At 41.5% G+C, this 72,089-nt stretch overlaps 1 protein-coding gene across 1 annotated transcript; it reads right to left on the reverse strand.

The window, feature by feature from the left end:
- Positions 1-2,942: 2,942 nt before the first annotated feature.
- On the reverse strand, positions 2,943-28,046 carry LOC104694284 (hormonally up-regulated neu tumor-associated kinase-like). The gene is made up of 9 exons (XM_019286748.3): positions 27,795-28,046; positions 26,546-26,838; positions 22,105-22,160; positions 20,860-20,998; positions 16,813-16,940; positions 14,554-14,689; positions 12,866-13,043; positions 6,191-6,410; positions 2,943-5,142 (listed from the first exon to the last, which is right to left on the reverse strand). The coding sequence occupies exons 1-9, from the start codon at positions 28,044-28,046 to the stop codon at positions 4,391-4,393; spliced, it is 2,154 nt and encodes a 717-aa protein (XP_019142293.1). The 3' UTR covers positions 2,943-4,390.
- Between the last annotated feature and the right edge of the window lie 44,043 nt (positions 28,047-72,089).

The following is a 72,089-nucleotide window of genomic DNA, read 5'->3' on the forward strand; positions in this document are numbered from 1 at the left end:
TTGAAGGACCTGAAGACAGATCCAGTGTCATCCCAGCAGTAAATCTATGTGAAGTTATTTTGTACAAGGAATTGCTATTTATGTAATGAAATAGCTCAATACTCCTTCAGAAACTGTCTCTTTGGAGCCTGTTGTTACCTTTAAAGGGACAGACGGCAGAAGGAGGAATATTCCCTCGCTTTTTAGTGGAACAGTCCTAGACATAAGAAACCTGTACTGAGTGTACATGGCAAGGTTTGGTAGTGGGAGGCTGCAGAGGTGGCTTCCGTGAGAAACTGCCAGAACTCCCCCCATGTCCAACAGAGCCAATGCCAGGCAGCTCCAGGACAGACCCACAGCTGGTCAAAGCTGAGCCCATCAGTGGTGGTGGCAGTGCCTCTGGGACAACAGACTTAAGAAGGGGGAAAAAAAAACTGTTCAACAATCTGGGAGAGAGGAGTGAGCATACGTGGGAGGAGCAGCTCTGCACACACCAAGGTCAGTGAAGAAGGAGGGGACAAGGTGTTCCAAGTGCTGGATCAGGGATTCTCCTGCAGCCTGTAGGGAAGGGCATAGTGAGGTAGCTCTTCCACTGCAGCCCATGGAGGGCCATGGGGGAGCAGAGATGCTCCTGCAGCCTGTGGAGGATCCCACACCAGAGCAGGTGGATGCCCAAAGGAGACTGTGACTCCACGGGAGGCCTGCACTGGAGCAGGGTCCTGGCAGGACCTGTGGACCTGTGGAGAGAGGACCCCACATTGGAGCAGCTTTGCTGGCAGGACTTGTGACCTCATGGGGGACCCACACTGTAGCAGCCTGTTCCTGAAGGACTGCACCTTGTGGAAGGTACTCATACTAGAGCAGTTAATGAAGAACTGTAGCCCACTGGAAGGACTCATGTTGGAGAAGATTGTGGAAGGATGTCTCCCATGGGAAGAACCCCACACTGGAGCAAATGAAGAGTATGAGGAGTCCTCCCTTTGATGTAACATATGATGAACTGACCACAACCCTCAGTCTTTGCCCCCCTGCACCACTATGGGGGAGGAAGTAGAAAAAATTGGGTGTGAAATTGAGCCCAGGAAGAAGGGAGAGGTGGGGAGAAGGTGTTTTAAATGTAGTTTTATTTCTCATTACCCTACTCTGACTTGATTGGTAATAAATTAATTTCCCCTAGCTGAGTCTGTTTTGTCCATTATAGTAACCGGTGAGTGATGCCTCCTTGCCCTTACCTCAACCCATGAGACTGTCATTATATTTTCTCTATCCTGTCCAGCTGAGGAGGGAAAATGGTAGGGTGACTTTGGTAGGCACCTGACATCCAGCCAGGCTCAACCACTAGAAAATTGTATTACCTTGAATGTGGAAAGAATAAGCAGGTGGCAGGACCCCACAAAGACCTGAAATTTTCTCTGACCTCTGGTAAGTACCCCTTGGAAGCCCTTGTTCTCTGTCACAGAGATGGGACTGGAGACAGCTGAGGCCACGAGAAGCATCATAACTCAGAGCTCCTCCAGGAAGAGCTACCTCTTCTGCACTTGGGTCATGATGCACAGCCACTAAATGCTGATCTCTCTGGGGTTTGTTTTAGTGGGGAATGGGTATTTCCCTGTGTCTGTCATCTGCTTGGCACCCACACAGACATGCCTGGACTAAGTTGGTGACGAAGAAGCATAAGCTCCTCTCATTCTCCACTATCTTCCAGCTCCTCCACAAGTCCTCAGGGAGAGAAAGGGCAAAGGAGAAACCTAAGGTACTTAATGCTTTCTTTTCCCAAGATTTTAATAGTAAAACCAGTCACTCTCCAGGTACCCAGCCCCTTGAACTGGAAGACGGAAATGGGGAGCAGAATGAAGCCCCTATATCCAAGTGGAAATCATCAGCCACCTGCTATACCACTTAGACATACACAAGTCTATGGGGCTGGATGGGATCCACCCAGAGGTACTGAGAAAGCTGATGGAAGAGCTCACCTGTCCACTTTCCATCATTTACCAGAAGCCCTGGCTCCCTGGGGAGGTCCCAGCTGACTGGAACTTAGCAAATGGGACACCCATCTACAAGATAGATTGGAAGGAGAATATAGGGATCTCTAGGACAGTCAGCCTCACCTCAGTGCTGGGGAAGGTCATGGGGGTGATCATCTTGAGTGCCATCACATGGCATGTGCAGAACAGCCAGAGGATCAGGCATAGCTAGCACGGATTTGTGAAGGGCAGGTCCTGTTTGACTAACCTGATCTCCATTTATGACAAGGCGACCCACTTAGCTGAGGAGGGAAAGACTGTGGATATTGTATATCTGGACTTAAGTAAAGCCTTTTGCAGCATTTTTCACAGCATTCTTCTGGAGAAACTGGCTGCTCGTGGCTTGATGTGTACTGTTCAATGGATAAAATGGCTGGATGGCCAGGCCCAGACAGTGGTGGTGAATAATACGATACGGAGATAAATCCAGGTGGTGTACAGTCATAGGTGGTGTTCCCCAGGTCTCAGTATTGGGGCGAGTGCTCTTTAATATCTTCATCAACAATTTGGACAAGAGGATCAAGTGCACCCTCAGTCAGTTCACAGGCAACCCCAAGCTGGGTAGGAGTGCTGATCTGCTGGATGGGAGAAAGGCTCTGCAGAGAAATCTGGACAGGCTGGAGAGATGGGCCAAAGCCAGGTGTGTGAGGTTCAAAGTACACAAGGCAAAGTGCTGGGTCCAGGGAGCGCTGGTTGATAGCTGCTGAACATGACCCAGCAGTGTGTCCAGGTGGCCAAGGAGGCCAATGGCATCTTGGCCTGTATCAGCAATAGTGTGGTCAGCAGGATCAGGGCAGTGATTGTCCCTCTATAATTGGCACTGGTGAGGGCACACCTCAAGTGCTGTGTCCAGTTCTGGGTCCCCTCACTACAGTAAGGCCATTGAGGTGCTGGAGCAAGTCCAGAGAAGGGCAAAGAAGCTGGGAAAGGGTCTGGAGCACAAGTCCTCTGAGGAGTGGCTGAGGGAGCTGGGGTTGCTTAGCCTGGAGAAACGGAGATTCAGGGGGAACTGTATGGCTCAGTATAACTACCTGAAAGGAGGTTGTAGCCATGTGGATGTCGGTCTATTCTTCCAGATAACAAATGACAGGACAAATGGAAATAGCCTCAAGCTGCACCAAGGAAGGTTTAGGTTGGAAATTAGGAAAAATGTCTTTGCTGAAAGGGTTGTCAAATATTGGAACGGACTGCTGAGGGAAGTGGTTAAATCACCATCCCTGGAGGTATTTCAAAGATGTCTAGGTATGACTCTTTGGGACATGGTTTAGTGATGGGCTCGATTATCTTCAAGGTCTTTTTCAAGATAAACAATTCTGTGAGTCTATGATGCCATGATTTATGTCCAGAATGAAGCATTTCAGTATTGTGAAAGGAAACAGTGAATTGAAATGTAAACTTACAGCTGAATCCATTTGTTTCAAAACATATATTCACTGAAAAGTGCTTTTTAGGGGTGCTCCAAAGCTTAAAACATATTCAAGACATAAACATTTCCTAAATTATAAACATTCCCCTTTTATGTGGGATCCTACAGAGCAGCAAATATGAAAACTCCTATTGTATTCTCACCTCTGTTGGTGTCAGTCAAGTTCAAATCCATTGAACTTAAGGGATTTAAACTGATATAAAACTTGTTTGAGGACAGAAAAAGGCTTAAAGCTTAGTACTATGACAATCTAACTGAGAACCACAATACATTGAAACTGAGAGAAAATTCATGTTTTCAATAGTAAGGTACAAACATTGCAAAGGCAGTGACAAACAGGCAGTACTAATTAAGTTGTTAAATTTACAGAGAAAATGCAACTAACTCTCAGGGGAGTTAGATTGCATGTTCTCCATGCACAGTTAAAACTAATAAACTAGCAAAGAAACAAACAAATAATTTATCAGTGCCATGACTATTTTGTGTATCATGGCAATCCCCCCAAAATTGTTTATTCCCTCACTGCTGCTGGCTTTTTACCTTCTGCATTATGTTCACAGCTTAATGAAAATTGCCTGCCCAGGTTTATTTCCCTAATGAAATGCATAAGGAATAGTAACACAAGTTTAGGACATGTATTGGTACAAAATATTAAAAATCACATCTTCTGCCCTCAGTGTCCACTTTTGTGCCTAAATATACATTATGTTGTTCTGTTACAGTGGCATCTGTTTTTCTGTGTCTTTGTTGTGCTCCACAAAATTTGTAGCATGGCGTTTGGTCGATGTCAGAGGATACACAGCTTTAATCATATAATTCTTTTGTGTTTGGATGATTCTAATTTTAAGATTGGATTAATCTCTCCCACCTTCCTTTTCTTGCTCTCTCTGTCTGTCCACCTTTGTTTCTTACCTGCTCCTTCATCCTTTTTCCTTCTGATGTTTTGTGTGTGATTTATTTATGCAAAATTTAACCTTAGAATCTCTGGTTTTTTCCCCAATGTGGTTTGGTACGGTGGGCGTAAAACTGGAAGATTTACATCTGTAGTTGTAGGTATGTGTCTGAGCTGAATAAAGTTTTTCTTAGTTTTCTTATTGAAAAAATGAGTTGAGTTTTGTTTAAATTGCCTCATACTTCTTATGGTAAACTTTTGCTGTTGGGGCATGGGGAAAGCTGGTGGTTTTGAACCATTCACTGTAACAAGAGGGCAGATATCTCTGTGTTCCTGTGTTGCCCCCATCAAGGGAATCTTTCTAGGTAGGGTTTCTCTCAGGGTAGCTTGTTGCAGCCTGGGGAAAGGTGACAACTGGGGAGAGTCAATCACGAGGAGGTCAGTGCTGTCTTTATCAAGTTCCCTCTGTGTTGGGATGTAAATATTGTCATATACTGCCTTTAGAAGATCTTTAAACCTCATGTCCTGACGAGGCAAAGGGCTTCTGGTAATAATTCTGTTTTCCATCAGGGACCGTGCAGGTACTTTTCTTGTACTTGTCATTTCTTGGATGTTTGAAAAGGGAGGTTGCTGGTTTGCTGGTGTGGATGAGGATTTCTCATGAAGACATGGTTTTCTGGCCTCTGTCAAGTCTTCAAAATCATTCTGACCGTTCTGAGTGTCCAAAAGTGGCTGATAAATGGGCTCACATGGCATACTTTTGCTTGATGACTTAGGAGGCCCACAGTGGACCAACTCTCTGCCTGCAAACTTGGAAACTAAATAGAATATAGAACAAATCAGATCAGCTTCTCCTGGAATGGTATTTTCAAGAAAATAACATGCTAATATCACATCAGCTTCGTCCCATAATAAATCTGTATTTGTAAAGTCATAAATAAAAGTAAACCTTGACACAGAATGAAATTTTGCACTGATAATTTCAGGCAGATGGTGATCTGCAGGTAGGCAATTGTCAGTTTTTTGGTTGGGCGAACAGTCTTGAATGAGCCTCTCAGCACAAAGCTGTCTGGCTTAATTTTAGTGAGTACTACAGAATCAAGGAATAATAGAATAGTAGGGGTTGGAAGGAACCTTAAAGATCTTCTCATTCCAATCCCCATTCACCATTCTCTAGATCAGAGTTGCTCAGAGCTCCATCCTACTTGACCTTGAGTACTTAAAGGGTTGGAGCACCCACAGCTTCTCTGGACAACATACTCATTTATTCTTCTGGGGATATTTATCACATCGTTTTAAACATGGCACATAAGTAAATAGTTGTGGGGGTGCAATAACTTGAACAAGAATATATTCAGATATAGAGTTTGATTATTCAGTACTGTGCATCTTCTATATTTTTGAGACTGTGGAAAATGATGTCATGGATATGAGTACAACCCCTCACTGAGTATAGTGAAGTTGTGATACTTGCACCATGCTCACATTCATCCCGGGAATTTAAATAAATACCCTTTTTTACTCATAAATTTCTGTTCTTGGAAGTGCCTTAGAAGTACTAGTACTTCTAAGGGTGACTCAGAGATAAAATAACCTACACATGGACATGGAACAGTTACTTGTGATTAGTATCTGCAGAGCTTGCACTGGGTCAGGTGTTTATCTGAAAATTATTTCACTTGATCAAGATTAAATCTATCACCAGATTTGGGCCTGGGAAAAAATTGCTCAAAATACTTGAAATTCAAAACAAAATGCAAAGATATTTCTATAGCATTTTCAGGGACTGTGTTCCCTTTTTTTCCTCAGACAGATACCCTTTTACCCTTTTGAACTGACATGCTGAGACTTATTTCAGAACAGTACCTTTTGAGAAGTTTTCTTGGTTTTCCAATGCAATTGTGATATCATCTTCTTGAATAGCATTTTGCATTGCCAGTGTTAGTACAGTAGAAAATGCCGTATTGCCATAATTTCTGAGGTTTTCCAGAGTGTCCTTTTCAGCCTTCTGGGAAATCTTAGTTTCTGACTCTTTATTCAGCTGTTTGTTGGGATTAATACTGTGTTTTTCTGCTTCATATTCCCTCTGTAAAATGATCAGACACCATTTGATTTGCAGGGAACAAAAAAAGCACCTCAAAATTTAAAAGAAATCCCTCTATAAGGTGTAATGGGAAATCTTGTTTTCACATAAGCCTTAGTTACACAGATCAACATTCCATCTGAACAGACCCTATGCCAAAGGTTCTTCCAGAAACCCAGCTGTACATGGGCTGGCAGACCCTTCCCTTTACCACACAGGCTGTAGGGAGAAAGTTTTCATGAAAATCCACTGAATGCTAGAATGCCCATAGCACTTCCTTCGAGGCTTATGGCTCACGGAGTCTCCCAAGATGTGTAAGGAAGGTCAGGGTACCACAGAGATCCTGCTGCAAAGCACAAACATTACAGAATGCTGTGAGCCACTCCCTGATCCAGAAGATTCATGTCATGCGACTGTTGCCGTTTGCTGTGAGGGCAAGTAGTCAGCATGAGACTAGAACACATCTGGGGAGGTTCTGCAGTGGATTTGCAGCAGGAAGACGTCCATGGAGCTGTGGTAACAGGACCATTCATCCCAACAGGAACATGGGCTTCAGGACTCACTGCTTGCTGCAGTGCTGCTTCCCTCACTCCTACAAGCATCTTCCGTGCACAAGGGATATGTTCTCATATGTAGGTCACTTGTAAATCAGCTATGATCCCAGTTTTCAGAGTCCTCACTGTGTAAGCCTCATGCACACTGAGTTTCAGTTATCAAAACCTTGTGAAAATGCAAGAGCTGCGAAATAAAATGTTAGATTTAAAACATATTTTTCACAAGGGGAGAACTTTGCAAAGCAAAGAATAGAAGAAATAAATCCCTTCCTACAGAACTAAGTCCTGTGATGAGCTGACTGCTCTGTGTGCTGCTTCTGTCATAGAACATCTCCTTTCAGGTCTGGCATGCCTGAAAAAGGAATTTCTGAAATGGAGTTTCTGAAACCGAGACAACTACCCACATGGATATTCCAGTGCAACATCCAGCTCTTTTTTGCTGCTTTCCATATCATCTCTGACAGGCCCACTTTGTCATTACACGGCTACCACTTCAAGGATTATCTGTAGTGAGTTTTGATCTTTTTACTACCATCCCCACATAATACAAACTTCTTGCTTCCATTGGCAGAGAGGTAATTAATTTTACTATGGTGTATTCATCTTTTTCATGGTTTTCTCCTAATCTTTGCATTGCAAAGTACTCCCCTTGTGAAAAATATGTTTTTAATCTAACATGCCATTTTAAAATGTGGGTGCAATTTGTGGACAAAAGGCACTTTTGATAGCTTGAATGTATTTTGTGAGTTAGCAAAAATGTTTGGAAAAATTTTAAGGACCTCAAACCTCAAATTTGTGGGGTCACCGCATCCTTCCTACTTACCTGTAGTACCCAATCACAATTAGGGAAATTATTTTAAAATAAATTTTTTATTTATAAAAAGAAACAAAGTACATTTAAGTTGACAACATATTGCTAAAACCACACTAGATCAATTGGGAATTTGAGATGTCATAAATATTTTAGGCTATGCAATCAAATAGTCTCCCAGGATTTTACACACTGCTAGTTAAGAAAACAAATTTTCATCTTACATTTTGCAAGCTGTCACCTTATATACAGTATATCGGAAAACTTGCCATGACTGGTTTTACTGCCGACCTCTTAAGAGCTAATTGGTTAAGCACCTGGGCAGGAAGCTTTTTGGCAGAAATGCTATTTTCTGCAAGGACCAGCTATAAAGTTCTGGATGGCAAATTGTAGTCATTAAGGCTCCCTCTTCTACAGCAGAACACATAAAATGTGAATACATTGCTTGGAGAAACTACTATGCATAAAAGGACAGGCTGTGTTTTAAGTTTATCCAATGACTTATGGCTCAAATTTGAACATGGAAAGGATCTTATGCTTTTTTAAGGTTAAAGCTTTCAACAGACTTTTCTAATTGCAGCCAGAAAAATGAGAATCACATCTGTTTGCATCCAACAAAACTATTATTTGCATGTACAAACTTCTGTATACAAGGAGAGGGTGCAAATACAATGACTCACACTGTTTTTTCAAATGCAGGGGGTTTGTACATGAAAAGTAATTTCCACAGGCTTTTTCTTTCAGTTTTAGATTAGAATTTCTGCTGAAAAATTTTCCTCAGGAAATTGTATATTTCTTGGTATTGAAAAATCATGGCATATTCTGCTGCCTGGAATGGGTTGAATGCACTGTTTTGTGAATACACGTTTGAATTCCAAACAATGTCGTGGGCTGATTGTGTTGGTAGAATATTTTATTGCTTGTTATTCATAGGCATTATTATGAATGCAATTACTTTTCTGTTTGTGTTGATATTTGATATGCTTCATTCTTTTTGGACAGAATATTCAGAAGAGCCAGATGCCAACTTTCTCTACAAGTCACTGAGAGGAAAGGAGGTTTCTAACTTGATCAAAAATACTGGAGTATTTTTTTGCCATAAATTTGCTCCTTTATGGATATTAGCTCCCTGTAAATATCTCTTTTCATAGGCAGATAGAAATATGAAATAATCTTTATGGTCCTAGAAAGAAATAATGTAAATCAACAGCAATTAGTTTTCAGGTTTCTTCATTTTACCTGTGACTGTTACTTGTTACTTATCTGTTTCCATAATTTAGATTTGAATTTCCACTTATTTATATGCAAATTCTAATTTTTTTGCTTTAATTTTATACACACAAGCTGTCTTGTTGAGCTCAGTGAAACTATCCATATCGTTAAAGTTAAAGCAGATGCATACATTTGCAAGATCTGAAGAGCTGAAAGGATATTATGTGATTTAAAGACAGATGACACACTGCTAGTAATAAATAGCAAATAGTTGGCTTTATACAGAATAGAGAGAATATCTATCAGTGCATTTTGAAATATCCTTGGCATAATTTATAACACAAATATAAAATACCCATGCTGTTGCAATTAAGCTCTAGTAACATCAGGATCTCAACAAGAAGATGAATAAAAAGTGAGAAATTTCCCCCTTGCATTCAGTTAACAATCTTTACTCTTCTTCCTCAGTTTCAGCTCTCTGTGGCTGGGTGGTCAAAGAAGTGCATCACAGCCTGCCAAAGAGGTGGTTGAATTTGGCCTCTTTTAGACCAAAGCAGAGAATCCTTCCCGCAAGATAATCCCCTGCCAGCTGCCTCCTTCGAGAGCTGTGCCAGCACAGCATGGGCCAGTCTCCAGGGAAGCTGGGGGCTGCTCTTGGCTCTGCCTCTGCCCAAAAACGTCATGCCACCCGTGTGGGGCTCCGCCTTGGGATCGCATTCTTTTCTTTTCCCTATATACTTCACATACGCTTAGGGCTAAGTTTTGCCATTGTGCAAGTATGTGCATAAAGTAGCTCTAGCTGAAGAACAGGCCAGAGGATATTGGAAAAATAAGAGCATTGATTGAGTAAGAATGCCCAGCTTGATTTCTTAGCCAGCCTTCCTCTCTTTCTTCCCTTTTTTTGCCCAAATTCTTGCTGAGAAATATGAATATTATTGAATGTTGGAGAAACTGTTAAAAGGTGGTAGCACTAACAGTCATGATTTGAAAGAGCTCCTGGGGAGGAGTGATTGCAAAGGTTAATTATACAAAAGCCTGGAATAAGAAACAATCAAGAGACCAGTATTAACTGCAAAAAGTAGCAGAGCCTAACAACGAGCAAGGGAGAAATATTAATTTTCATAATAGAAAAGAATGTAAGAGGGAATAGAGGGAAAAAAATAAGAAACAAGTTTTGTAGAGTGATTATCTGGGGAAAAACCAGTGAGATTACAGTCTGATAACAGAATGATCTCTAAACTGTGCTAGTAGCAGGCTTTGTGTTCATGAGTTTAAAGGTAGCATTTATGAACTTTGTACTGAGGGAAAAAGGGAAACAATCTTTTAATGACATGAAAAGATGGTATGAATTGGTCTGTTCTAATTTCCTAATTTGTATGTCTTAGTAGCAGATATTGGAAGGTATTATTTGTGGTAGAATCCACTCTGCCAAATTTAGACATTTAGCTCGTGCCTGTATTTCAAGTTCTCAGCAAAGATGTCCTACTAAAAGTGAGTAGTTTCCCTGTGAAACCATCAAAGGGAGAATCTGTCTGCAAATTTAAGAACTTCCCACACTGATCATGCAAAAGTTTGCAGATCAGCATTGTTTTGTGGTGCAGAAGAAAGCACTACACACCTGGGAGTTATGTGGAAGGGGACATGGGGAAGGTGTAGAAATGGGGAGTTGGGATATGACACAACTGAACAGACCCCAAGGTGCATATCCAGTTTACATGCTTAGATGTGTCCCAGCTGGGTTTAGTCCAGCAAGGGAAGGGCAAAGTCCTGCTCCTGGGGAAGAGCAACCCCAGGCACCAGCATATGCTGGGGCCACCGGGCTGGAAAGCAGCTGGAGGTCCTGGTCAACACCAATATGGCCCTGCTGCAGAGAAGGCTGATGGTATCCTGGGCTGCAATAGGAGCAGTGTTGCCAGCAGGTCAAGGGAGGGGATGCTGCCCCTCTGCTCAGCCTTGGTGAGGCCACACTGGGAGTTCTGAGTCCAGGTCTGGCCTCCCCAGTACAAGAGAGACATGGACATAGTGTAGAGACTTCTGCACCACAGAGATGATTAAGAGAGTGGAGCACACACAAGAGTTTCCCTCTGAACATCAAGAAACACTTTTTCACTGTGAGGGTGACCAAGCACGGTCACAAGGTACCCAGGGATGCTGGTGTTCATCCTTGCAGACCATCAAAAGCTGTCTGGACATGGTTCTGGGCAAGCATCTGTAGGTGGCCCTGCTTGAGCAGGGGGGTTAGATCAGACAGCTTCCAGAGATCCCTGCCAGACTCAGTCAGTCTGTGATGCTGTGATTTTGTGAAAGTCGTCACTGTTTTGAGCTGGAAACAGGTCATATTATTTTGAGTCACTACTGGTTTGGGTTTAAACCTTTAACTGAATAAATGTCAACACAGGGAAAGAAGATGTCACTCACTCCTTTGTTACACTCCCTCTCTTTTCCTCCTTGCTCTACCAAAAGTTTCAGTCTGCCTGGAAAATGTATTTACTAGGACTTCAAAACAATAATTTTTAGTGTATTGACTTACAATCAGAGCTGTTTTAAGGGTCTGTGCTTGAATTCAGCTTGACTCTCTGCCATAAGAGGGCATTTTGGATGTCAGGAGTGGCAGGAAGTATCACAGACCCTTAATCAGCTTGCAACTTTATGTACATGATCACTTCCCTCTTCCTCCCAGGTAGGATGCTGAAAGAGGTCATACAAAATGTGAAACACTATGACTTGCCTGGAAGGCTAGATTTCTGCTGGCTGTAAATCAGCTTGATATCCAGAGGTATTAGAAAGCTGGTCAATAGCCTTCACAATATGGGTCTTTCTGAGTGACTTATGATTTAGCAGATCCTGCTTAAAATTGTAATATGAAAAAATTCACATATGTGAAGAAAAGCCTCTTCTCCCTAAGCATGCACACACACACTCCCCAACTCATATTTTTGAGTTATGGCTCTGTCTGCAGACACTGCACAGACTGTTGCGACCTTGGGGCTGTGTGCTGGCATGGAGATCTGGATCTGCTCAAGCTCATCTGAATAATTTCTAGAGGAGTCAACTGGACCTTCTCAAAATACAGCTTCTCCAGGGCAAAGGCTTTGAATGGGAGGCTAATCGCTAATGTGTGTGTTTTTGTAGCTCAAACTTTTCCCATTGCACTTGTGTGTTAGAAGCTGGAATTTGGCTTCCTGTCTGCCTAGTTTCTGCCTGAAGCAAAATTTTTATGGCTGAGCTGTGAACCCCTTAGTGGAGACGGTTGTAAAAGAAAAGCTTACAGCCTTTTTGACTAATTGTGGCCTTACCAATGATTACCATAATTTTTTGAATTTATTTTTAAAATGTTTGTCCCCTCTGATCTCACTCCATGTCCCTGAGTGAGCTGGAGCTGGAGTGTGAGCATAGGATACAGGGGTAAAAGTATGAAAAAAAAAAGATGCTGGGTAAAGATTTTACAACTTTCACAGCTTCCTACTCACCTCCCCAGACTTTGGATTAAACCCTCACAGACCAGTCAGAAAGGAAAAGGATGGCGAAGTCACTGAGATGCTAATGCTCCTTTTCCCAATGGAAAAGTAATCTTATATGTAAAACAAAATAATTCTCAATCCCATTACAACCAGCAGCTCATTTAAAAAATTCATTAGTCATAAAAAAGGTATATTTATCTCTGGGAATAAAAAAATCTCATAAATTAATCACCTCTGAGAATGCCAGAAGGTAGGTTTCTTGAGACTGCACTTGGATCTGCAATTTCATCACTATTTTTTGATGAACTTCTCCCCATTCCTTGGACAACCACCTTTTTCATGTGTGCTATGTAGCTGCTGGATTGTTCCGTATAAGAATCCAGGGAGCCCTTTATGCCTCTCATGATCATAATATCTTACCTGAGCTCTTTTGTGGTCTTTCTGGTACCTGAGCAGTTTCTTCAGCAATAAGCAATAAGAAGCCATGGCAGGAGAGGGTCTGTTATTTATTAAAGTGTTGATAACTTCTGAAAGACTGAACCCCATAATTTCTGTCATGTAGTTTAAAACAACAGGATTCAATTCACTGGGGCAAAATCTGAAATATTCGGAAAAATTATTTTAATACAAATGATGCGGCCAGGTACAATGTCAGAATTTACAGTAAGCAGACATTACACTTCTTGTGATGCAGCTGGAGTTGGCTAAGTTGATTTTACAGGCAAATTATGATACACAGTTGTGCAATAAGCTTCTTGTCTGGCTACGCTAACTTCACTGCCGGGCTGGGGCTCTGTTACTGCATCATTAAACATCCTATTGTTGATATAATTGATTACTCTGAAAGGACACCCACCAGGATTAAGCTTGAAAAATTAAAATATGGAAAACAGCATTTTCTCATTTTAATCAAATGTGTGTGTTTCAGTTCTCAGTACAGTAGTTAATCCTCAAACGGATTAACAGGGAGATAGTGTGTGTGCATGTACATAAGAAGACAGAAAAGTAGCAAAGGCAGGAAACTCTTGAAGGACAAAAAAGAACCAAAGAAAGTACAGTAGGATTCCAATTTTTATATAACTCAGATTGTGAAATAAAACATGTTTTGTTGTAATGATAATTGTTTTACTCATGGGCTTCTGTGAGTAGCAAAGTCCAGCAAAGGCATTACAGAAATACATCAGCCTTGGATTATGAGACTCCTAAGACATTTTTTCAAACTTCAGTATGAATGAGCACAGACGTGAGGGAAGGAAGGAGGGCAAAGGTAAAAACAGTGGGCAACTCTCACAGAAATTGCAAGTAGATTTCTAACAGCTCTGGCTGTGACTGGCAGTGGATCACCATGGTAGGAGAACTTGTAAGAGTCCTCTAGACACTGATGCAGATGGTGCAGATTACACAGGCCAAATTATTCTCTTTTTCAATTAGTGCGAAATACTGACTTTTATAGAACAATTTGGGAATGAAATATGTGACCCATTACTAGCTACTTTAATCAGTGAGTATGATGTAAAAGGTCCATCACTGAATTTAGGCATTTAAAGACATGCAAAGTATGCTTTGCAGCATCCCAATATGAAAGATGAATAACATCTTGAAAGTTGGCAATGTTTATGTGAAGTGTCATATTGCACATAACTATTTCAAACTTTTATAATAATCTCAAACCATAAAGTGCCCTGCTAAGAATAAATGGAGCATAGTTAAAACCAGTTACAAAGATGGGTGAGAATAAAAATCATTAGAATAACAAAAATTTCAGTGTAATATAAAAATATTTCTTCAGGTGGCATGGGAGACCTAGTTTTGTAGGAAAGGATTAGAAGGACACTGAAATTAGTGGCAGCTGTGAGGCATGTTAAGAACAAAATTATTGATACAATAGATATAAACAGTTATATAAGGATGTTTCCTCTTAAATAAAATTTATCCACAGTTAGAATGATTATGTGGTATTTTCTGAAGTAAAACTCTGTCATTTTGGAAGAGCCCATAGTAGATAACAAAAATCTTCTAAAACAAACAAACAAAATCCTAAAAACACTGCCCTCCCAAATCTGCAATCCAGAAATCCCAAGGTAGAAGATAGATGTCAAAACTGTTACCTGTTCTCATAGGCAGCAGCATTCAGTATTTTCCTGGTGAAACCTTCATTCAACCATTTGTCTTCTACTGCTTCTTTGACTCCAGGCCTCTTAGCAGGGTCGGGCTCAAGTAGAGACTGCATGAATTGTATAGCTCCTGTGCAGTATTCCAGTAAAATGGCTTGTTTGCTAGTAATATTTCACTATCTGACCACTGCATATTTTTCCTGTTGCAGAAATGTGGTACTTGCCCTGCTTCAAGACATTGTAAGAGCCTCAGCTAAAATTCAGTCTCTAGGGCTTTTCTCTGAGTCTGCTGTGGTCCCATGGGGTGACACTTTTCCCCCAAGGGCAGGTGGGCAGCAGTGGCCAAACCATGCTGAGATGCCTGCTAGGGACCTTTGGATGCTGCTGTAGATACAGTACTGGAACTCAGTTCCTAATTTGCTTGGTTTACCCCAGTGAATGCAGCCTATGGCATCAGCAGTAATCTCAGCATTGTGCCCACTCAGCATTTGATCAGGCGTCTGAGAAGGGGCACTTCCGTGCCAGCTGACTACACAGGGGTTATGTTCCTCACCCAAAGAAGCCAATTGCATCAATAAAACTGTCTGTAATGAGGTCTGGAGATGGACTTCTGTGCTCACATGATGTGTTGTGCTTTGGCTCCCTGGAGCTGGAGCCAAACATTCCTGTCCGTCAATCACTCAGCTCCAACACTGCATAAAGTCCCTGTCTTTTTTTTTTTCTTCTTGGGAAAACTTTACTGAATTCTTCCATATCCCTTGGGGAAGTTTTAAAGTGAACAAAAAGGCAAGTGAGCATTAAACTGGGAACATACTGCTCCTTTCACTTGTAATCTCCTTCAGAAGAATTTAGATCTAAAATATGCAAATCTAGTTTATTACTGCTCTCTCACTGAATTCCCAGTGGGCAAGAGAACAATGGAGTTACCCACAATCTTCCACTAACTGTGTGGGCTTTGTAGAAAAGCAGAGATAATGCATTTATTAGTAGAAGCCATAACAATAACATAAATAAGAAAAATTAGAAATATAATAATTGCAGCTATGGAAGGATTCTGCAAAAATGAAACTGCTATCTGGCAACTGATCTCCAAAGAAAGAGAAATGGGAGACTAATGTACAAACACTCTTGACAACTATGGTAGATATCCTTATTCCATTTACTAGGGGAGAGAAAGAAATTGAATCATCACATTATCTTAATACTCCAGACTAGATCCAGCTAGCTTAGTCTGGAACTGTCTGCTGCTTTCCAGTGCTTGGCTGCAGGCAGCCACTGAAGCTCATCCTGGTTCCTAGGATCATTCTTGCCTCACATCATAGCCATGCTTCTCAAAACCATGGGGAGATCTGAACTCTTGCTGGTAGATAGCTGGGCAAAACATGTCTCACTCTGCTCTGCTTTCTGACTTGGTCAGTGAAGACTTACCATAACGGCTGTGAGAAGGGGCCCCGAGCCTGTGACAGTCAACAGAGAAGATGCTACTCCAGGTGGAGAGAAAATGGGGATTAAAGCCAGAGGTGTATAAGAATTGTTGTAAAGCAACAGAATTTTTAACTCTGAGGAAGTAAACGTTGTACTGCTGACTGAGAGCGTATATACACCAACAGGAATTCTGGGGTTTAGAGCCATGGTTTGTAATTCAGGCTAGAATTTCTGAGAACTATCTTTCCCAGTTGTCCCAAAAGACTTCACTGACTGCACCTCATTAAAGATTGTCAGTAAAATTAACTGAAAAATGTTACATTTCAGTTCTTTCTCTCGAAAAATATGAATGGACTCTTCGCAAAAATAGCCCTCCCATGTCTTTAATAATCTCAGTGTTGTAGGCCCTATCAGTAGCCAAAAGATAAGGTCTCCAGGAAAAAATATCTAAGGTTTAGATAACTTATTTGTGGGAAAAACAGGAAAGAATGCCTGGCTGTGACACACAGCATGGGACATACTAAACACGGCAGTGTTCTCATTTATTGCAGAGCTACTCCACTTACGTAAAAGCAATGTACTTTTTATTCCCCCTGTAAATGAAAACCAAGAATAATGGCCTTTTGAAGAGACAACGTTATTTTTCTTGTAGCCTGAGATAAAGAGATATTGCCATAGCCTCAAAAAAGTTATTTCTAAATGCAAACAGAGCAACTGGAAAAGGTACATCTTAATTTCCAAAAGGCTGAGTTATTGTTAAATTCACATTATTACATGGGTTAAAACTTTTTTGCATTGATATTCTTTATAAAGACTGAACTGCTTTACCAGTGGAAATATCTGATGGAATAGGGCTGATTTCTCCAATTAACATCTTTTGATGTAGTTGCTTGATATTGAAAGGTTCCACTGTGAAGGGTAATGTGCCCGTTAGCATAGCAAACATGCTCACACCTCTGTCAAAAGAAAAGACAAACATCAGAGCTCCATATGATGCTAATAAGTACTTATTTAAAAATCTCACAAAGCTATGAGTCAGTTTTCAGAGAGTTGCCTTCAGCATCACAAATGAGGTAACAGATCACCTCTAAGCAGAAATTCGTACTGAATACACATTTTATGCCTTTTTTTCTTTGCTTAAATGCCATTTTATCTAGAAAAGAATGGTGTGGGAAGTGTGTATAAAATAGAGTGTACAGTGAGTGACTGGAAAGCCTGTGGTGTTGAAAGTGGAGACCTGCTGTTTATTTTAAAAATAAGCTAATTGGAGTGACAGTGTAATGTACCCAGCCCATCAGAATAAAGCATTTTGCTTTGGAGGCTGAGTGACAACACAGAACTGGGACTGATGCAATAGATCTTGTTCCAAGTAGTAATTAAGTTCTTCTTGCTTTGCTCAAATTGCTAAATTAGGTGTGACTTATGCCCAGAAGGCATTCATTTGGTAACAGCTTGCTGTTGGCTAAAGACTTAAAACTTTAACTCTTGCGAAAGACTAACAGTCTGCTAGCAGCGACCAGCAAACTTTGTGAAGGTTTGCCATTCAGTCTGGAGAAGTACCAACATTTGGAAAACTTGCTTAGCTGTCCTGAGTTTGTGGACAGGGAGGTTTCCTTGAACACTCTCCATGGTACTTCCTTGCTCCAGCTGAACTGCACTGCCACAGCAGCACTGTTCTTCACCATAGAATGAATCATTGAATCATTGAATCATCGAATGGCCTGGGTTGGAAGGAATCTTAAAGATCATGCAGTTCCAATCACTCTGCTGAGGGCAGTGACACCTTTCTCTAGACCAGGTTGTTCAGAGTTCCCTCCGACTGTCCTTTACCATTTCTCTACTGAGCTCAGCAGAGATACTAATTTTAGGAATTCAGGCAACTCTAATTTAATTGGCGTGGTTGGTACACTAGTGCAAATGATATCTGTGAAGCAAATCTGTGATGTGCTCAACTATGATTTTTATTAATGTGTTCCAACAGTTGAAAAACCATGAGATGGAGCTGCACACAGTTATAGCTAGTAAACACTAACACACTTGGTAGTTAATTGTAGATGGAATCTGATGGCATGTTTAACTTGGAAATTTATTAGCCATACAAATTGCTTCTCCTCTGTCCTATTGAACTACCTGGATTTGTTTGACTACAACAGCTGTTTCCTCAATTCAGCTGGTGCATGAAAGCCAATCACTTTGCAGTCCTTCAAAGAACCTTTAAAATCTTCTGCACAGAAGTCATGATAGGCAAACAGGCACTGCAGTTCACTGTTGCATCTCAGGAGTCTTGGCTGTATTGCAGTTGGATCTGGTTGGGTTTGTGAGTGTCCTTTTGGCTGACTGGCTCTCTGGTTCCTGTTGTAACGACTCCTTGTCGGTCCTGCTGCATAAAGTCAGTCTTTCTGCACTACACTGAAATCTTTTGATTCTAGGTCCAGTCAATCTGCAGTCGTTTACTTATTTTGTGACACCAGAAGTAACTTATCTTTTTAACTAATATTTTAGTCCATCAGAATTCCCTTTCCCATTATGATAATATGAACAATTCCAATATAAATTTTAAATATGCTTTATGCCTGAGGTGCAGAACCTGTGTTAAACAGCAAGGGCCATATATAAGTTTATATAGACCTTGACCTGTTATTTGCTGTTTATTAACATAGTGAGCTCAGTAAATGGTTCTAAGATTACTGCTTTGCCCTCATTCAGATACCTGAAATGTGAAATCAGTATTATCCTATTTAAGTGCTGACAGCATCCTCTAGACCTGATTAATCTGTGCTATGTTTACATAAATTCAGAGTAGCACTCTTGAAAATCAGACATATATTGAAGTAGTTTGGTGGCATGTGTCCCTTCATCCTTAACTTTGTGTACCATTTATACCCTGTAAATTTAGAAGAAGCTGAGGTATAGGAGTCATTGTTAGATGAAACCCCAAATATATAGTATGTCTGCCAGAGCAGGTCTTGAGAGGAGTAATATACTTTATATAACTATGTGCATATAAATCCTTTTTATCTTTTGAGCATATAGGAAAACTAATTTTCTGCTTTAGGCACCTGAACCAGATGCCTGTATGTAGGTACCAGCAATCCTGTAGAGCAAACTAAAACATTTTATCCTTTGTGAACACACAGTTTAGTAAAGACTGCTGAGAACTCCTCAAGGAGACTCCTCATTCTCACAGATGGACAGGCAAGAGTGACATCCCAGTTCAGAGCAGCTGTGTACATCCAGGCCTTCCTTTCCTTTTTGCAGGTGTTCTGAACGAAGTGGTTTAGATCAAATGCAGCATTATGTGTTGAACACAATCATAGAATGGCTTGGGTTGGAAGTGACCTTAAACACCATCTTGTTCCAACCCTCTGCCATTGGCAGGGACAACTTCCACTAGACCAGGTTGCCCAAGGCCCCATCCAGCTTGGCCTTGAACACTTCCACAGATGGGGCATCTACAACTCTTCTAGACAACCTGTTCTAGAAACATAACATTAACATCCTTTAAATGGGTATGCTTGTGGGGTGTGATGGGAGGTGGGGCTTCTAAACCAAAAAGTGCTATTACTCTTAGAAATCTTGTGAGCTATTTGAAATCCATGGGACTTTATCATTGGCTTCAATAGCTGGATCTTTATTCTAACACTTGTCAGTCAGGTCACTGCAAGGAATTATGGTTGTAACTGTAAATAAGTGGGAGGAGTCTGGATGAAGGTGCATTTGATGAGCCACTTTTTTTTTTTCATCTTAATGCTCTAGGCAAAGATTCAGTTCAGTCTGCATTATTCATGCTCACTTGCCATACCCTGAATCATACCTGCTGGAAATTGGCTTATAAAATGTCTCCTAGGTGGAGACACAGACATCTGGTTACTATGAAAAAGCTGAGGAGAAGGTGATACACTTGCATGCATATATATATATATATATATAAACATACATACATACAGAAAAACATGAACTGCCTTTGGACAAATGATGGACATGGAGAGCTGTTCTCCTGTCCAGATCCATGAAGATTAAAGAATACGAAGATCAACTTAATATATTATCGTTTTACCAGCTCCACTTAGAAAAATAATGTAAATACCCCCATAACCTGACTGCTAGAACTGCAAACTGGAAATGCATTTGAAAAGTCTGAGATACTTTATGTGAGAAACTGCTCTTCTCCTGGCAGCTTCTGCATTCTTGCTTGTTACAGGAGATGTATCCTGTAGATGTAATAAAAAAGGAAAATGGAGTCCATGAAGGTTTGTGCCACCTATGACGGAAAATAACTCCACATTATTATCATAATTCAGTATAAAGGGCCTTGCTAAGGTATGGGTGGAGATCTCATAGCTCTGTTATAGCCACATCTTTGGCCTGTGTGTCCTTCAGACTCAGTTTTTCTGTATAGATTTCTTCTTTTGGCAAAATACGTCTTAGACAGAAAATGGCCATTTGTCAGTCCAAGGCTTTCACGGAGTCCGATTTTGACAGAAGGTACTCAGCTATCAGCTGAAACTGCCTGCCAGGACAGGAAGGCAGGGGGGTTCATTTGAGGGGATTGATATGTACAAGTTATTTCTCTGACTTCTCAGGACAGGTTCCTATATGCAGATACCCTACCTTCTGCTGCCTTCTCTTGGCACAGGGTTTCTTCAGAATAGCATGTGTATTGATTATGCCCTTTTTTTTTCTCCAGTGTCTTGAAATGGAGGCACATTTCTAAATACTCAATTTTTTTTTTTCTGGCAACCCTTCCCTCATATATTTCTGCTTTTGCCTTTTATGCCCCAAAGCTGAATGCCACCAACCCATTTATATCAGAGTCTTATCTAAACCATTCAGTGCTGAGAGTGTTTCAATAAGTACATTTTTAGATCTACTTACATGGACCAGACATCCACCTTTGGACCATATTTCTTATGAGCAAGCAGTTCTGGGGCAGCATAAGCTGGACTTCCACACTGGGTATGTAACAGCTCCTGGGAGAGACCCTCAAACCTTGCAGTATTGCTCAGTCCAAAATCTAATGGTCACAAAGGCAAAGAAGCTTTAGTCTCTTTTTAAACTACTTTAAATTTACCAGTTGTCCAAAAATAGGAGAAATAGTTGTAGCATCTATTGATGTCTCAGCTGTGGATGCCAATTTGGGTTTGAATTAACATGCCATGAATTAGCAGAGAACTTAAAGTTACCCAGCCATGGACCTGGTTTAGTTGATTTTGGCTTAACTATTTTGTTCTGCCCTTGTTGAGTGCATGAGCTTAACAACACAGCCACATTAGCTTGGCTTAATGAGCTATGACATTGGGCTCAGCTCCGCGGGCTTTAGCCCATGGTAAATGTGGGGGAAAAAGTGCTAACTTAAGCCTTTTTCTCTGTGTATGTGCATGTGTGCAAGAGGGAGGAAAGAGAAAGGTGTGATTGTAAAGGACTGGCTGGCTATAAAACAGGGGTGAAGAGTTGGTACCTTTTTTTCTCAGAGGTGTTAAGCTTTTAAAAGTTTGGGAAACACTGGGTTAAACATGTGGCTTCTCTAAGATTTAGCATCCCTTGTGGGGATTTTTCTGTGAGGTTCCCATAGAATAAGATTAATGTTTCTCTGAGATGTGTTAACTGCTTGGTGCAAATTCTCTCATTTTTATAAATGTTTGCTTCACAGCCCTAGCAAGATTTCTATTAGTGACCAAAACAGTCTTTTCTTTTTAAACACATACCAAATGATAAGGTCTCTAGTGGAAGTAATGACTCCACACAAACTAATGTGTCTGTACCTGTGTTTCACCCCAGAAGATTTATTTCTTTGTCTACAAATCACTTCTGCTAGGAACAGCTTTCTACACGTAAAAGCTGTAATTGTTTCTTGCTTCTCCAGCAATACACAAGGGAAAACAATAGGCAAAATTGTTTTCCTTGTTCTCTTAAAGGTATGTTTCAGTTAAAGTTCAAACAAACAGGCTGTTAAGTTATAATTCATAACTTTTATTTATTCTAAAAGCTCAAATATGTTTATTGAATAATCACAAGCTCACTCATCAAGTATGGTGTTTGAATAGTAGCTGAACTGTCACTGGAAGCTGCACACACACAGAAAAAGCAGAAAACAAGCTTCTCAGATAGCGGTGCACCTACCAATGATTTTGATGTTGTTGTTCTCATCAAGAAGAAAATTTTCAATTTTTAGGTCCCTGAAATCAAGACAGAAAGCAAACTTTAGGGTGCCTGATGTCCCAGCTAAACATTTGCAGATAGTTTTTGGCAAAATTTAATTGAAATTATAACAGTAGTTCTGCAAAGCTCTGCCTACAATTGTAACAAGATCCTTATTCCTTCCTGAAGTTTTCAGTCAGGAAAATGGAAACTTTCAGTATTTCAGGGAATATTTTATGAATATACATTTTAAATAGACTATTAATTTTAGGAATCATCTGTTCTACGAATTTAACTTTTTTTAATGAATTGTATTTATTTCTTCTTTTGAGTAAAAAAGTTGTGCATATTGGACCAGAGTTCTTTTGGCTTTTTTGAAGTACTGAGCACTGCAGAATATTTCTTATTTCTCTGCGAGTAAATCGTGCCGGGGAGATGTGAAGAATGAGAGGGGAACTGGAAAGTGAGACTTGCCTTGCTTGTTTAAGAGGGGAGATGTACCAAAGCTGTGTTGGAGACAGATACTGTGAAAGTGGAGACATGTTCAGTGATGTTTGTGAAAACAGGGTCAACCAGTATCAGCCGGCCCCTGCAAGGAGGATGTAATCCAAGCTGCAAGAAAAATGTTGGCTCAGGTACTTGTGTGAACATTTACATATTTCCAAATTAAAAGCACAAGCCAGAATAATGCCCCACTGTGGGGAGTGCCAGAAGTGGCAATCAAAATCTTTTTCATCACAGAGGAGTCCTCAGACAGTGTAATTTCAGAGTTGGGAGCCAGTTGAAGAGCCTGCAATGCTTTGCTAAGTCCTGTCAAAGTCTGCTGCTGGGGGCTTCCCTTGGCTCTACAGGGGCCATGAGAGGGACAGAACCAGTTTCAGAAATAACTCCAGGAACATGAATTTTTCTCCCACCTGCTCTGAAGTTATAAAGCTCTTTTGTCAGCTCTTAGAGAGACCTTGGAGAGCACAGGAGGACAAAGTAGAAGGAGTGATGGGAACAAGGAACAAGGGCTGGATGGATTGGTGCTGCATGAACAGCACTGCATTGCTGCAGGGGATCGAGTCTGGAGGTGGTCATGATGGGTGGGTTGAGGTGAACATCCTTTTAACTCTGTGGCTCTGGATGGGACAGCATTACATTCAAAACCCTCTGCTGCCCCAGGCCGAGAATGGGAATGGTTTTAATGATATCTCTTTAATAAGTTTTATTCGAATAGCATGTTTCTTGGAGTGGAAAATTAGCCAGTGCCCAAAAGCTGGGAGGTAGATTTAAGGTAAGTTTGTTCATAGCCTGCCTGTGTCATAACTCTGCACTGAAATGCTGCAGTTTAAAACTATTTGTGTTTCAGGCTACTGCAAATCTGACATTTCTATCAGATTTAGCACCCCACAGTGCACTCTGATGACTTTTACTCACTGCCATTAAATAATGTTATATTAGATTGCTACAACCACTGTTCTATAGGCTGAGCTGACTGCTCGCAGAGTTAATAAAAATGTAGACTTTCTTGCCTGAAATACCTGATAATGGTCACTATGAAAGTTTATGTAATGTCAGAAGTTATCTTACATCAAAGATACATCATGTTCTTTTCTTTCCCAAAAGAAACTTTCCAAGGAATGTTGTAAATTTAAGTAACACTGTGATTTTTTTCCCCCTCATTCCCATGGGTACTTCAGAGAGAGAGAGCCTAGAGGGCAGCTTGTGATGTTTCTCCAGGACTTGGTTCAGTAGGGATTCAAAGGCATATATGACATTTTTATATGAGAGAAGGGAAAATATCCAGGAAAAACAGCCAGGAAAAATTAGGAACTGTACATACAAGCAAGTTACTGCCACCTCACAAGCGCCAGCTGTAGGGGTTGGTAGCTGACTGTGCGCATGCGCTATCCCAATCCAGTTGCAAGGCGATGGGATTTAGCTTGCACGTCTTTATTGGCGGTTTCTAAGCTCAGATGCATTACCTCACCACTTGGCCGTGTCCAGAGCAGGCATAGGGATAGTAAGCAGAACTCAGCTGATGAATGTTAGCTTGTGGAGCTGTTGAGCCAGATCTTGTGCCTGAGCCTCCTTATATCTGGCACAGCAAAATGCTGGGAGAACAAGTGAGTCAATACTCCATCTTCTGGGTCATTTTGGCAACTATGGCAAAAGATCAGCCATGATCTTGCATGGAGAAGAAAGGTTACTACCTTTACTGTGAAATGTAGACTCAAACTTAATTTAACCTGTAAGGATTTGTTGGATCAGTGCTGATTTTAGTGATGAATTGGAGAAGTAAAGCTTAAGAAACCAAATAGCTGTCTGAACATAGTGTCGAATTTCTGTTGAGATATATCAATTTGGACTAAAAACAGTTACAAATTTAGCCAGTTTTTCATCAAGTACGTTATTAAGGCGGTAGAAGATACTGTTTTTCTGAGATATATGCAGGGTTAAAAATCAGGAATGACCATAAGACACTTTCGAGAAAAGTAAATTAAATTAGGACATTCCTAAGTGATGAGCTTAGGGATGAGACTTTACAATCACCAGACACCTCCATTCTTGGCATAGACCCAAGCATTGGCAACAATTATCCATCTCATGAACGTATAATTGGTGCCGTTCTACCAGGATCTTCCCCACAGATCAGCAGCTGCTCCCAACAGGCAGCTTGGGAACCCTCCTTTCCTTGGGCTAAAGCAATGCAAGGAGTTGAGTTTTGCTAAGTGCTTAGATGAGAAAACCAGACTGGATTTGTGAGGTAACTTTCCTACTTCTTTGCTCATCTTTCTGGAAACATTGATGCCTTCTTTTCAGAAGAGGATACACCCACAATTATCCTTGTTGGTTTAATCTCTGAAGTGAGTTGTAATAAATCACTGCAGCTGGAGCTGAGCAGGGAAGCCCGTCCAGATCCTTCTCAATCTTCTTCTGGTAAGAGGTCAAGGCTATAGGTCTGAATCTCAAAGCTAGCAGCAGGTCACGAGTTGAAGTACTGCTGACTGAACCTACCCCTGTGATTGGGATCCTGCCAGACCATGCAACTTCATAAACCCTACAACAAAGTGCTGGAGAGCCAGGAATGAATTTTCCCTTGGTTAGGGTAGTTTGATAGTAAATCAAGTCACCAGGGGAGCTCATGTCACTTTGTACCTGGCTACTCTCAGGGTGTGCAGCAAAATTCTTCTCTCTCACTAAGCTTTTCCGGCAAAGCATGAATGATGGAAGAAGAAAGAAGTCAGGCAAGAAGTCAGGCTACTCTCATGCTCACTGTGAAGAATTATTCCAAACAAAAAGATGGGAACAGGACTTGAGAAATTAATGGTGAATGTTGTCATGGGAAGAACATAAATGTTATGATTGTAAGCACTGAAGAAATGCTGTAAAATAGATTACTTAGGGAACCAGCAAGGCAGGGATGCCAGCCTGAACTAAATGGGTGAAGCCCCTTGGGTTTATTTTCTGGTGTTTTTTGGTTTTGTTGTTCGTTTAAAATCTGTAGGTCAGATACTAACTATTTCTTTCTTGTTCATTCCTTATTAATTGAAAAATCCAATATAATGAAGTGCTGGATTGCAAGCATTTCAAGTCACAAAGCCCTTGTAAATGCTGAGGCATCACATTTACAGCTTATTTGTTTCATGGTTGCTGTAACAATGGAGTCAACTGGATTACTTGTTAGGTCCTGTGGGCTTTCTTGGTGAGTGCACTTACCACTTAAAATTAAGAATCTGATTGACTGTGAATCATTAAGTTAAACAGAAAAACGGTGGGAAAAGCTGCTTCTTGCCTATTCTTCCACCTAACATAGAAGTCTTACACTGCTGCTCTTGGCATATGTGCCGAGATCCCTGACAGAGGGGATGATCAGCTCTCCCTGCATGGGATGCTGAGGTTCCTCTAGCAGTGACACCACGTATGATCTGTCCTTGTAATGCAAAAGCCAACATGGAGGGTCATCAACCTGTCACAGACCCAGATCTGTGGGTCCTGTCGTCTCGACAAGCCATGGGCTGTGATTCCTCAGTTTTCTGTTCTGAGTGATGTATGGTTATTTCAATATGTTGTGGTTAACCAAAGGACAATATTTATATATGTAGCCACACTAAAATATTTGAATGAGTTCATGACATTTGTCATGACCTAATTCTGAGAAAATTGTGGTAAAGTATTGGTTTGTTGTGCTCATCAGCTCTTGTCCCTGGGACAAGTATCTTTGCCACTTTACTGCGCAAGGAGTTCATAACAGCTTATAATAGTAATAACCACTACTGAGAATAAAATGCTTCATTAATATGAGCCGAGAGTACATAGTCTTCTTTGCAATTCCTGTTTTTATTAGGGAAAAATAAAGAAATTCTCTTGGTGAAGAAGAACACTCTATGTTCTTGAACACTTTCTTTTCTTACTGTTTGAAAGAGGAGAAACATCTTACCTGTGAACAATCCCCTGGCAATGCAGGTGCTCTACTGCAGACAGAATTTGCCTGGTGTATCTCCTTACATCCTCTTCCACCAGCCTCTTTCTGTCACAAATTCTGTCCAGGAGGTCACCACCAAGGCACAGCTCCATCACCATGTAATAGGAGTTGTCAGTCTCCAAGGTCTCATATAGCTGAACGACATTGGGGTGCTTAATCATCTGGTGTATCCGTGGCTCACGCTTCATGTTTTTTAAAACATAGTAATCCTGCTTGGCTTTCCTCTTGTCAATGACTTTTATGGCTACCTAAATGGCAGGATATTTGCAAATTAGCAACAAGCTTTGCAACCAGGATTAGTTTTCAGAAGGATATGGAGTAAGCTCTCATGGGGGAGAGGCTTTTTTTGACATGGTGTTGATAATCAGTACCACAGAGGGAGAGGTTCCTGATGGAAGAATCTGCTTTTTATTTCTCTTGAAGGGCAAAACAAGACGGCTGAAGTCAGTCATATCTGTCCCTCTCACTGCATTAATAAAGAGGCACATATGAAATATTCTGAAATGCAAAAATCCCTACATGCTTGACTGATAACTGCGTCTGAAACACACCGCAATTTTTTTCCAACATGCTCCCTTCTGACTTAGTCTAAAAGCCATTCCAGGTACTGGCTATTATGGGCTGAGATTGGACTCTTTGCAGTTTGGGGAGCTATTCAGACAGTGAAGCTACTGAAGCCACAAGAGAAGTAAAATTCAAAAAGTTACTTGAGAGCAACCCACCTTTCCACACTTGCATCTAGTGGTATATTATTTTATCCCAACTGAACTAGAGATAACAGATGCTATGTGTGTCCTGCCATATAAATATTTGCTGTTGGAGCAGCTAATTTTCACTAAGTGTTGTCCATAACTTTAAAGTTCAGATGCAAGGCACTAATTGCTCAATGAGGATTATTAGGCAAAGCAGATTGGAAATTGTCTTTATGCCAGCATCCTTCTCTCTTTCAGAAGGAGGATATCTCTGTTGTCTATATTTTATAATTGTGAAAATAGTTGCACTCAATACGTATTCACACATGTGATTGATTATACATGAGGAATAAACTAAATTTATGAGGTTAATTTATGAGGATAAGGTTCAGAGGATAATTCACTGAGTAGATTGTGGTTTTCAGATTAAATGGTCTGAAATTTTCTGCTGTAAATTAGTGTGAGGTTACTTGTGATTCCTAGTGTATGTTACCCTCTTCTTATGAGCTTACCTTCTCCCCTGTGGGGATGTGCAGTCCCTCCATCACCTTGGCAAAGGAGCCCTTGTTGATCATTTTGCCTACTAGGTAATTCCCGACTTGTTTGGAGTGAGCGAATGTCTTCCCAGTCTCTTGGGGTATCTTGTTAAATGAAGAAGGTATTTTTATACCCTTTAACTTTGTCTCCCATTCTGGTAATATCTCGTCCAAGTTGCCATTATCTGTCATTTTGTCATCCAAGCCTGCTTTCATTGCCATGGGCATCCCTGGAGAGCTGGACATGTATTGCTACTTTCCAGACGTAGCTTCTGATTCACAGCAGATCCAGCCATTAGGTCTGAACATCTCGTGGTGCAAGTGACATCCTGCTGATCACAGAGCAACTAACCCTTTTCCCCTGAGACTCTGGGTTTGTCAACTGATCCCAAGTTTGGGCACACGGATCTGCTCAAGCAGAACCAAGTGGTAGATTATTAACCTAACCTGATATGTGATGCCAGTTAATGCCCCAGACCTGCCAAGCCAGATGACAGATAATACCAGCCTTAGCCTGGAATATAAGGCTCTCTTCCTCCTACAACAGTTTCCTAAACACATGTCCAGTGTAAGTTGCACCAAATTAAACTGAGTCACAGTTTTCCTGACTCACATATGGCTGGTGTGCAAGGACACAAGTTTACTCTAAAAACACTGTGGTAGCATGAATGCAAAGCTGAGTTATGTACCTGACGCTGTGCAAGCATTTATATATTTGCTGTGTAAAACATATAACTATTCATGCCCTTGTAGCACATTTAAGTACTGATCTGAGTCTAGGTCTCACAGAGGTCTTTTGCATTTCTTGGGATGTAATTCTTGTTCTCTGTCCGGTGGGGACTCTGCATGTCTATGTATATGTGTGTGTGAGCTTTTTCCTCTGTACAGCAATGACTGATTAAAAAACCAAAAAAAAAGAGGCTTTTTCTTTCCGACAGCTGTTGTCTATCTATATCTGTCTTCATCACCTGGGTTCTTTCCAAAGTCATGAAGAGAGAAAAGAGCTTTTCCAAAGAGTGCTTTCACATACCTGCAATTTGAGATGGGAGTTGCCATCTTTCTCCACTGACTACAATGTTTGGGACCCAAAGCCCTTCCCAGAACTTAGTACGATGACAAATCCTCTCTCCACCCTTCATCACTTGGAGTTGAAAAATAAGTGTCCTGCTTGCCTGATTTGACTTGTGAAGCTTACTAAGGGCAAAAATTTCCCAGGATGAGTGAAAATTAGAAGGAATTTAAAAAATAGTGTTTATATTCCCAAATGGATTTACTGTATGCTTTGCAGTTCAAACTTTCCTGGGTGAGTTCAGTGCATCGCCATCTATATGCAGCTTCTTGCAGGCACAGGGCAAACACTTGTCTTTTAGTGTTTAAGTAAAAGATAAAGTCCCACTAAGTTGAACAGGTTGTCACACTTCGAGATATATCTGCTGCCCAGCTGGAATGGGACTTAGGTTCCTTTTAGCTATTCATTACAGAAAGCCTGAAACAAATGAGACTTTTTTTTAAAGGGAAGAACAAGGAAATTGTCTCTGATTTGTGCTTACTATTTGCTCTGTCTCTTTCCTGTCTTCCTAAACCACTGTTCCTACAAAGACCAGGACAATAAAAGTGAGTGGAACCACTGTATAGAACAGAAACCCCATGTTTCTGGCACATTTCAGAAGAAAGGAAAAAACTTCTTAAAAAATATAACAAACATTTAAAACATGATAGCTAGCTAACCTAACTATTGCTATTTTTGGGGAAAGTCCCAGCCCGACACCTTTAAAAATGTTGAAATCAAAAAGCTTCCAAATACCGTTCAAAGTTGGGTTTTTTTTGGCACAGTGGAGGATTTAAGAAAGGGTGGTAAGGCAGAAGGAGCATAAGAGAGTCCATCTCTGTGTTAGGGAGTCAATGGCTACTGGTCACAAGCCAAATGAAGCTGAAATGCTGGATGAGAAGGGAGCCACCCTCCAATGCTAGTTGTGTCTCTGCTCTGTGGTTTAGCTGTTATGTGATGTGCTGCATTGCAACGTGAAAAAAGTGTGAGGAGAGACCAAACAGAGCAGATCTCTGACAGAAGAAAGGTGCCAATAAGGAATAATCTCCAGCCAGGAGGAGGGGTTAGCACCATAGAAGGAATGGCAACCTTAGTGGCTTCAAAAATCAAACAGTCTTCCTCCCCAAACAAGCACTGTGGAGTAACCACCTTGCACTCATTTGGGGGTGTGGTGGGAGGGGAGACAGTTCTGCTTCCTTGAGAAATGCAACAAACCAAACCAAAACAACAAACCTGCAGATCTGAATAAGGTCTCCAGTTCTGCTATCAACAAGTGAAAAAAATTTTTTTGTATAAATTGGAGACTAGCTCCATGTTTAAGAAGAAAACTTTTACTTTATCACTCCATATTCTTACTACCTTCTAGGGAAATTGAAGAGTGTTTCTCATGATACCTGTGCTACTGATCCAAAAAACATGAGGCCATGTGGGTGCAAGAGGCCACTTTATGCTAATGTCAGGCTCGTTAAACAGCCTCACTGGGTTTAGCAGAAATTAAACAGCACAAGCAGGAATTTGTCACTTTGCAGCCACCATCTTGGATTTCCTCCTGTGAAGAAAAATCCTGTCTGCAGCTCTTTCCAGTCTTCTTGTTTTACATTAGAGATGAGGCAATGTGGTCCTGGCTTCTGGACTTGACTATTACAGGATGGAGCCTTGGCTTGATGAAAGGCTGGGGTTTATTTCTTGGAGGAATTATTTTTGAATTCCTAATTTATACTCTCATGAATGCTGTCAGTTTTGTAAGATCTAGTGTGAGATTTTTCAAAAGGGCCAAAAAGTCAGATCCTTAGAGCTGTGAAGTCCCTCTGAATTGACTCAAGAGTTCCCCCAAAACCTGGATTTTTGGGATTGCAGAGCATATGCCCTACCTAGGGATAGGCTTTCCACAGGCGCTGAGGGCATGCCAGCTTTGTGGATTCTGTGTTGCTGATCAGGAGTGATGCTGCAGTGGGCTGGGAAACATGGATCATTAGTCAGGGGGCAGCATCCCACTGGAGACAGGTCTGGTTAACTGGGAGGCAGCATCCTGCTCGCAGGACAAAGTCAGCATCTCCTGCATCAGCATTGTCACAGAGATGTACCAGCATGCACAGAACTAATGGGAGCATTTTCCAAGAGTGGTGCTTTAATGCTCACATATTCTTTGGTGCTTTGGCAATGCTCCCCACTTTCTTGACTTCCTACTTTCCCACTGACTGGTGCTGTCTGCTGCTTGAGGTATTAATGGTGCTGGCTTAGGTCCTGAGCTTGGCCCACTGTGAAGGTCTTGAAGGTTGTGAACCGTTTGTATTTCCACGCGGCTTATGTTACCTGGCTGTAGGATGTAGGCTCAGCAGCTCCTTCTAAGACTGAAAGCTTTTCAGGTTTCATGCTGAGAAGTGGGGATTTCCTTTTCTGAGAAGATGGTGGCATCTAAATGTGGTGAATGGAGCAAATAAGGGGAAAAAAATTGGTTTGAAGACATGGTAGGAGGAATTTAATCTAAATAGCAACCTCACAGTCTGTATCGTAATAACTCTTAGGTCCTGGAACCACTTCAGTCTGCGTTTTATAATGTACCTAAGATATGCCCTTATTGCACTGTAACACCTGCCATATTGTAAGTTATTTCTGACTCCTCATACACTTTTTGGCAGCCGTGGAGTTTACTTTAGAAGTTACTGCATGTGCAAGTTCAGCAGCTTTTCTGCAGGATTTACTTACTGCCATGTGTTAAGGAGTTAAGAAAGCATGCACTCAAGGGCAGGTCACACTCTCCTCCCAGAATGAAGTAAATCAGAGATTGCTCTCTTTGAGAGTCCTAGTACTTCCTTAGTCAAAGAAGTGTCTGTTCTTCACCACCAAAAGACCAGTGGAATCAGAAACATATGGTCTGTTATTTTCTCTGAATCAATCTGGTCCAGCATTCACACAAGTGAATGGGAATTTTTCTTTTGTCTTCAGGGCTTTGATCAAGCTGTTAAAGTGCAAAAGACTTTATTCTCCATAACATATTAAATTTTAGTTCATGTAAGAGTATTTCCAAGATGTCACGTGTGAACATATTTCACTACACCATCCATACCACCACTAAATTTACATCTGATTCTGCATGGATTCCTTAGGCTGGTGGTTAAATTTAAAGATGAATAGGTTTACTTTGCAGATAGTCTGTCTTGTGCAATGCCATATATGCTTACCAGATTTGCAAAAACTTTCTCATTCATGTTGATACTTCTTTTAAGATCATTTTCCATTTCTAGGAAAGAAATCCTGCATATTTTATTAATTGTCCATGAGTACTGGTTCATGGTATATTTTAGATGAACTATTTATGTCAGACATGTATTTTCTCCAAGTGTGGGTGGCTGTTTTTCAAATATATTGTCAACTTTGGTCTAGCAATCCTTACTTTATTCCTTGAGATAGCCTTATGTTTTCATTCATGTTTCACTATTGTGTCAGGTTCTTCTATGTGTACATGAATACAAAATCCAAAAAGCATCCCCAAGCCTTTGGGCAAGGCCGAAACCAGGTACCTGGAGTTGAGCATGTCAGGTGAAGCCTGACCTATCAGAAACACATCCCAGCTCCACCACTTGCCCACTCGAGGGCTTCGTGTGCCAAAGGTGGTTGCTGTTGACTATTTGCAACACTATTTACAGCTGTATCTTTCAAACCCTATGGATACCCACAGCTTTTATCCTTAAATTCAACATATTCTTCAGTGTTATGCTCTGATGAGAAGTACTAGTCCTTCAGTTGCCTGTGGATCAGGAATGGCAGAAGTATCTCTGCAATCTACTTCCAATTTGGTTTGAAGGGAACAGTGATGGTAGAAGCAAGAGTAATTTTTCAAACTCAAATCAGATTTGGCATCTGCCACCAAAAGTGCCTATAGATTATCTTTATAATAATCTTTTGGAAATTGAACTGAGACATTCTGCTCTTTTCACTAAGGTATTAAAAATGTGTGGTCAGAGGCATGAAGTGGACTCAGATTGCTGATAGAAGTGAAGAGTTTCAAAGATTTTGCTGAAACTGGAGTTCTTTTATTTTTTTCAGCTATATCAATTTTTTCCCCTGTTATTTCAGTTTACTTTTTACTCCCCAAATAATAAGCATTTAGTGCAGATTGTGAAGAGCTGGGTCTGTTGAGGCATTTTTTTTGTGATTGGGACAAGATACTCACCAAGGTGGCTGCACATACTATAGCACCTGGATTGTTTTACTTGCTTACCTATAGCCTGATGAAGGGAAGGACAAAATTATTATGCATTCAGAAATGGGGTATTGCTAGGGTTATTGACTTACTTTTTGACCTCTGGTGTTTCCAACTGACTTTGGTGGAATAAAGTTCAAGAATAAGACATGGTAACTTGATCATTTACAGTTAGGTATCCCCATGGGGGCCAGTAAAGGGGGTCTCTTGGTTAAGTTTAGGCACTTAGTGGTGTTTGAATTGCCCACAGATATCCTGTCAGCTTTCAGATCCTGCTTAAGACAGACATGGTTATCCCCAGGGCACATCTGCCAGCCCCAGGGGGGTGTCTTGGATACCATGCAGTGTCTCAAGTGACACTAGACAACTATGCTAGACAATGGGACTGATCTTTCAGTGCCAAGATAAGGATGAGATTAATCACTGCTGAGGTTTCTCCAAGTGTACCAGGATCTCCATGGAGTACAGCAGGAACTCTGAGCCTCTTCTTGAGTGATTTCCCTGGAGGAAATTTGATCTCAGGCAGTAACCACTCCTCAGTGCGCTATGTGGGTGTGTAAGATAATCCTTTGCCCTTGATAGCCTGCTAATTTAAAGGTGGATTTTTATCACTGCAGCATCATGAAGTTTTACATGTAACATTATGATTGTCAGCAGCTTGATGACTTCAGGAGATGAAGTTGTATTGCTGCGGCAATTCACTGATTAGATAAAGTCAGATCTCATTATTACCTTTCCCCATTCACGTCTTTTGGAAAAGGATAGTTATGTTCTTTTTTTGTGAGTTTGTGTTTATTGAACTCAGGGGAAATCAACAGTATCAAACTGTAACTCTTAATGAACTGAACTTAGAATGAACTCCCTTTTTTTTTTTGGTCAGTTTTTAGTTGCTTGTTTTATATTCACTTAACTGCTCTGAATATAAGAAAGTGATACTATTATTGTCTGGAGCCTGTTGTAATCAGCAATTTTTTTTCTCCCCTAAAATTCTCAGTATAGATCTAACATTGTCCTCGCTCAAGTAAATGAAAAACTACCTCTCACTGAAATGGGAGCAGAATCATGGCAATAAATAGTCCTGAAATCCCACTGAAGATGGGCGGAGATCATACCATTTTTCCTGATAGACTTTAATGCAAACATATGTTGGACTTCTAATTAATAATGATCATTGGAGACCAAGAGAAGGGTGGACAATTACAAAAAAAAAAATTTTTTTAGACATTTTGCTAGTGTTCAGAGGTTTAATATACTGCTGGCAGAAAAGAGGCAAATGGGAGCCATTAGTTCATGTTATTGTAAGATTTCTCCTTGGTTTCCTGCTCTCTGAGTCCTCACCATCCAGAGATTTCAGGCATGCAGGAGTAGGAGTGGTGCCCTCTGTCCAGCACCCAAGATTAGTGACATACTGAACGTGTAAAGGTCACAAATTGTGCAAGATCAATGCATGTTTTTGTGATGTCAAGAATACAAATAATTATATGACAGTAACCATGTTCTTGGCTGTCCATCTGCTGCTGAGTTCTGTATCGAATTGCATCTTCTGTTTGTTGAATTGTAGTTTGCAAGAAATGTAATATGCTGTTTACAGGTTTCTTTTCTACAGTGGCATTGTTTTCAGGCCAGATGGCCACCATTTGCATGGTCACTGAGCACAGGGAAGAATGAAAGCTGCAGAGATCTTTGCCTTTGCAAGCTCCACAACTTCTGCGAGGGTGAATTCCCTTCTGTGATCTTGCAAATTGAGAGATCATGCTTGGGTGATAGCCAAGCTCCTGTAGTGGTATGATTTTTTAACCTAGCTGGAGTCTAGTCCCCTTTACCTGGCTGAAGGGTAAGAAAATAGGAGAAAGGATGTATCCCTTGATCTTACTGACACCTTGTTCCTGCAATGGGAAAAGAGTGCACATCTTTTGTGTTTTCTTCTTACCGGGGGGTTAATCAGTCTTGAGGGAGACAGCTCTTATTTGACACCTGTCCTTGCTCCGAGATGAGAAAAGCAGAGATGCCAATACTGTCTGGGTGATTTGGGGAAAACATAATACCCCAAATAACAGCATGAGGCCTTCATAGCATAAACGAAGCTCTCTATGAAAGTTGTGGAAGACTCAGCCTTAGTGGAAATCTCCATCCTTTATCCTCACATGTCTCTTTCACAGGATCCCTTGTACCGTGCTGTAAGATTCACATGCATGGATTTGTAATCTCTGAACAGCACTAAAATGGTAAAAATAAAGGAAAAAAAAGGGAGAATGTTTACCCATGTATTACATGGGTTGTCTCCTTAACACCTTTCCATTAAATTGATTGGGGTTTTGATTTTAAAAGTAAGAATAAGGACTACAGACCATGTTTACATGCAAGTTATTTATTTCTTTCAATGAACATCTGCAGATTTTGTGCTAACAAAGTGAACAACGTGAATGGACTGGAGAGCAAGGCCTATTGTGCAAACCTGTTGACAAGCTGTCAGGTTTAAACTGATCTGGAATTTTTTTATACCATCACAATACAGTGAGAATACGACAGGGATGCTGGTTTCCAGAAATAGTTACAAGAAAGAAGAGAAGCTAAACCCCTTTTTTTTTCAAAAGAACCCATGCAGAATGAAGTTTGTACTGACTTCAGGTCCTCATCCCTCTGTGGATCAATAAATTAAGTAGCACATCAATACCAGATAGCAAATGAATCTCTGCAAAGGAGAGCTTCCCGCTGTGAGTTTCTGTCTTGCCATGAGAAGTGTTTGATCTGGGTGTGCTGTTGGAAAAAAAAGGGCTATTTCACCATCTTTGAGGATTTTTGATTTACTAGCTACAACTGATGGGATACCTGTTTCTCAGACTTAATCTGAGATGGTGTGTTTTTATTAATTTATTCCTTCGTTAGAGGGTTTGCTTTTTGGTGGAGAATAACACACTAGGTAAATATTTGGAGTACTTGACTGGTCTTTGAACAGGCATTGCTAAGCTGGCAGCCAAAAGGCAGATGCGGGCAGAGCAATGACTCCTGCAAGCCTTCCTTGCGCTAGCAGTGTTTGCCAGGGCCAGACTGCTAAATCAATACTGGATGCAGGATTTTGGAAATGGTTAATACTCCTCATGCCTCACTGGACGGACCCCTCTGCACGGCCTCAAGGCGAGCCGGGGAGCTCTGCTGGGCGTGCGGGGCTCCCTGCCGGGCCATGGGCAGCAGGGTCTCCTGCGTCAAACTGCAGCACAACATTTTACACACAGCACGGTGAGTCCCCACTGATTTATATTAGGAATACAGTCTGGGAAATGTCTGCTGCGGGGTGGAGGTGCCTAGTGTTTCGTGCATATGCGTGTGGTTTTGCCTGCTGAAACACCTTTCCTCCGTGTATCCGGAGCTGTGTTGTGTCCCCGGCCGCTCTCTGGGAGTAATCCCCTGGGCTGTGGGGTTTCCTTGGGGTCTGAGCTGCCACAAGAGGGAGCGCAGCGGCGGGGAGGGCGTGGGGACACAGCACACCCGGCAGCCGAGGGCAAACCTTACAGGACAGTGAGGCAGCGGCGGGTGAGCCCACAACCTCTTCTAGAAGGGTAATTTTGCATGCTACATCTGCCAGACAAATAATATGTGCATGTAACACATGCAGCAGAGCTGCTTATAAATCAGATAATTAAAGATGTAGCTGACTATGATGTCTTGAAGGAAGCTTAGTACTGGGCAGTGACTTTTATTTATAATTTAACAGTTAAACGTCTTATACTGCATAAACCTTGAAATGGCTTGATTATAAAATGTGTTTTGGAAAGTCCATGTGCCTTCCCCACAGAGTGCTAAACCTGGTGAAAAATGGGTAGCATCAATAAACACCAAAACCTTGTACCAATAAATGTGTTCCCTTCATTACTCAAAGAGCCCAGAGCTATGGAAGTATAAAGGGCCCCATTCTCCCCTACAGGGGAATAACACAGGCAGGGTAGAGGAAACTCAATGAATTTCAGCATGCTGCTTCCTGCTCATTTCTCCATAGGAGGGGGGTGGCTAAGCACTCAGGGCTTGCATCCTCCATGGAACAAAATAAATATCTGCCTCCCTAGCTTATGGATGGACCATCTTTTCTGGTTAGTTGTCCTACAGACTGTTTTTGCAGTCGTCATTAGGTACTCCTCACAAAACATCAGGCAAATAAGCTGCATGTTCCAGCCTTGCTGTTAGCACAAGAGGGGTGGCAGCTCTGTGTCCATGCAGCACTCCAGGCACCCTGGCAGACCTTCACACCAGCACAGTATTTGGCTGTAAATTGCAGCCTTTGAGCTCTTGCAGTCCTAACAGGCAGTGTGAGGCCTGCTATGTTTTTGAATAAAATAAAATTGCATTGTTGCCATAAAGTTATGCCGGATGGGTTTAACCCTCCCTATATTATGTGTGCTTTATGCCTATTTAGAGAAAATATACAAAGGCAGGGGATGTGTAATTTCACTCGAGTATCTAAAGAAACCTGTTCATCTGGTGCAGATGAGGTATAGTGGCATTTATTGATTCATATCACTACAGCAACATCTACCTTCTTCAGCCCACAAATTGAGCTTGGGGACTGCCCCAAACCCAACCCTGTGCACATGAAGGTGTCTGATGGTGATGCCTTAGGTTTTGGCTTTTCTGTTTTTCAAGTCCTGTACTGCCTAGTGTGTGGCTCTGAGGTTTCTTGTGGCCTGCTGGCTGCTGTTCTCTCATGCTGGTTAGACATAGCAAACCTCTCTAGGTTTCCACCTCAAGGACACCAGGCCCCAAAATGTGTAAACTAAAAGCTTCCAAGAGGGGGGAAAACTTGGGGAAATTACATAATGAACTGAAGTTATAATTGGACAATTAACCCTGATATGCAAATGAACCAAACTTATAAAAGTGTGAAGAACTCGTGACATGGGGTCCATCTTGGGTGTAGCCTTTGGCCTGCCCAGGGTGTACCTTTCAAGGCCCTTCAAATAAATACCTACCTTTATTCCCTTTTTCTTGTCTAGTCTCTGTTTTTAAGTGGCCATCTCAGGTATCAGTGGGAGGCAGATGTTGGCTCTTTGGGGGGAAAAGGAGAAGACTGACAATTCAGTCCATGATTTTCTCTCTGGTTTGAGTGTATGTGTGTGGGGGGCATGTTAGCCTTTTCCACCCTCTCCTCCTCCCTCTTGTGCTCTGCAAGGATGGATTCATGAAAGACCATGGTAAAATTGTGCTACACTACAGTGACTGAGTTCCCAAATGCCATTTTTTGCAGCAAAATTTCTTCCTTCAGTTGGCCCATATCTCAGTTTGAGCCTAAGAGACATCTTTTTCCAGACTTTGAATCAGATCCAGAGATGGATATATACATTTTCTGTGTATGTATGTTGAATGCTTTAAAGTATCTGCAAAGTTATGACAATTTTATTCTTTTTAGATTATTCCCTTTAGGTGAGTCTTTTTTAACTGATGTATATCTTGAATAAGGATTTTCCCATGCATCTTTACCCTTGGTCTGGAAGAAGAAGTTGAATTTGCTTCAGTGTCTGGTGTTTTTTTTCTTTAATAAGCTTTCTCTTTTGCACCTGACTTTCTCAAGCATAAATCCCAAACAAAGCATGAAGGCAGAAGTGCTCCCCTCCACATCTCTGTGCAATCTCTCTAAAAAGGCAAAGTGGGAGCCTCCCCAGACATGACAGTTGTTGCAGATGCATTGCCCCTGTGTGGCAGATGAGAGAATAAACAACATGTGGGAGCAGCAAAATGCTGCTCCGACGCTGTAGCAATGAGCACAGGATAAGACACCCTGCAAAACAAAATAGACTTTTCTCCCTAATCTCTTTTCAATGCCTTAAAATTGCATTTATTTCAGGTGCATTTCCTTAACTCTTGCTTTCACTATGTTGTTCTCAAAGATTTAAGCCACTGTATCTGAGCACAGACCCCATGCAGCTCCTCGGATAATCAGAAAGATGCTTATCCTGAAAATTCAGCTGAGCTGCTGAATTTCATGAACTGGCTTTTCCTTTTCCATACCGGGGGTTGTTTTCCCTGTAGCATAGTGGCAGCCAGCAGCTCCTAGCCATAGCTCACGTTTGTTCCCAAAATATGCCAGGAGACACTCTGCAGGCCCCACACTGCCTCTGGCCTGAGCCCCCCACCCATGCCAGGAGGCTGCTCCATCCCGAGCACACTGTAGTGGCTGTTTGATCCAGGCAGGAGACACCTTCTCCTGTAAGCACTTCAGCACAAGTGTGCTACCTCCGGGAAAGGTGCTTTTGTTGCTAAATATCTGACAAAGCTCAAAGAACTTATAATTTTGGACTCCTAACCTACTTTGTTAGTGAATGCACAAGTTGTTATTTTCCCTTGCTGTAGACAGCTGTAACAGTTATAACAACTTTGTTCTTTTGTTTTTCCCACTTGGAGAAATCCTCATTACCTAAACATCACCTCTGACCTTCTTTTATACTTTCAGCATGCATTTTATTAACTCCTTTTTCATATGGGGCACGTGGTGTCTGCCACTTGGTACAAAGAAGACAAAGTTTGCACTTCTGGGGCAAAGAGTGACAGTGAGAAAACTGGCTCCTTCCCAACAGTTCATACAAAAAACCCTAAAAAATTGTGGGGATGGGTGAATTAAATCTGTTCATATGCAGTCAGAATTTCTTTGGGCTCCCTGCTGGAGCAAACCTATTGCACTTAATGGGATTCAGCTAGGGAGAGTGGAGTGCATCTTTCTCCCACCCCCTGCACGCACTTTATGCAGCGATGATAAATTTCAATCAGTTGCCTGAGGAATTTATTTTCACAGCACCTCTTTACTTCCCAGGCTAAGAAACAAGGCATCCAGCCCTTCTCTGCCAGTAACACTGGAGGTTTTGCATTTATTATACATTTGGTGAAACAGTATGCGACAGTGAAAATTTACTAGATGTTGCAGAAAGAAGCAAGGGAAAGTTAAAGCACAGCCTAGAAATAAAAAATGAGTACTGTTTTCATGTACTTTTATTGATTTCTGACAGCCACGCTATTTTCAGGGACAACAGAAGGGAAAAGAATTTCAGTCTTTGAATGGATGAGTGATATACTACCCTCTCCTTTTTAACTAGTCTTATATATTTATTTTTTTGTGCTAGTGTGTGCATGTGCAGAAGAGTGTCTACCTAATTGGCCTCAAGAGGGGATTAAACTAAATAAAATCACAGCCCACAGGGGGCCTCTAAATATGGAATTTTAATTTGAAAATTTTTGTGGGTTCCAGTGTAATTCAAGCTTTTCAAGCTTTATTAGTGCACAGTCGTTTGTGCAGCTTGCAAAGTTCCCATCTCGGCGAGTTTGATACGCCCGCCCCTGCTGGAGCAGAAGACAGAGCGCTCCCTTCAGCCGGGAAACACACTCAGTGACACAACAAAAGCCCTACTGTAAATAAAACACATGCTCCGAGCAGCGACAGGAGGCGGCAGAAAACGGCAAGGCGCGCCCAGGCAGCGATGCCACTTGAAAGAGGCACTGAAGAGAGGCAATGACAGTCAGCAAACATCTCTGCTCTGCCTGCACCGGAGGCACTGGGAGCAGATAGGAGTAAATACCAGCGATTTTACATGTTTGCTTGCAGTAAAAGTCACAATATGCAGCTTGGTGCAACTAATTGCTGTGGAAGGAGAACGAACCAATAGTGCTCGTTGCTGTGAAACTGTTAATGGAGAACTTATGGAGAGAAAGTCCAAGTTCTCTCGTCCAAATTGGAATGTGAAAGAAATCTGTTGGAAGGTGATGACAGAAATGAAGTAAAACAGTTGTTTCCTGATCCATGTGCCAGATGTGTCACATACTGTGATAAATAAGATCTGCATCTTACACTCCAGAAATTGGGGAATATTACAAGCGTTTATTATAGTGAGGTACAAAAAAATATACTTGAAATGCTTTGTTTCTCCTGGCACCAAGCAGTGAGAAGTTATTGCACAATGCCTGGAGCTGCTAATTCTTTTGTTTAGGTTCAATCCAACACAGCCTATTAAAAGCTTAAATTCAATTTTATTGTTAAGGTATTTATTAACTGATTATGAAAAGACATTAAAGGGCTCATAATTAAACTACTAAATTGTTCCTTACCTTGATGAATCCTCCATTTTCCAAGACTGACTTCCATAGTATAAAATATCAGGGTTTTATTTTAGAGAAGAATGCTGCTCACAGGAAAACCCCAGCTTTCACTTCAGCTCTTGAGTTGATCCCAGGCTGCCTTGCTGCTGTTCATAAGCCCAGAATATCATGGCAGACAGCCTAATGCATTGATGGCATTTCTTGGGAAGACTGCTCTGTAGCTTTGTGGCATGTTGTCACACATTTGCAGAAATAGCTGCATGTTGATGTTGGATAACCCAGTCTTATTACTCAGGAAAAAAGTCTCATTGACTTTTGGCCCATATGCTTTTGAAACTGCGTGCTGTGAACAGCTTGCTAGCCCTGCTGAGACTGAGGGCACGTGCTTCCAGGCAAAGCAGATACCCAGAATAAGATGCAGTTCCCCCGAATTCAAAGCCTGGGAAGACAGTGGAAGCTGAGTGTCTGGATCTCCCACAGCAGCTTGGCGTAAGACCTCAAAGAATCTGCTGACCCTCCAAGTCAATGTTTTTATATAGGCCACTGCACTGTGGCTTCATCCAGATGACTGATGTTTGGGTGGGGTGAGATGCATGCAGGAGGCAGACAAGGGATTTGACTCTCTTTGTGGAAATTGCTCTATTCTTCAGAAAGATCATATGTCCAGCACCTGCACCAGGGATACAGGGTGACTGGGTTGTCCTCCCAGAGGTCTCACAGTTCTCAGCTCACTCTGGCTGCCTGTGTCCTCGCATAGCTCACCTGCAGAGCTGAAATACTCCTTTCACACAAACTCCATCAGGAGGCTTTTGCAATGAGACCAGACAGAAAATACACATCTGATTATCACAAATAGATATGAAAGCTTGAAACCCCTCATAGGTGTGATTTGGGTGAACCTCTGCAATCCCAGGAACCTGATGATGAACAGTAATTCCCAGAATATGTGAGCTGTTTTTAAAAGAGAAAACCAGTAAGCTAGTCTGTCCCACTTTGATGATGTGACATCACCTATGACCTTTACTCACATTTCAGAGAAAAAGATCTCTGCATCAGTTTTATAATTCTTGGAAAAAAAATTGTTCATAGGTTATGTCTTTGCTGCTGGATGAGTGCTTGCTTACCCCATGGTAAAACCCCAATTCAGAGCAGCACAGGTAGCTTTCACTTTGAGATAGGTCTTTCACTCCTCCTGGGATTTGCCTTCATTAGTCATATGCTCTTTTGCCCTCCCTTCCCTGAAATTTCCCAGTGAGATACTGAATTTAGCAACCCCATTGGAAAAACCACACTTTATTTTTGGCAGAGAAGTTGCAGCTGTAAGTGTTTATGGGAAATAAAGATATCTGATTAGGGTTTTTTTTACACACTAAGCTGCATACCCTCTGGTAACCTTATTATTTGTTATACTGTTGGAGGCTGTGGAAGAATGAAAAGACTGTAGTTTCTCAGCAGCACAGCTAGAGCTGGCTCACTTTTGAAAATACAGAGATGCTGTTGCTTTTCAAAAATACTTTACTGAAGAAAGTGATACTGTTTTTGACAAAACCAGGCACAGCCTTACAGAAAGGGCGAGTTAGGAGCCTCAGCAAAATATTATTTTCAGCCAGAGTCATATTTACCCTTAGGGGACACATTAGAAAAGACAATGGACAGTGGGCCACACTGACAGCTTATGGGAGAAAATAAATGAAAGAAATAAAGCTTCCCATGCTTTTGTGAAGCTGACACAAAGAGAGCTGACAAAGGTCAGTACTTCACGGCTTTGCAAATGGCAAAACTATCGATTGTCCTGACTTGTCATGGAAAGTGCAAACACCTATCGTGCAGGCTGAGTGTATGAAAAAAGAGATGATACTGCAGTGAATAGTCAGTGATGAACGTGGTGTGTAACACGTGATGCACATTGCCTAAGCCATTGAGCAGATCCCCTTGAGGAAGGGAATATTTGTGAGTTGTTTCTTTATACAGTGTATGATTTGTTTCTCCTAAATAGAGAACCTAATACCTAATGAGTTTAATCTAGCCACTTTTCCAACTTCACAGGAAGCTAAATTCCTTAGGTTCTCTCCCCCTGAGCCTGAAGGATTTCGGAGCAATGAATGTTGGTGGCCAGAAATACCAGTTCTGGGAAGGGGATGCTCATCTGCCCCCCCACACCATCCCAGAAGTCTGTTGTGACTCAGAGGGGATTGGAGAAGAGCCTCAGCTCCACCTCGGGTCTTGGCGGAGTCCAAGCATGGAGATGCAGTGGGGACGAATGGAGCTCCATCCACTCCCTGGGACAAGGACCAAAACCTGAAACTATAACACACTCAAGTCAGAATCCAAAGGACTCGATGCACTGGATTCCTTCCAGTGTAACCAGTGACACTGATTCCAGTCAGGTTCACAGAGAATCTGTGCCACAGGGTTCACAGGTAACAACTGGAATGATTTATGTTTTCAAAGTTTACACCGTGGTTTTCTTGGTCTAGCACAGATTTGGTCTAGCACAGATGGTCTAGCACTGCCAAATAAAGTACATTCCTAACTCTGGTTAGATAACCCAACTTTGCTCTTTCAATCTGATTTCACTGGGAAAACAACATGACTAGGGTTTTAGGCAATGCCTGTGTCTTAACACCAGGTTTATACAGGAGACTGAAGCAGCTCGCTCAGACTGTGGTGGCTTTGGGACTCTTTTCACCTAAGTCAGGTAAAATGGAGCAGAAATCTCTAGGGACAAGAAAACTTGTCAGATCTCTCCAGAATTCTGTTGTTTACAGAGTTGTAAACAACTGTATGGCTCAGTGGCCATACAGTCAAGGCAGTGCCTACGGCTGCAAGAGGTGCCCAGTGTGACACAGGGATGGATGTGGGACCCCATCCAGTCGGGAGAATACCTGGAGTAGCTTTCCTTCTGAACCCATGCCAAGATTTGTCCATTCATATTTCGCAGTTTGCACTGCTCTTTCCATTTAGGAAATAAAAGCTGGTCTTGCCTTTGCAAAGAGAGCACTGAATATGGTTTGAGGGACCCCTCAGTGAGAGGAGAGCAGTGTGGGGCGCAGGCAAAGTGCAGTGGATCTTGTGCAAGCTTGGGCCTGCCACCAGCCCGGCTGAAGAAATGTGTGCTGGCAGCTCCTGTCCATGCGTGTTACTGACTGACAGATAGTGATGGAGGCAGAAAAATGTCAAAAGTGTCAGAAAAGTCAATATTATTAAGACCTTGCTCCCCTTGCTTCCCTGTTCTGAGTAGTTTCTTGAGTATGACCAATTACATTCTTTTTTTATGACCAGTCAGAAAAGTGGTTTTTATTAGCTGGTTTGCTCAATGATTCAAATCATTGAATAGACTTCATTTCAGCCTCATTTGAGTTGGAGGAAAGCATACAAAGATTTTTGCTGGCTTAAATTAGTGGAACTGCCCCTTTGGCTGAATGACAGGGCCCTCGCCTTGCAGAGCACAGCTCCAGCCCCGTCTCTGACTTTTGCCTGTAAATTAGTTTGTGAAGTGGTGTTTATTGCTACATTGGGAGGTTAAGACAGCCTAATTGTATGTTTGTACAGGAGAAAACATCACGCCAGAGCCTTAAGCAATTATTCTTTCCATGTCCTTTCACTGTTTAATCTTGACACTGTTCAGAGGGGAAAGGAGACAATTTGTCTTCACCCTACAGCCAATTAGCAGTAAAAGTGCAGAATGGCTAATGCAATATCCACTGAAGTGCCATCATCCATTCATCAAGATAAGATCCTGAAATAACATGCATCTAGAACCCCTTGTTGGGAATTGTTCTGAGTCCAAGCCTCATTACAGCCAAGGATATCTCTGTGAATTATAACCAGTGTGTGGTTTCAACATCTGACAGTTCTCAGCACCTCTCCTCCTATTTTTTCTCTCCAGTGGCCATCTTCTCTTTATGGAAAAGCTATTCTCCAGAGGGCAAGTCTTTTTAACAGACCATTGCTCACTGAAATGTTTTGTCTTTTCTAAACAGCTACGGTGAGTCACAGGGAATTACCTTTCTTTTGCAAGGAGGACATGCCAAATATAAGCCAGGGATGTTGTGTCTCCTCTGAGTTGACTAAAAAGCATGACACAGCAAAAGTAGTCCTTTGATATGAAAGCCACTTTGTCAGAAAGAAGAAATCTCTCTTTTGGACTATATAATTTATGGAAGTGACAAATCTCTTAAAACCATCCAGGTCTTGAGCCCCACATTTACTTGCAAGGATCCTACAGACAGGCAGACCCATGGTAAACGATGGACACCAGTGGAGTTCTGGTCAGGTACACATGATCTGTATTTGGTTCTGGATGCCCAGGATTGAGCTTCCTTGAGAGTGTCTGCAGGCAGGTTCTCTAGTGGTTTTTTTTGGTTTTTTTTTTTTTTTTTTTTTTTTTTTTTTGGTTGTTGTTGTTCACAAAATACTTCTCTTAAAAGTTATAAAAACCCCACCACATCTATCTTCCCTGGGGCCAGCTCAAGAGGGCCCCAACTATTTTTCATTGGATGCTTAGCTATATGCAGTAAGAACAATTTTGCTCCAATTTTGCTTTCAGTTGGCAGGGCATAAGTTTTCTGGGCTCTTGCTCAAGAGTGATCTAGTCCTATATGTTTTAAGAGGTTGAGTTCAGCCCCTGACTGTTGGTATAGGTAATTTTATTGCATCAGGAATGGGCACGACCCCTAATTTCACTGATCACTAAATCCTTAGTGTGCTTCATCATCCTGACCTATTTAGGTGGACCAAACAAAATTTTCCCTCAAAGATGCTGAATTTCGATACAGGAAATCTACACTTTTTCAAAGAGGCTTTATTTGCTGAATGAAATAGAAGGGAGGTGCCAAGAACATTTTAATCAAATGCTCATTACAGAGAGGATCCAAGAAAAAAAGCTCTGCCTGCCCTATTCCTTTCCAAGTCAACAGACAATTTTGAAGGCTTCAGCATCTTTGTAGCTATGTATACATGCACAAGATGTCCTTAAGCTTCCAACGAAGGATAAGGTGGAGGAGGCTAGTGGTTAGCAGGATGGGAACAGGACTGCATTGTTGGACAGATCTGGGAAACATTAGACTGTCCCTGAAGCTTCAGTTCTGACCTTTCTTCGGGGGGGGAGGGGGGGGAGAAAGTACTTTCTGTAAAAACCCTTAGATCTTTAGCTTCTCAGAGAACTTTTCTTTTGCCAAGTAACACAGTCACTTACATTCCATACGTCTCTGCCAGAAGGTATGTCCCAGCCCGAAGTGCTAATAAAATGGGGAGTGTAAATCTGGATAGGATGCTCATGCCAACCTTGCGGATGTGAGAGGACGAGAGACAGGCTTTAAAAGCATCACTGACTTAAGAAGGCGCTTGTGGGTGCTGCAGTGCATGTGGAAACTCTGCTTCCCAGGTACCCCAGGGACAGCAGAAATGACATCACAATGATGTCATGCTCATCCTGAGCTTCCCTAATGTTAATCGCAGCAGCATCTGCCTCAGAGGAGCATTTCTGAGAGAAAGGTGTAAAAAATATGACACTTTCTAACTCTAGTCAGAGTGGGGAGTTTCAAGCAGTGGAGCACGGATGCTGTGTCCCCTGGGGCCTGAACCAACTTCTCTTCTAGGTGTCTGACATGTACCACAGTGTGTGTTTTTCCTCTCTTTCATTTGCCTTATTGAGGACGGCATGGGTTACAGCTGTTTAAAAAATATCTGAGCAGGTTATTATGGGAAAGGACAGAAGAAGTTCTTGCTGCCCAAATGCAAAACTCAGATGGTTTTCTTTGCAAGGGTGAAGATCATTAGTGGTTTTCTTCCTGGGCTGTTTTTGGGGAGTGGAGGCATCTTTGGTGTGAGAGAGCTAGCAGAATGGGCAGTTGGGGATTTTGAGGAGCTGACTGCAGCTCTGGCACTGATTCCCTCTGAAACTTAGCTAAAAATTTCAAACTGGAGTCTCTGGAAGGTCAATAATAATAAGTAATAGGGCTGGCCAGAAAACAAGAATTCTGTTTTGTGAAAAATGTTGCGGTTTCAAAATTTGTTTTCATTCCAATGCAGCAAGAATATGAGATCTTTCTTCCTTTTTTTCTTTTTCAAGGGTGAGAGGAGAAAATAAAACAATAGGCATATTAAAAAAAGAGCTTAGTAGTCTAGTAGGATAGGGCAATGGTTCAGATGAGGGACTTGACCTGACATCTCCCCATCCAAGGTGAGGTGGGGGATCTTGGCTTTACAAAGGTGGTTTCCCCACAGAGTAATTCTATCCCAGAGAATAAAAATTTTCTTGACAACTTTTTCATTGAAACATTTGTGTCTCCTTAAAAAGTTTTAATACTATGACTTTATTTTTCATATTTAGAAAGAGATTTGGGTTATTTCTTGATCATTTCTAATAGCTCCTTGCAAACGTATTTTTATTATTTATAACAAATGCCAGATGCAGAGACAGTCCTTAATCTCACAGACATTATCCAAATGCTTGTTGAAATTAGGGGAGATACAGAACAGCAACATTGAATATTTTGCCATTTACATATAAGGTTGTTAAAAATTCTGGTTGTGTGTCTTGTTCTGCAACTTCAGACAGTTAGAAATACAGGTCTTAGCACCTCTGACTTCACCTCTGCCACCTTTGAAATGCTGATGGTAATACAAGGATCTTTTCCCAGCTGACATAGAAGTCGATAAGTTCATTTAAAATCTGCACAGCTCTATAAATATGAATAAGAACATGCAGTCTTAACTGCAGTTTTGAATACCTCACCTCAAATACCTTCTGTGGACACGACAGAGGTGTAATCAAAGATACTGACAAGCAAATTTATCAGAGGAGCACTGCAGACTGTCCAGACCCACCCAGCCCACACAAAGGTCTGGTTGACAGGCCAGCTAGTGACCGTTCTCAGTTTTGGACATGGTACAACAACACAAGGTTGGTTTTAAATAGTCTTCTTTTTTTTTTTTTTTTTTTTTTTTTTGAAACATTTTACCCAAATTTTTCATGTGAAAGCTCTGGAGGGTTCTCCTAGGTAAAGTGAGCCAGCGTGAAGTACAATGGGGATGAGGTGCAGCTGTAGCTACTACTTCACTTGTTATAGCTAATACCCAGTGCTTAAGCCGTGCTACAGGAGATGAGATTGCAATTGCAGAAAACTCACACAAGAAACAAGAAACAGACTTTTCTGCAAAGCACTGCAGACATTAGACTGACAGATGCAGCCTGTGAACTTGTAAAGTAATTTCAAAATTCAACTGGGGCTTTCCAAAGCAAAATAAAATTTCTGTAGGCAAAGTAGATTTAGCACCTATTCTTGCATAGCTGTGAGTCTCCTTAGCTACCACTGAAACCAATTCAACTTAAAATAAAATATGAGACTCTTGAGTTCTGCACTGACTAATTCTCAGATTGCAAGCTTTTTAGCCCAGCAGAAAAAAATCCTTGACAGGCCTGTCAATTCCCTTCATAGGGAGTGTGAGATGCCACCTCGTATTTTTGTAATATAGCAGAGACTCTAGTGAGTTAATCCTTAAAAAACAGCCTCCAAAGTGGCTCAAATGGGTTGAAGTAGGAAGATGGGATTAAAACAGTCAAATTTAGGTTTATAAAGGCAACTAAATACGAGAATCCACGATTTTTCATCTTGAAATGCAGCATGCTCTGAGCTGCTTTACTTGGTGATGTCAAGGTTCAGAATTGGTTTACAGGACACAGGATTTACTCTCTGATCTTTCTTGAGGAGGCCCAACACGTGTTTTTCCCAACATGACCATTTCCCCAGCTGCTTGGGGACAGGCCTTGGTTCAGCCCTCTGCTTAGACCTGAGAACAGAAACATACATCTCTTCTTCTGCTGGGGAAGAAAGCAACCATAGGTAAAATTAAGTGAATATTATTATTTTATAACATAAAAGATTTGGGGAAAAAAGTCAATGTGTATCTTTTACGTTAGGAAATTCCTTGACATTTTATGGGTATTGCAGAAACAGAAGCAGCTGGTCCATGATGCAAGATGCACAATTATGCTGTTGAATATGGGAATTACATAGAATAATACCTGGACCACAAGCAACAATTGTTGCATTAGTACTGTGCTGTACTGAATTCATCCTATTCAGCAGCTGAAGATGGCCTAGCTGGTATTTAGACCATGCTGCTATGTTAGGTTTAGGTGCACATCATGATTATAACTTTCATACCATCATTGGTTCAGACATCTAACAAATGGATGATTTGAACTGTTAATGCTGCAAAGAAATAAGCCAAAGAGCTAGGAAAAATCACTACATTTAAGGCAACCCCCCTCCCCCCAAATACCTGTTTTAAGGCCTGGATCTGTGTGCCATATGGAAAGTGAGTGTAACTGGGAGACTGGGAGGGAGCTGCAGGGGATGGGTGGCCTCAGGCAAAAAGCTCTCACAAACTTCTTGTGACATTATTCTTGCTCCCTGTGTCATAAATACGGTCAGCGATGTCAGACAAATAAATACATGTATCCATGTGATAGTAGAGTTATGCCTTGGGCCATACCTTACAGGTTTGACAAAGCTCTCAGAAATAAACAAAAAAATCTGCCGCAATGCTTTTCATAAACACAGAAAAGTAACTGAATGTTCTCTGCAGGGGTAGGGATCTATTGAGGGAGGATACTTACCCCAGGAAACAGAAGATTTGGCTGTTGCCACAGATCCTTTTTCCCAAGATTAAAAATAACACAGAGGAAGAGTTTGTGGAACCAGCTCCTGAGACATCAGGTTTTCGGAATTTGGAATCAAAAAATGATTCTTTTGGCCCATGTTTGGTGAAAACAGTGGAAAGACTAGATTTATTTGAAAGAGAAATTAAAAAAACATGAGCAGTAATAAAAAATAGTACTGTCTATGACAGTAGAACAATTTATAATTGGGGGTCAAGTATCCTATTAGTTTGGGGCTATTTCTCTTTAAATAGAAGACCAGTCACAAAGGATTCCTGAGAGATGATATAATCTGAAACTATATTGGAAAAAAGTTTGCTCCTCTCTTAAATTACCAGGGCCTTTTGTATCCTAGTAAAATACTTTATTACTTGATCTGGCTCTAGAGAAACAGTGATTCCATAACAAACCTTTCCCAAGACTTTAATTATTTCCTTTATTATATCCTGAAAAAGGACTAGGTCACTTCTGAAGGCCACAGAAAGAGTATGATTTTTTTTCCCTGAGCAAACTAACAAAAAACAAAGGAATGTTTCTTCATCTCACAATACCAAATTGAAGTTAGGTTGCTAAGTACTAAGAGTGCAATAGTTCTGCTCCCAGAAACACGCCTCAGATTATATTTCAAATAATCATCTGACAATCTTCCAGTGAATCTCTTAAAAACAGCCCTGCCCCAACACAACTGTGAATCTTCTTTGTCACTATAAAAATAAGGAGGGCTTTCAAATGAAAACCCATGTGGCTTGTGAATCATTGAGGTGCTTCTATAAAGGCCCTGACATTTGAAGTTTCAGTGATGGACCCACTTGTACATCACAGGGCATGTTCATGCTTTCAAGAGACTGAGGGAAGACCTCATTGCAGTTACAACTTCCTCGTGAGGGGAAGAGGAGGGGCAGGCACTGATCTCTTGTCCTTGGTGCCCAGTGACAGGACCCAAGGGAATGGCCTGAAGCTGTGTCAGGGAAGGCTTAGGTTGGATTTTAGCAAAAGGTTCTTCACCCAGAGAGTGGCTGGGCACTGGAACAGGGTCCCCAGAGTGGTAGTCACAGCACCAAGCCTGGCAGAGCTCAAGAAGCATTTGGACAATGTTCTCAGGCACATGTTATGACTCTTGGGCATGGTGCTGTGCAGGGCCAGGAGTCGGATTCAATGATCCTTGTGGGTCCCTTCCAACTCAGCATTTCCTGTGATTCTGTGAAATATCTGACAGTGCTTGACTAGTTCCCCCTACGATAGCCCGTTACAGATATTGCCCCCTGAAATCTGCCTGCTGACATGGGGACTGAACACAGCGCAGCCAGTGAAAACTAGAAAGATGTGCAAAAATCTTTGTTACCTTGAACAACAAACAGGCATCTCAGGGCCCTCCTGTTTGTAACTCTACTGAGTCTTTTTTGTAACAGAAAACTAGAACTTAATTAATTAAACATCTCAACTGCTTTCCTTCCTTCCTTCCTTCCTTCCTTCCTTCCTTCCTTCCTTCCTTCCTTCCTTCCTTCCTTCCTTCCTTCCTTCCTTCCTTCCTTCCTTCCTTCCTTCCTTCCTTCCTTCCTTCCTTCCTTCCTTCCTTCCTTCCTTCCTTCCTTCCTTCCTTCCTTCCTTCCTTCCTTCCTTCCTTCCTTCCTTCCTTCCTTCCTTCCTTCCTTCCTTCCTTCCTTCCTTCCTTTCCTCTCTTGATAGTGAACTGAAAAGCATTTGCTTATCTACAATATATGATTTCTGTACGTGCAGGTCGTGATTTACTTCCCCAAGAAGAAAAGGAAAAAAGAAAAACCACAAGCCATGCCAGTCTCATTAAATATATTAAAAAATAACCATCTTCAACATCCTACTTCCTCTGTCACTGCCTTATATTTCAGGGCATTCAAAACCTGTTGGTTATAGAAACACCCTGAGTAATATGTGGTCCCTGATTGACTGCATGGGTAGAATTCAATCATGGTCTTCTACTGACATGGGGAGCCACCAGGGTACAACTTGAGGTTTTATGAACGGAAGAAAAGCTCCAAGATTGAATTATAACCCTGTTATTCAATCTGAGAATATATTTTGTTATTTATAGCATACAGAAAATTCATATAGATTTATTTCAGGTGAAAAATGACAAATCAGAGCAACAAAATAATCACTTCTAATTTCAAATGAAAAATCTGTGGAATAAGTACAGACAGAAGGATTAATGTGCATATGATGCAAGATTATTGGGGTGTGATTGGGAGGGTTGAGGATGGTTTACAAGGAAATTAAAGGGAAAATTTAACTGGAAAATAAGCACTTTCTGTGGAAGGTATTAGATGACCAACTACTATAACTAGTCCTAAAACCATAGTAACAAAACCCAAACAGAAAGACAGATTTCACCAATGGCTTCTCCCTCCCAAGCCACCTCAGGTCTGTTTTACTTTCAAGTGTGTTGTTTATATAGTTGTCAGTGGCAGTACCCTTCAATATCTCCTGTACTTGTTGCTCTAGGAGTAGTTGCAAGTCTGGTTATGCCAAGGGGTCTAGAATTTCAAGGGAAAGCCAACAAAGCACTGGTCTGACAGGCAGAAGCTCTTACAGACTTCTGACAACATGAACTCATATGTATTTTTTTTCTTTGTTTCTTTCTGAGCGTTTAATTGTGGGAAGAAAAAAAGAAGTCAAGTGGTCATTACTGGTTATTATTGGTTAGTTGCAAGCGCTTTTATAGCCACTGGTGATTCTTGGTTATTGATTCTCAGGCATGTGAAGCCTGATTCTTCAATGGACCAATTTAAACTTTTCTGGGGTGGCTTTGCAATGTGTTTACCTGATCCTGCTCTCCCACCATCTTTTCAATACTTTGAGCCTCATTTCCTATATAACAGTTAATAAAAACAAACTGGCAAGAAACGATCTTTCCAAATTTATGAAACTGTTGTCTTGCTGTTATTTCACTTGTTTTCTTTTTTCTTCTTTTTTATTTTTTTTTCTTTTTGCCCCAGGTTTTACTTGCCTGTCAAACTCATCGAGTACAAACATTTTTGAATTTTAGAAACCTAAGTTCACACAGTAATTGGAAGAACAGTCCCATAATTTCAAACTCCAGGGGGAAGCTATCTTGGAACACAACAGCAAAAAGAAACCCTCGGGTGAAAGAAGAAACCTGGTCAAAATAAAATCACAGGTCATTGATTGAAAATGTAGATGTGATTATTTCTAATATGCAATGAAGGAAGGCAATTAGAAGAAACTGTGTACATTTCTGGAGCCTAACTGAGTAGTCATTTTTAGAGTGATGAAGATTTATAGAAGATCCGGCTTAAAGAAATAAATGCAAGTATTATGGGACCCTATTCTTTAAGTTATCCTTTAGGCATGTGCTTAATGTTACATTTCTGGGTTTAACTAGTGAATAGAGCTGAAGGGCTCCCTGATGACTGTTTTTACTCCTTCCATGCCACCCTGAACAACTGCATCTTTCTCAGTGGGAGAGTTGCTCTCACAGAAAGTCCCACCAACCTTATTAGCAGCTGGTGTGTTTATTGCTCTGATCAGGAAAGCTGAAAAAACAAGTGTGGTCTAGTGTTTCCCTTGGCAGTGCCTTGTTGGGAATACTGACATTACTTATTCATAACCTGTCAGGCTAACATCGGTTCTCTTCTCAGTGCTTCACGTGGCTTCTCAGTCATCTCTGCCACAGATAACCAGTCTCTTAGAAATAAAATGGGCATAGCTAGTTGAACAGAAACTCAGTCGTTCACAGTTTAATGCTCTCTCACTCTCTGCTAAATTCTCTGCTAGTGCTGTAATCCCTATGAAAAATCCTGAGAACTCACACCTAGATGGGAAAGATAGCCAGCACTAAAAACATTCAGGATCTATATATCACATTTAGTACTTTGGATTCTGCCTAATAGCAACAGCAAGCTGAGCAGTCTTCAGGGAAGTGATAGAGTTGCCCCATGCTGCTGCTTCTGGATGAGGGGCAGATCCGGCCCCACTCCCCCCCAACAGCTGTGGGCACGCAGTGCAAGCACCAGTGCTGAACATTGACAGTGGGCATTGCTGGCAGCCGGCCTGAGCACAGCAAGAGCCACCTGAAAGGCAAAAAGGTGAAAACACTTTCCCAGCACTCTGTGCCATGGGTGCCAGAACAGGAGGTGCAGGAATATAAAATACTCCTGTGTTTGGTGGTTTTGGAGTGGGTGACATTCAGCATCGTGAATGGTCAATATTGCCATCACATCTTCTAAGACTGGAAAGTGAACACTTGCGGTGCCCCAGGGCTTTCTGTACTGCTCAGGCTGCTCCTGTGACACCCTAGGTACCAGCTGGCTGCCCTTCTCCTGCACAGCCTCCCGTGTTCTCTGCATAATGGCTGCCTCTGCTGCCCAAAGACATGGTACAGTGAGTGAAAGGGCTGGGTCCCTCCTCCCACCCCACGGGCAAGATGGGCAGTACTGTGCGTGACCAGGCTGCCAGCAGCTGGGGGTCTCTGCTCCTGAGCTGTGATGTGTGGGACTGTACCCATCATGCCTTTAATTTTCTCCCAATCCAGGCTCTGATGTTTGAGGATGCCTGAACGAGGTAGGAAGTGTTAAGAATCACTCTGTATTTTCTGTACTCAGGAAAGCTAGGGATGTTTTATCCCTCATCATCTCTATCTTTGCTATGTGCAGCTTCTCATCCCCAGTCCCTGCTCTGCAGCAGGTAGTTACGAGGTGTTTCCTTGCCTGCAGGCAGTTCAGGATACATTTTCTCTGGCAGAAAGAGGCAACAAAAGCAGTTCCTGGCTGCTCTCTTCTACTCCCCATTCGCAACTTGTTGTCCTGGCAGTGGGGCTGGCCTGGGGGAGCCATGCTGTAACCAAAACAACAATAACAATCCAGGTTAAAAAAATTACCAACACATCTTTTCCGGGAGAAGGTCATTTTTGTTTTCAGTCTAAAACACGCATAGTCCCCACATGCATACTTGCCTTTTCAGGTAAGGGCTGGCAAACGGGATGCAGAAATGAACAGTTGCACGTAGAGGGAAGAAGGAAAAATGTGACCTCACTGCCAAAGGAAGCATATCATGCATCAGCTTGGCTACTGAAATTAGACAGAGCAAGTCCTCGCCAATGTGCTCGCCAGGTCTGACTCAAGCCCAAACAAAGGCAGCAGCCCTGGCTCTCCCTGTTCTAGGCTCTATTTTCACATCCCTGAAAAATAAATAACATAACACATACTTCCTACAGAAGGTAGCCAAGGACTTTTCCACACTGCACTGCACATTGTCATATAATCTTCACATTCAAGGAAAACTATTCCTCTTTTTTCAATATGTGAAATATATCTAGCATATCCATTGATGGGGGCAACAATTAGAAGTGCATTCCTATTTGTGAATTACCCAGAGGTCCTGTCACACTGGCTGTCATATATAAAGTAAAAGCTTGGAAATTCAATTTAAAGCTCTGAGTTTATTCATTGGCATAATTCCCCTCCTGCTTGGCAGGACCAGGATTTCACCCAAAGCATTGCTAATACCCAATTAATCAGCTGACACAAAGTAAACAAATTCAGAACCTTCTGAGCACAGGAAAGCAAAATGCCACAAGAATAAAAATTTATAGTGGTCAAGCTCTCTGTGGAGCAGACCAGGAGGGTCACTCCATTCCCCATCGCGATTAGGATCATGTCACTGTTCCCTGTCAAAGGAATGGACCTTGCCACAGCTTTTTCATTTCACAGAGCTGTTCCTGGGGATGCAGGAGCTGCTAACAGGCTTTGCTCCAGGTGTTCTCTCCTATTAAGCTGGTCTTAATCTCTGCTCTCTGTCTTGAGTTAAACAGGCAGCTGCAAACTAGAAGAAAGGAAGTGGTTACTCCAATGCCTATGGGAAAGGCATTGATGTTGCAAGAGGGCTTATCAACAACTTCTCTATATACAAAATTCATGGAACAGCTCCCTCCCCAGGGGCTGGCAAAAGCGAGTTCCCACTTCTGCTGCTTCTGAGACTGACTCTGTGCAGAGACTTCTGCTGATGCAGAAATGTCAGTCTGCAGTATGGTAACTTTTAGGAAATGTGCATATTGAGAAAACCCACAGTGGAAGTACAGCTTGCAACAGCAAAGACAGATATTTGTTTTACAAATGGCATAGACTGCTTTCTTATTTCAATTCCACCTGTCAGGACAACTATAAGATCAGGGGTGGGGAGACGTTTCTGCACTAACTCCTGCAAATGTGGACATTTGCAAGTGGCAGCTGCCCTGACAGTGCTAACAGCTGTGTCTGTCACCAGTTTATACACTATTGCAAGCTCATAAGCAATTCTGGACCGGAAGAAGTAGAAAAAGAAAGGATAAAAAAGGGAACTGCCTTCTCTCAGGTTTTGAATAATTGTTGGTGCTTTTTACTAGTTTTTTCCAGAACAGTTCAATTTTCCAGGGGCACTGAAAAGCTTCAGCTGAATATTGAAATATGCAACACTACCTTTTCCCTGGAGCAGTGCTGGAGACAGCCTTTCTGTTTCCACATGAGAAGTTTGACCATCTCTGCCCCTCATGGTGACAGGACTCAGGAGCTGCAGGTTCAGCTGCTCAGTCCAGTTAGCAGCTCTTTGTGTGCTCCTGGCATGTGGGCTACCTGCTCTGCCTGCCAGGCTCTCACATCAGTGAGAAACTTTCCTGCCTTCTACTCATACAACAGCTTAGAGGGGGACATCTGCATCAGATGTGCACCCAACACAGATGGGTAAGAAATCTTTTACTTATGAGGAGAGATTTGCTCCCTAGTAGCAGAGCAGGGACTGTTCTTACTTCCCACTGCCTTCACCAGTGGGCTCTTGGATGCCTTCGCCTTCCTCTCCTTTCTGTTTGGCTTATGGCAAGGTATTCATTGTCAGTGGGCAAACAAACATGTTTGAAGAGTGCACATTTGCACTAGCAACCAGCCCACTGCAACTATACCAGCTCTTGCTTATCCAAAAATTGATACATTAACTGCAGTTTAATAGGGTCATCTGTATTACACATCGAATCTGTCAGGGTTGGGTGCACACAGAGAAAAATACTGAATGATGAGACTGTCAGGTTCAACAGATACGGTGTGACAGCTTTCCTACAACAAATTGTATGGGGAAGGAATATGGAAACCTTATTGTGGTAATGTGGCTTCTGTCTCCTCTGTTCTAAAGGACCCCATATGAAATATATTTATTGGAAAAAAGAAAAGTCATACCATGTTTGTTCAATATGGAAGCATTTTCTCAAGGATGAAATTCTGCCATTCTAGAAGTCAACATGGATTTCCAAAAGGAAAACTCCTACTGATTTCAGTAGGGCCAAGTTTTCACTCTACAAGTTGTTTCATTTATCTCATGCTACACAAGTATTTAAAATATTTAAAAACATGGTAGAATTTTATTCTTTGAAATTTAATTAGAACCTGCTAAAACAGACAGTTCAGTGAAATACCTAATCCACCAGAATAGTCTAAAACCATGTGCTTTTCAAATCACCCTAAAAAGGGTCAGCTCTGCATACAGTTTCCAACATATTTGGAAAGTAAAATGTTTCTTAATTTATGTTCTTTGGCTTGTATCCAGCAGCTCAAGCCTTCAATATTGTATTGATGCCTTCCTCAAGACATCCAGTGCTTTGTTCTCCACAGGGAGAGCTGTGGTCTGAAGTTACAGGTCCGTGTGGTTTTGACTACACACAACTATGCCAAGGAACAGGAAATTATTCCATAGTTCTACCAACAGTTTCAGCAAGGCAGACCGTACTTTGTGTCTGAATGCAAAATTCTATGTCCATTACTATAAACAGTCCTCGAATCTGCTTTGGCTCTACTTTGGGAAACACGTTTATGTTGATTTTATCTATTAAAGGTCTTAGACTTTGTCTAAGCATGCAGAATTGGCTAGTCTAAAATAGCAGTTCTGCTTGGGCACTTCCATTAATTTAACAATAGCAGGATAACTCCTTTATTCTCTCATAGAATAAGACTAATTTATCGGGCACTACTACTTACCTTGTGGGATAAAGACAACTTTGTTAAAAATAATCAATATTCCACCTGCAAAGTCGGAGCTAATTGCTTTTACTTTGATAGAGAAAGCTCCCCTGAGGAGCTGGGGTGGTTTTCCTGACTGTACTTGAATGAATCCCAAGGGCTCATCAGGGCAATCCTGTACCTTTTCTTTGGACCCACTTCTTCATGCTCTTCCCTGTGTCATTTCCATTTATAAAGCTCAGCCTGCTTATGCAACATTTTTGTGGGTTTTTGTTATTGGACCCATCCCAGCTCATTCTCCAAGTGTATTTGCCGAGGATGTGAGCTCACTGGCTGTTGTGTGTGAAAGTTTAGGTGCCTCATCACTGAGCCCAGCTCAGTGCCATTTCACATGCACCTGATCCTGGTTTAATATCAGATTACTCTCCTTTAATATTCTGGAGCTATGCTCCCAGTGCCATTCAAGAACCTGTTCCTCAGTATTCCATCTGAGCATCTGCAAACCTGCCTTCTTGCAGAAAGCCTAATAATGTGTGAGACAGAAAAGAAAATGAAGTCCAGAGAACTTTTCCTGCTTCAACACTAAGAGAGGATCCCCTTTCCCTGTAGCTAAAAAATTGAGTAAAAATGAACTTTTTTTTTCTTTTCTGATAGACTGAGAGATCAAAAGAATGGCTAATTGACCAAGCCTGAGTGGGCCTAATTGACTTCAGCCCTAGACTAACTCACTGGTCTGCACCTGTTTTGAAGAGCTGATTCACAGCTTGATCCAAAGCTCTCTATTGCCTTTAGTTTTTATTAGGACTCACAATTTCAACTGAAAAGGAGCATTTCTCACTGATTTTGGTGAATTTCATTGCAGTGCCTTGGCCCTTTGATAATATTTTAAATAATTTCTTAAACTTCCCATTGAAGCACTATAAACCATTTTTGAGTACATCTGAGTGCTAGCAAGACACTGAAGAATATACTGTGGGCCATCTGTAGAACATGGGTACCACATAGAACAAGTTTACTTTGAGGTAAATAAATGCCTAAAATTCCCTTTTTATGTTTTTCTTTTTTTTTTACTCAATGTGGAGAAAACAGCTGCATTCGATTCTCTATTTCAGAAGTGTTCAGTTTTCAGTAGTCAAATAATTTTATCAACCTTTTGTATTTTAATATTTCTAGACTTGTAGCTGAAAATGAGAAACTATTTTGGTATTATGATGATTTCATAGGATGTACTGATGGCCTGAGAGCTTTCATCAACTATTTCTTTTCTTAACCTTATTCCACATGATGCATCCCAGTCTTATTTGGCCTGTAGATTCTCAGTACATGGAGAGACTTTTAATTCCTCACAAGAAATATGTGACTGATTTTAGGGAAACTTTCAGATTTGTTTGTCTTGCCATCATCCAGTTGAATCTGCTGTTCTCTCCTCCAGGTTCTGGGTGCAACAGGAAGTCTGCAGCATCCCTTAGGTGGGCAATATGCCTCAGAGAAGGAGTCCTCCCCTCCTTCTCTAGCACACCACAGTCCCACGAGGTCTCAAGGCTCCCCTTTCCTGCTGAATGAAGGGTAAGGGACTCTTAATCTTCCAGGACAACAGCCTCATCTGAGGCAGATGCTCTTTATACCACTGAAAGTCTTTGTAAATTACACACTTACAATTGTGTCAAGTCCCTGCATATATGGGGCTTTTTCTTTTTTTCTTTTTTTTCTTTTTCTTTTTCCTTTTCTTTTCTTTTTCTTTTTCCTTTTTCTTTTTCCTTTTTCTTTTCCTTTTTCTTTTCCTTTTCCTTTTCCTTTTCCTTTTCCTTTTTCTCCTTTCCTTTTCTCTTCTTTCTCTTCTCTTTCTTTCTCTCTCTCTTTCTTTTTTTTCTTTTTCTTTTTCTTTCTCTTTCTTTTTCTTTTTCTCTTCTTCTTTTCTTCTTCTTTTTCTTCTTTTCTTCTTCTTTTCTTCTTCTTCTTTTCTTCTTTCTTCTTCTTTTCTTTTCTTTTTTTTCTTCTTCTTTCTTTTTTCTTTTCTTTTCTTTTTTCTTTTTTCTTCTCTTTTCCTTTCCTTTTCTTTTCTTTCTTTTTCTTTTTCTTTTTCTTTTTTCTTTTCTTTCTTTCTTCTTCTTCTTTTTCTTTTCTTTTTCTTTTCTTTTCTTTTCTTCTTCTTCCTTTTTCTTTTCTTCTTCTTTTTCTTTTTCTTTTTTCTTCTCTTTTTCTTTTTCTTTTTTTCTTTTCTTTTTCTTTTTTCTTTTCTTTCTTCTTTTTCTTCTTCTTCTTCTTTTTCTTTTTCTCTTTCTTCTTCTTTTCTTTTCTTTTTTTCTTTTCTTTTTCTTCTTTTCTTTTTCTTTCTTTCTTTTTCTTCTTCTTTTCCTTTTCTTTCTTTCTTCTTTTCTTTTTCTTTTTCTTTTCTTTTTCTTTTTCTTTTTTCTTTTTCTTTTCTTTTTTCTTTTTCTTTTTCTTTTTTCTTTTTTCTTTCTTTCTTTTTCTTTCTTCTTTTCTTTCTTTTCTTTTTCTTTCCTTTTCTTTTTTCTTCTTTTTCTTTTCTTTTCTTTTCTTCTTTTTCTTTTCTTTTTCTTTTCTTTTCTTTTTCTTTTTCTTTTCTTTTCTTTTTCTTTTCTTTTCTTTCTTTTTCTTTTTTCTTTTTCTTTTCTTTTTTTTTTTCTTTTTCTTCTTCTTTTTCTTTTCTTTTTCTTTTTCTTTTCTTTTTCTTTTTTCTTCTTCTTTTCCTTTTCCTTTTTCTTTTCTCTTTCTTTTCTTTTTCTTTTCTTTTCTTTTCTTTTTCTTTTTCTTTTCTTTTTCTTTTTCTTTCTTTTCCTTTTTCTTTTTTCTTCTTCTTTTCCTTTTTCTTTTTCCTTTTCCTTTTCCTTTTCCTTTTCCTTTTCCTTTTCCTTTTCCTTTTCCTTTTCCTTCCTTTTCCTTTTTCTTTTCTTTTCCTTTCCTTTTTCTTTTGTTTTTTTTTTGTTTTTCTTTTTCTTTTTGTTTTTCTTTTTCTTCTTTTTCTTTTTCTTCATTTATCTTCTTTCTGTTTTCTTCCTATTTTTCTTTCTCCTCTTCTTTTCCATCTTCTTTGTTTTTCCCATCATTGCAGTATTATAACACTTCCGTGCACTCACAGAAAACCAAGTCATGGTCTGGTCTTCAAGACTCTGTGAAAACTGACAAATTTGGTCAAGGGTGAGATTTTGCAAATGCTGTTAAAAACACAGCTTTTCATGTGGCAACATGTTCTTTTATACTGGAACACATCCTAAATTTTCACACATGTGCAGGAAGTGAAATCACACCTTTTTTATGGCAGAAACAGCTTAGCACAGTGAAATGACAGCTTTTGCCTATAAAAAATGCCTTTAGTTTTTGTGGAAACCAGTGAATTACTTGAGGCAAAACCACAAAGTGTTTCATCAGCAGCACAATGGATTTTAATGCAGCTCTTCCTTGAAAAGAGCTTGAGGAAGGCGGAGATCAGGAGACACCACCACCAGGTATATCGGCCTCACAGTCCAAACATGCTGTAGAAGGCTCGAGTGCTTTTTCAAAAGACTTCAATGGTGTCTTCTAAGTCTTCCTTTTCCCTCCCTCCTCATCTTCAAAGTCTATTATTTCCTCTCCTTTGATCCCAAAATTTCACCCTATGGTATTTTTAACTCTCCCTGCCCCCACCAGACTGCCTCCCATCCCCGCTCCTCTCCACATGTGGCTGCCCAGCCTCTCCGTCTGCCTCCCACTACCAGCCAGGGAAGCCACGGGCCCTGCAGACTGTAGGCAGGGCTGGAGCTCCCTGATGTGCTTTAGTGGTACCTGCACGTCCCGAGTTAAACCCGCCCTGGTGTGTGTCCTGTCCAACAGGACATTGGATAACCTGCCATCATAATTTTATTGCCTTCGGTGGGAACAAGAGCTCCAGCAACTGGAGGAGCAAGGAAATTGCTTTTTGTTGGGAAAATAATTCTGTAGAGTTCATAGCTCGATATACAACCAGGAGGAAAATGTTTTTTAACTTCGCTTCTTAATGGGGCAGGAGTTGCAGTGAGGTGAGATGAGTTGTGAATGCTATATTCTCTCCCAAGCTACACCATTCTCAAACATATTTTCCTTTCCCTCTCCCTCCTCTTTAAAGTCTGTGCTTCTTTTCCCTAAGGCCACAGAGAAACCTGTAGATTTGGAGGAGGCTTACCATTGTCACTCATGGGGGAGCTCTCAAAGTGGACTGTTAGAAGCCCTCCAGATACTTTCAGCAGGAGTCACAATGAGTCACTGCATAGCCTCAGTGGGATGCAGAGTAATTCCAGTTTCTGTGCTGATACTGAGAGCCTAAACTGTGGCACAAGAGCACCGAGAGGAGAAGCCTAATTCACAGTAGTTGAAATACAAAAGTAAATCAGTAAGTAGTCAATAAAATGCGTGCATGCTCTATCCTGCCTTTGCAGGTACATCCATGCGTGTGGGAAAGGGTACAAGTGAAACAGGCATTTGTACAAGTTTTTGGGCAGGTTGAATGCACTGGAGCTGAACTGCCTGTTTGTTGAAGGAGAGGTTTTAAACCTGCCTGTAAGTCCAATAAGCAGCTTTCTAACCACACACATCCCACACCTACATTTTTGTGTTCTGCAGCTTTCATGTTGGTCAAATAAAAAGCATCAGCACCACATCTACTTGTTTGCATTGAGGACCAATATGTTTTCTTTGCACTTTAAGTACTGTTTAGAGCTCTCTTTATGAGCTTCAATTAGGAGTTTGCTATGGAGGGCTTATTAGAGCAGTTTTATTGGTACTTTGACACATTTTCTTTGTTAAAAGCTAGTTTAGAAGCTAGTTTAAGAAGCTTGTAAAAGGGAGCCACAGTGAGGTGTCTGTTCTACTGACAAACCCTTATCAACAGGCCTCCCAAAGGCTTCCTCATGACACCTGGTCCACCCCTGTGTGAGCATCTGCAGTGAACCCCAGTATCTGCCAAGCACTCAGGAAAGGGAGTTGGGGACCTCAGGGAATAAATATTAATTATGGGGAAAAAAACAACCCTCAAGCTGGAATTTTTGCATTTGATATAAACTTAGGATGTATGAGACATCCAGACAACGTGGTAACCAGAGCAATCCAATCAAAAAACCACAAAGAGATTACCCAGACTGGTTTCACCAGCAGAAGCAGAGGTCAGGACTGGGAGTGAGCAAGCTTTCCTGCTACCCAGGTATTCCACCTGGAGCTTAGGTGGGAGAAAGCCAGAGCATTGGGCCACCTTCTTTCCTGGAGGTGACTTGGGAAAAGTCTCCTCCCTTTCGTCTCTGGATACTCCACAGCAGGGCAGACACAGCTGAGAAGATCCCTTCCCTGGACAAAGTGCAGCGGAGAGCGGCCAACGGGTCATGTCCACCCTCACGTCGCACACATCCCTGCTTGCCTCTGGAGCAGAAACCATGTGCTAGTCTCTGTTTTCCTTTCCAGCATACTTCTTGTTTTAAAGTCACCTATATCTGAATTGTAGCCTCTGAGGAGTGTCCTCTGGGAACAGGCAAGGACGCTGCAGCAGAAGAAGGGATGTGAAGGTCTGCTCCAGAGCACTGTCCACCTTGAGAGGCACCTACAGCCCCTCTCAGGTGACAGGACAATTGAAACTAATTCATGCTTTGCATTCCCCCTCACATGCTGTAGATCTGTTTGGATGTTGACACCACATCCCCACTGGCTCCCTGCAGCTCCTGGCTCTCCCAGGCAGGGTCCCCCTTGCAGCTGGACACCCAGCGGAGCAGCTGCCCTGTCAAACATCACTGGCAGCCACATCGGCACAACTGCCATGATCCAGCCCCAAAGGCACAGTCAATCCCCCAAATCCATCTTTATGCAAATGCCTGCAAAGCCCCTGCCCACGAGGGTCTCACCTCAGAACCCCAACCATGACTGCTGAAGCGAGCTTAGGAGTAGGTGGAAAATATCTCCCGCAGATCCCTCGGGGAGTGCTACGGAGTATCTAAACAAGTCTGTTTCATTAGCTACATTTCTATTTTCCTAGCAAAAGTATGCAAGTAAATATTTTCTCCAGACTTTTTTTTCTCTCCTCTTTTTCTTGGCTCCTTTTTTCTCTGTAAGCCTACAGTACATCACTCATGATGACTTAAATAGTGAAAACTGTCTACAGTTTATCTAAGGATCAAACAGCTGTTGTCTTCACAGGCCTTTTTTATTAATATGAATTAATGTTTTCCAACTTATTTCCTACATTTCTGCTGGGAAGAATAACCCTTCCCAGAAGCATTCTTTGGCAGATAGCAAAATAATTTGAGTAGCAGATATATGATCTCATTTTTTTCTGGACAGATTACAAATTGGAGATTGGCTGAAAACGGATGAGCACAATAAGTATTTTAACCTTGCAGTCATTTCATGTGCCTAAATGCTTCAGCTGCCTACACTTTCCAAGCTATGAGCTGCATCCTTAAGCACTTATTCTGTCTCTAATTACAGAGTATACCGTGGTCTGTATCTATTGAAATGAAAGAGGGAGGAGGTTGTTTCCATTCGTATGTCACTGCAGAGGTCTCTGAGCATTAACCACTTGCCTGACCAATATTTCTCAGATGAAGTGCTTTGGAAATGTCAATGTCCATGTCCTACTCCAGTGCAAAAGTCACAGTAATAGGCTGCTTTTGACAGATGGGCTGGTTCTTCTCTGCAGCTGGATCCTGCAAAGTGGGTCTGGAGGTAAAGACCTAAGGGTTCTGCCTTAGAAATGTTGTAGTATTATCTTCAGACACAGTCTTTGCCACTTTAAACTGCTTTAAAAAGCTGTGTGGAGTCAGTCTTACTAGAAGATTACAGCTGGGCCTGAGAACCTTCCTGGGTTTGTTCATATGAGCTTTATAATCTACACGTGTGTCGCAGAGACTTCTGCCACTCGATGTACGTGCTTTTGGAACAAACATAGTTACGGTAGCGACACGTGAACCAGCACACTCCCACGTCTCACTATTTCTGAAACAAGTAATTGTGCACATCTCTTCCACCGAGAACTTTGTACCCAAGGGAGTGATGCTCATCAGAGACACAGCAGATGCAAGAGAAACAGTTGATTCTCAATAACAATTATTTCTGCTTTTGGGGAAGGTTTTAAATTAATTTTCAGTTGCATTTTACTCAGTGTAAATAGGTTGTTGGCTATAAGAAGTCTTTCCATGTAAGTTCTGGGCTCCTTAATGGTCCTTGTTTTTTCAGTGCTTCTCTCTAATCTACTCAACAATGATAAATAACTAGGAACATAGTCTCCTCTGCATCTCAAGTTATATTTCAGTATAATGCTAGGAAATCCTGGAGCAGGTAGCTCCATTTCCTTCAGTGGTGTTTCATAAGCAGTGTATATGAACCAATAAGTTGATGGGGAAGCTCTCAGAGATCTCTTGGAGCCTTCCACTAGATCTCTGCTCTACCAAACCATGCAAAAAGGCTGGCAAAATATGGGGAAATTTGCTCTTTTCCTTCTGAAAAACGCATGGAGAATTCTGACTGTCTGGCTGGACATGGTGTGTGTCATGACCAGCATCACACTGTAGCAATTTAAACTGGAGTGATTTATTTAAATCTGTACCAATTTTGCACCTCTGTTCCTTTTTCTTTCTTTTCATTTCATATAATTCTCTCTGGTTTCCTCCTTGCCTTCTTGATTATTTTCTTCCTTCAAGAGGGCTTTTCTGTATGTAGGTGATAGGGGCAGCTGAAGGAAACAATACAGGATTTTATGTCATAAGAGACCCATCATATTAGAGTGACCTTCACAAAACTGATTTCTTGGCACCTCAATCTCCTTCAGGCCTTGCACATAGCTGCAAACCAGTGGGCAGGTTTTCATCAGTATCTTTAATCAGGTTTCAAGACACTATAAAAACACAACAAAAATCATAAAAATTCCTTTTGTCTCAAACACATACCTTAGCAGTAAGGGATGTATCCCTAAATATTTCCTCCTCAGGAAAAATTAATGAAGCAAATTAAAAGAAAAATTCTTTCAAGCTGTTCCAAACAAACTCATTTCACAGCCTTTTATCATACTTCCTTGCCGTTTGGGAAATTTATTTAAGTTATTAAAAAATTCCCTAAAATTCTCAGCTGAAAAGTTGGCTTCTGTTTTTTCTACAAAGCTAACTCACCTGATTTGTCAGAACAGCTCGAAAATGAAGTGCTAACTGGTGGGTTTTATTGAAAGGAAACCAAGTGGAACAACATATGTATTTTCTTAGGAAACTAAAAAGCTCACAGTCCTGTGGTGTTCCTTGGGGTAAATTCTTTGTTATGAATTACAACCTGCTTACTGATGAGTTGTTAATAAAAAGTAGACCTTCTGGGCCATTATTTTTTTCCACACAGTATACCCAGTTTAGCTTTTTTTTTACGTTTTCATTAATACACTGAGTGTGAATAAATCTGTTTCCAATTTGTAATTGTTTTCCCTTCATCTGGACATTAATTTATTGCCAAATCTAACACTCTTCTATTTTTAATATCCCTCCAAACTGAAGAGCTGTTTTAAAAAGAAAAAGAAAGAGATTAGAAGAATGTAGGATAGAGGGAAAGATCTCTATTTCTTTCCTCTTTCTTTTTTCTTTCTTCTCTCTTCTCTCTTTCTTTTTATCTCTCTTTCATCTTTCGTTCTTTCACCCTCTCATTATCTTCTTCTTTCTTTCTCTCTTTCTCTCCTAGATCATATCCCAGGATCTGGGACCAGGAGAATGGGGCATTGTGGTTCTCCTGGGGCCCCACTGTGTTTAGAAACAACAGCCGCCAGCTGAACTCATAAGCAGTAAACAAAATGGTTGAAAGAAACACTGGAATCAAAGTAGAAACAGATGGTAACCTGAGGTGGCAGTACAGCTTCATCTAATGTGGGATGGCGTTTTATTTATTTGATTTGTTTGTTTATTTTCTGGCTAAGCCTCTCTTTGCATGTGGGAGCTCCCTTCCTCACTCATTACTGCACTGTAATCTGGGCTACAGCAGCAAATCTCATTTGTGGAAGAAAATGAAAGGATTAAGCAGAAGGCAGTCAAATGCTAGTGTACTTCAATGGATATTATTAGCAAGTGGCTCTCTTCCTATTTTGGTTCTACACATTTGAAAGTATTCACATGAACTGGGGGCACGACTCCAGCCCCCCAACCAATGATGGAGCACTACTATTGCAGGCAGGAACATCTGCGGTATCAGCATCAAAAAACGTGCCTCTTTTTCCGGCCTGTTTCTTGCCATGAGGCGGAGGAGGATGTATGGAGGAGAGAAAGGGCAAGGGATGGTTAGTGGTTCCTGGGGTGCTTTCAGAAGCAGCAGCTACTGGGGTGGCAAACCTCTTGGCAGGCTTTAAGCCATGCTTGTGCATGTAAGGAGAGATGCCAGGAGAGGGATGGAGATGCATAAAATAAAAGCAGCTGAAGCAGTCCTCCTTATATGCAGGGGGTCCAGCCAACAGCTCCATTGTGGTGGCTTCAAGGGATGCTGCACACAGCCAGCAGCAGAGTCTTTACCAGGAGAACCTGGGCATCCAGGAGGCATAAGCCCTGTGCTGCTCCTGCAACCCACAGTGTCCCGCTGCCTTGCCCAGGAGAGCTACTGCCAGAGAATGGGATGTTTGCAAGCAATTTCTCTGTGGCCTCCCACCTACCACCTGTTCAGCTTCATAAAGGCCTTTTTCTTAGACTTTTATCTCCCCCACGAGCCCAGGCCATGCTTTTGAGGGGCAAAGAGCCACCAGTGGCCCTCAGGCTCCCTCGCAGTCAGAGGGAATGACAGAATTACAGATTTGTTAGGTTTGGAAGAAACTTCTGGAGATCATCCAGTCTAACCCCCCACCAAGACAGGGTCACAGGTTGTGCAGGAATGTGTCCAGGTAGGTTTTGAATGTCTCCAGAGAGGAGATCCACAATCTCTCTGGGCAGCTTGTTCCAGGGCTCTGCCACCTCAATGTAAAGAAATTCTTCCTCATGTTCAGGTGGAACTTCCTGTGGTTTAGATTATGGCCACTGCTCCTCACCCTCTCACTGCGCACCACTGCAAAGAGTCTGACACCATCCTCTTGGTACCCGCTTTTGATATATTTATGTTTTGATGAGATCCCCTCTCAGTCTTCTCTTCTCTAGACTAAACAGGCCCAGATCCCTCAGACTCTCCTCATGAGAGAGAGGTTCCAGATCCCTAATAATTTTTATGGCCTCCACTGGACCCTCTCCAGCAGCTCCTTGTCTTTCTCGTACTGAGGAGTCCAGAACTGGACACAGCACTCCAGATGTGGCCTCACCAGGGCCGAGTAGAGGGGCAGGATCACCTTCCTCAACCTGCTGGCCGCACTATACCCGAAGCACTCCAGGACATCATTGGCCCTCCTGGCAGCAGGGACACTGCCAGCTCATGGTCACCTTATCATCTGCCAAAACCCCCAGGTCCTTCTCTCTCCTCTCAGCAGAGCTGCTCTCCAGCAGGTCATCCCCCAACCTCTACTGGTACTTGGGGTTATTCCTCCACAGGTACAGTGCCCTGGGAAGGGAGCGCAGTCATGTTTTTCCCCTTTGAAAACCCCCAGGTTTCCAGGGAGGAGGACAGACACTGAAATCCAAAGCTTTCTGGGCACTTGGGCTGATATTAGTCAAGGCTAATTTTTAGGATGTACCAAGCAGACACTCTCTGGGCTCTTGGACTCATCCCTGCTGCAAAAGCCAGGGGGCTCTGACATTACTGACATTGTTTTGTTATGCATTAAATACAGTCAGGACATGGATGAAAGTGCCAAAGTAGATAACCATACGTGTGGTGTTTGTGTAGCAATTGCACCATACCAATGCCAGATGCAGTTCTGTGATGGACTGGATGTGCTTATCCTAAAACTCCTGGCAGCAGTTGCAGGTACTTCTAACTACTCAGATGCTTGCATGATAGCACAGGCTACAAGACAAAAAATAAAGAGAAAGGAAAAAGAAATAAGCTTTTCCCCTACTCCCACATGGCGCCAGTATTCAATTCCCTGCTGTGGGGAGCAGGGGGGACACAGCACACTGCAGAGAGCAGTTCCAGAGTTTCTTTGTCTCCAATGATTTTGACAGCAACTTCTGTTGCCTCTGCTGCCCAAAGATGCTGGTTTTCTCACTGTGTGAACTGTACACTTTGGCAAGCCAGAGAAACTGATGCAGACACATTTTATATCTCAAATATTTTTCTTTTTTCTTTCTTTCTTTTTTTTTTTTTTTTTTTTTTGTTTAACCACAGATAATTCTTCCCTTTTGCCCAGGGTTATAGGACTTGTGTCCGGAAACAATAGGAGCCTAGCACCTTCCCATATGATCTCTTTCTTCGTTTTAGCTGCTTGTAAAAACGTATCTTGGTCCCTTGAGCCCTAAAGAGTAATAAGTCCGTTGCCTCCTCAATTGCCTACTCCATCTGGGACTCTCATTGGGATTCAGTCCACACATTCAGTTCAGGTGGGATGTTCAGAAAAATCAATAACCAACATGTCTGGCAGCACTTTACTGCATGGTATCTGTGTCCTGCTTCCTGGCTGGGACTCTCAATATACTGATGTTCTGTTGAATTGGTTTTTCTCCAAGGTTTCCAGCCACCTCTCTGTTGCTCTGTGATTTTTTTTTCCAGTTGACTGTAATCTATCTCTCATAATCTGTAGAGAGATGGCCATTCTTCCTGCTTTGCTGTTTCCCTTCTAGCTGAGGCCCTGCAGTTTGCAGTGTTCAAATTACAGCCTTTGGCACTATCAAATGATGCTGCTACTTTGGAAAGCTGCAGGTGACTGCAACCTGACAGTGACACCCTCTGGTGCTGCCAGCATGCTCCTGCCACAGCACAATGAACTTTGATCCCAGTGAAGGAGCGTGGCTATGCGGGGCCTGTGTTCCAAGGTCACCTGGGCAGTGGGGAGATGGGAGGCATTGTTTCTCTAGGTCATGTTAATCCTGAAGCAGTAAGACAGGGTGGTACTGTCACCCACAAATGCTAAGCCACCTTTAAATTCTCTTGCTTGGGTACGGGTAAGAGCCTGCCTGAGGCAGCACGGAGCTGTGAAACAGCACAAGCTGTAAAACTGCTGAAGGGCCTGGACCTGCTCCGTACTGAGCTTTTGGATACTGCTGCTAGCTTGGGGCTGAGGGCTGATAATGGAGGGCTGCAGCTAATGCAAGGAGCTGCTGTGCAGCTGTTCCCCTAGGGAAAGGAACAGAGCTCCATGTTGGACTGAAATGGCCCTTTTCACCCCATTCATGTGAATTTAGCCATTCATGCTCAGGGAAATATGACTGCTGTTTTTAGCGCGGGGAAGGTGAGGCACAAGGAGAGTAATGCCTGATTTTCAGCCACACTGGCCATCTCTACCTCTTGCTAATGGATATATAATGAAGCCTGGTCAGCTCTGTTGAAGAAATCGAGCCTCAGCTGACTTACTTAAAGTCATAGAGGCAGTACCTGGAGAAGTACTGACCCTATAAAGGCTTAGTCCCTTGCCAGTGTGACAGCTGGGAGACCATTTTTCCACTCTTCAGAAGCATCTTCCTTGAGCAAGCACTAATGGATCTTTGCCAGTGTTGAAAATGGCCTGATTTTGTGTAATTATTCATTCTGCTGAGGGTGGCCCTGACTCAGTGCTTCTGAATGCTTTGGAACACAAAGCCTGCAGAAAGCTGTTGCTCTGTGCAACAGAGAGTTAATGTCTTTGCTTTTGCAGAGCTCCAGCTTTGTAAGTAAGGAAGGCTGTTGACGACTCTGGATTTCAGTTTCCCCTACTATCACACTTATTTCTCTTTAAGGAGTGGGACGGGTGAGTACTGAGGTCCCCTGGAGAGATGGGGGCCCCTTATCTTCTATATTACTCTCTCTACAAACAATGATAAGCAATTGCATTTTTGCAACTCTACCGCCAAACACTGACCTAATTTCAGCCCTGAACACGCCACCAAACCGCAACAAGTATCACCACTTTTAACTTGTCCTTTCCCACTATTCAAAAGTCTAAAGGGCATTCCAGGCTGGCCACTGAAGGACTGAGCAGTCTTCCAGGCCTGTGGAGAAAGTGTGTAAGTTGGCTTTGGAGCACCTGAATTCTGTCATCTAACAGCAGGGACAGCTTCACAGGGCTGCTCTTCCATATAAGAGAGGATAACTCTTCAATGCAGAATCCACAAAAATTCTTTAAAGATGTCTTGAAATTTTGAACAATCTATAATTTTATGCATATTTACATTATATGTGGATAAAAAAAGAATAATTAAAAAAAATAGCTTTATGTTGATTTCTTCCCAAATTATAGGAAGCTGATCATAATGCTTTTTACTAAACATACAATGCCCTATATGTGGGCATTTCTTCTTTGGAAATTACTCTTTGTTATAATTTAGAATAAAACAATATGTTAGAATAAAAAAGTATGTTCAAAAAAAAAAAAAAGAAATTTATCTTAAGAGTCTAGCCCAAATCCTTGGCAGGTTGAAACTGATAAAGTATCATCCACAAATATTTGCCCCTTGTGCATTTAAATTCATGAAATATCTGTTCTGTGTTGGTAACGTCATATTCAGGAAATTTTCTTCCATCTGATAACCAATTCAAACAGTCATAGCTGATTTCTTCTGGTACTCCATCCCATGCTTCTGGAGAGTAATCAGGCACATTGTCTCTTTTAACTTGTTTTGGATAATTAGACTGTCTTTTTGGTTCTGGTTGTAATCAGTGCTTAGCACAAGGTCCATGGTGAAGAAGTACCATTGCTCTATAGCACTGTCGAGAACTCCAGTTTAGCAGATTTAGAATAGAAAAAATTTGTCCTGAGGACCACTGCCAAAAAAAAATCTATTGAGTAAAAGGCAAAGCAGAGTATGACTATTCCATTTCCTATAAAGATAAAAATAAAATCTTCAAATGACCTGAATATCAAAATGCAACTTGTCTGGATATATTACAGGGAAAAAGTCAGCAAGAATACAATATAAAATTTTGAATTGCATTTTTCACCTCATCTATCCTGTGATTAATGTTGAAGAAAAAATACATGAAGGATAAAAGAAAAAAGAGAAACTTTTATTATTTTATTACTTTATGCCTTAGTCAAACTCAAAATATTCTCAACCATTGAAAATCCAAGACACTTTGTGTTTAGCAAATAAGTCACTGGGGAAAAGTTCTGCTTGAAGAGGTGTGTTACTCTACAGATTTTTAGGTGGATTTCATGTTAGCATTTACTAAAACATTATCAGAACCCAAAATCACCAGCACAGTTTCCTGTCATACCATTCTCCTGTGTCCTCGTCCATGCCACGTAGCCCATTTTACACTAATCAGCCTTCCCAAGCTC

Source organism: Corvus cornix, chromosome 3 (genome assembly GCF_000738735.6).
Source record: "Corvus cornix cornix isolate S_Up_H32 chromosome 3, ASM73873v5, whole genome shotgun sequence".
In the NCBI taxonomy this organism is placed as follows: Eukaryota; Metazoa; Chordata; class Aves; order Passeriformes; family Corvidae; genus Corvus; species Corvus cornix.

What these genes read in the sequence shown, in the direction of transcription:
- LOC104694284 (XM_019286748.3), bottom strand. Translation starts at nt 28,046, where the DNA reads ATGCCCATGGCAATGAAAGCAGGCTTGGATGACAAAATGACAGATAAT. An exon ending in TCCATCAGATATTTCCACTG is followed by an intron (nt 14,690 to 16,812) that starts GTAAAGCAGTTC and finishes AATACTGCACAG; the next exon opens with GAGCTATACAATTCATGCAG. An exon ending in AAGACCACAAAAGAGCTCAG is followed by an intron (nt 6,411 to 12,865) that starts GTAAGATATTAT and finishes ATCATTTTACAG; the next exon opens with AGGGAATATGAAGCAGAAAA.